This window comes from Colossoma macropomum, unplaced genomic scaffold (genome assembly GCF_904425465.1).
Source record: "Colossoma macropomum unplaced genomic scaffold, Colossoma_macropomum, whole genome shotgun sequence".
NCBI lineage: Eukaryota > Metazoa > Chordata > Actinopteri > Characiformes > Serrasalmidae > Colossoma > Colossoma macropomum.
The window spans coordinates 28,947,508-29,019,596 of NW_023494806.1; the positions used below are offsets into that span (position 1 = coordinate 28,947,508).

At 39.2% G+C, this 72,089-nt stretch overlaps 3 protein-coding genes across 5 annotated transcripts; 1 reads left to right on the forward strand and 2 right to left on the reverse strand.

Annotated features, from left to right (window-relative positions):
- Window positions 1-1,607: 1,607 nt before the first annotated feature.
- LOC118827486 (hyaluronidase-5-like) lies at window positions 1,608-12,334 on the reverse strand. Its single transcript, XM_036598861.1, has 5 exons — window positions 11,837-12,334; window positions 9,350-9,512; window positions 7,285-8,232; window positions 7,084-7,173; window positions 1,608-3,452 (listed from the first exon to the last, which is right to left on the reverse strand). Exons 2-5 carry the CDS (start codon window positions 9,509-9,511, stop codon window positions 3,117-3,119), a joined length of 1,536 nt encoding a protein of 511 aa, XP_036454754.1. The 5' UTR covers window position 9,512; window positions 11,837-12,334; the 3' UTR covers window positions 1,608-3,116.
- A 4,959-nt stretch (window positions 12,335-17,293) lies between these two features.
- On the forward strand, window positions 17,294-19,487 carry LOC118827423 (mannose-specific lectin-like). The gene is made up of 3 exons (XM_036598779.1): window positions 17,294-17,383; window positions 18,559-18,652; window positions 19,064-19,487. The coding sequence occupies exons 2-3, from the start codon at window positions 18,563-18,565 to the stop codon at window positions 19,313-19,315; spliced, it is 342 nt and encodes a 113-aa protein (XP_036454672.1). The 5' UTR covers window positions 17,294-17,383; window positions 18,559-18,562; the 3' UTR covers window positions 19,316-19,487.
- Window positions 19,488-21,062: 1,575 nt separating this feature from the next.
- On the reverse strand, window positions 21,063-29,990 carry LOC118827327 (galectin-6-like). Of its 3 annotated transcripts, none has more exons than XM_036598650.1 (9): window positions 29,945-29,990; window positions 29,148-29,434; window positions 27,715-27,802; window positions 27,468-27,636; window positions 26,029-26,173; window positions 25,151-25,250; window positions 24,905-25,073; window positions 24,328-24,472; window positions 21,063-21,413 (listed from the first exon to the last, which is right to left on the reverse strand). In XM_036598650.1, the coding sequence occupies exons 2-9, from the start codon at window positions 29,425-29,427 to the stop codon at window positions 21,406-21,408; spliced, it is 1,104 nt and encodes a 367-aa protein (XP_036454543.1). In that variant the 5' UTR covers window positions 29,428-29,434; window positions 29,945-29,990; the 3' UTR covers window positions 21,063-21,405. The 3 variants fall into 3 exon arrangements, with proteins under 3 accessions (XP_036454543.1, XP_036454542.1, XP_036454541.1); XM_036598649.1 differs by having other exon boundaries at window positions 21,064-21,413; window positions 27,715-27,814; XM_036598648.1 differs by having other exon boundaries at window positions 21,065-21,413; window positions 27,715-27,817.
- Window positions 29,991-72,089: the final 42,099 nt, after the last annotated feature.

Genomic DNA, 72,089 nt, shown 5'->3' on the forward strand with positions numbered 1-72,089 from the left:
AATGGGATATGATTATATATCAAAAAGAACACAGTGATCGACATTTATGGTTCTGTGATGTTTATGTACAGATATGACTGTGTGGTTGGTGAAGCACAGAGAACTCTAGTTTTTTATTAAGCTTATTTATTTAATAACCTATATAGAGTGTCTTATTTTGTTGTGAAGCAAATGTGATATTTTATTTTCACAATTTATTTTTATTGGTTTATTTTATTATTATTTTATTTATTTTTATTGATCCATATAGAATACTAGATTAGCACCTTCTAACTGTGTTTTGGGGGTTTTATTGTATTTTATGTGCATAAAGTTTAGAAGTAATTAGAAGTTACACACTGATGGATTTGCTGATGTGTGTGAGACGGTAGAGTTTCTTGCTCTGAACTCGTGTTGACGTTTTTAACATCAGGTGCTGACTTAATAATTTTCCTGCTGCTGCAAACAGCTAACCAGCACATTCAGTTAGAAAGTAGAAATAACCAAATAACCAAGAGAATTATGTGCAGGGTAAATAACAATATATCACTTTTATTCATTTTTAGAATTCCATATGTACACAGATATAAAAATAAAGGAATCTGCTCAACACTTCTAATGATAATGTTCTGTAACACTGTCAGCTGTACCATTCTACCATAAATACACTTGATTTATATCTGATATGCGTTTTTATGACATGTTCAGATTTCAAAAATCTGGATCGTAAACATGCTGCTTTTGATGTGTTTGATCTGCTGCCTCTTTGGTAAATAGATGCCATCACTGTCTATAAGCATCAGATAAATGTAAATCTGAACATTAATTCACTCAGACACTTCTTATGGCTGTAATCAGCTTCCTTATTTAAACGTTGACCGGTCTTGTATAGCCGCCTGTGGAGACTGAGGCTTGTTACAAATATACCACAATGTAAATAATACCTTTACGTAATCAACAACATGCATAAATGTTTGAAGATTATAACAAAACAAACTTGATGTAAATCAGTTGAGTAATAAGAAAATTATGGCTGTTTAAATCATGAAAACTCATCATGTCTCAGTACACATGCATTTGTTACAAGTGGACCTCCACTGCTTTAACATGGTTGATGCAAAGTGTGACTGAAAACAACAGACAACACATCATCTGTGTATTTATATCTTTGGCTTTTCCCTTCATTTTTCAACCTGTGACCCCTCCTCGTTTGTCTCTGATGTGAGGGCATTTCGTCTGTTGGGGCACTTGAGCACCACCGTCAGCAAATGTTACGTGATTGTAAAATGGGACCCCCTCACTCAATCAGACTGTGGATGATCACAGACAGAGAACAGCCTTGGAGACTGTGCCACTGTGTTAGAGCGATGAACCTCAGGCTTCCTTTATATAAATTTCACAGCAAGAACGGCCTGGGTTCGATTCCCGGCCGGGCGACCAGGGTCATTTCTGTGTGGAGTTTGCCTGTTCTCCCCGTGTCTGCGTGGGTTTCCTCCGGGTACTCCGGTTTCCTCCCACGGTCCAAAAACATGCAGTCAGGCCAATTGGACATGCTAAAATTGCTAGCTGTGTGTGAATGTGTATGTCTGTCTGTCTGCCCTGACGACCTGTCCAGGGTGTTTCCTGCCTTCTGCCCAATGGATAGGCTCCAGCACCCCACCGCGACCCAGAAGGATAAGCGGTTTAGATGATGTGTGTGTGTGTGTGTAGTTACTTTCAGAAACCAGACTAGACTTCAGTAGGATTGCTATCTTGCTGTTGCTAGATTTAAAAACACATCTTCAAAACTCTGAATCAGGGGTGTCCACTCCTGGCCCAGGAGATTCACCACCCTGGAGAGTTCAGATTAAACACTGCTTGCTCTAATATTCAGATGCCCCTGAAGGCCTTCATTATCTGGGTCAGGTGTTTTTGATTGGGGCTGGATCTCCAGGACCAGGACTGGACACCCCTGCCCTAAATCAATCAGTCATTCTACCTATATAGTTAAACAGACTATTTGTCTGAAAACTCTTCAGTGTGGTATAGCTAATGATTGTGCTGAAGGGAACTAGTGGCTGAGAGACATTTAACCTGCACTGAAATACACCATTAATGTCTTCATGAAATACCTGTGTGTTCAAGAACTCTTAAAAGGTCATCTGTCACTTCCTGCTTCTCAGTTAGAGCAACACTTTAAACCAAGTGTTGCTGTAGTGAACCTGCCTGAAAGTGAATGTATGTTTATCTTACCCCTACCCACATTGAGAAGAATGATTAGAGAAACCAAAATTTAAAGCATTGTGATTGGAAATTTGCAAGTAATTATGGAATTTTGGAGTCTCCAAAAATTCCTCCATGCCAACAACCTATTTAGTAGAATAAAGCCTTTTCTTTCATCTGAACACAAACACAAGCTCCTGGAGTTCAAATGGAACTTTGAATGCAACTTTGGTTCTGTGGTCTAAGGAGACAAAAATCAAGCTTTTTAAATAACAAACATTTAAGATGGCTTTGGCATGAAACGAAAAGAACCTTACTCCTACTGTTAAGTATGGTGGAGGATCTGTGATGTTTTGGAGCCACCTCAGTCCCCGAACCTAAACCCATGGCCATCTCCGTCCCATGACCTAAACCCATGGCCATCTCCGTCCCATGACCTAAACCCATGGCCATCTGCGTCCCCTGACCTAAACCCAATGAAAACCTGATGAACAAGCTGAAGAGAAGTGTTCAAAAGAGAGGTTCTAGGACCCTGGAAGAGGAAAAATCTGGAGAGATTTGGTATTAAGAAGTGGTTTTATATTCCTTGCTCCATTATAGAAGAAGACTTGGCAAATGAGTAAACATAACAATTCTAATATGATAAAAATTTAAAGGTTAGTTTTCTCCTCATATTTTAGTTTGAGATTAAGCTGATTAACCACAAAGACATTATTTATTTTTTTGTTGTCACAAAGTGTGGCAGCTGTAGTTGACTGTTGTTTTTCACACTGATTGAGTTATTTAATAACTCTCAAAGTGCCTTGTACTGTTTTGCCCAGCCCCACCTGTGGCCACAATGTTCAAAAAGTAAAAATTTTGTTCTTTCATGTATTAATGAAGTTTAAAATTAGCATAACATAATTATGTTACAGAAAACTTTCTAGTTGCTTAAATCACACTTGAATAACTACTGGAGTTTGGGGAGGTGAAATGGACAGGCTGGCAGAGCAATCCTTCCCCACATAGCACTGACAGGTAAACTTGTCTGCAAAGAACTTAAGGTCACTTAGAGAAGGTACACCAATAGCTAGGCGTTTCCCGTTCTCCGCCTGAATTTGGAAGTGATCTGGGTGGAGGTGGAGGTAGTCGTCCGAGTTGGAGTTCTTGCGGACACAGCGTCCGTTGCTCTGGCACAGAGTATCACTGCAGAGTTTCGCAGCTGCAGTTACATTGACTACATAAGGGTTAAGTGTGGATGGCAAGTAGGCAGCCAGGGCTTGACATAAGGGCTGCAGGGCAGAGAAGAAACAGAATGAGTCAAATAAAACAACAGTCTAATGGAGGAGTGTCCAGGTTGTCTGTCCTCTGTACTTTAACAAACATCCTCAAATTTTAACTTTCCAGAGGGGTAGCAAATGACGTTTGAAATTCAAATATTTTATTCAATTAAATTTCAAAAATGCATATGTTAATGTAGAAAATCTCCATTTGAATGTTAAAACCTTAAGTGGCAGCCAATACATTCCTAGCCAGGAGTTATATAAATGTTGCATCACATTTGATGCATTTTTTAACAACTCATTTAAAGCATTCTTTCTGCACTCTGCATTCCATACAAACGTGGGTCTCTGAGGCTATAGTGTAGTTAGACTTTTATAGTAACACATCTTCTCCATGCATCCATGAGCCAGTTAGATTCAGATGTCTTTTTTTTCCTTTTTAATAATTCCAATAATCCTTAACAATATCATTTTTTTTTCAAATTATTGCAATTAGGCAATGAGCACCACTTTTGCAAAGGTCAAAAGATCAGGTGTGAACTGTTCAGAGCCGTTTCAATCAGCTCCTCTTTTCAAGAACCAGTTTCTAGTTTTTGTACTGGTCTATTTAGTTGTTAGCTGTTATAAATTTTGAACCTCTACTGCTCTGCATCCCAGTAAGGAGACTGCAGGTTCAACTCTGTTTTGCCAATCCGATTGAATACATTTTGATTATAGATTAAGACTGAGGTGTTTATTCTCACTCTACTCAACAATGTGATAGAAAAAATCTCTGTTTACATGATCACTACAAGTAATCGGATCCAAAATTACATGTATGTGTAGAGAACCGCTTAGTGTAGACGTTACCATGACAACGAGCATCACGTGAGTCCAATCAGAGTGAGACGAGCAGCAGTGAACAGCGCTTTTGTTTTTAACTGCTTTAAAATGATGTCAGACTCAGAAAAACTTCCTTCACATGTCCTTATTAAAGAAGGCCGAGAGGAAGACGTCGTGTTCTGAGACACATAAGCTGGACGTCCGTCCCACCACCGACCAGAGCATTAACTTCACCTCCTCTGTAGACCAGTTTCTGCTCCGCCATGATGAACGGTATAAACTTTCACTATGATGTGACACACATGCAGAACATACTTAAACTTTCCGATTGGGAATGTAATCAGATACAGGCATTTACACGGATATTATTATTCTATTTCACGGATTATTTACAGGATTACCCACCTCGATCAGTCGGATAGAAACTGTATTCTGAATGGCCTCAATCAGACTAGAGTATTCCGATTGAGGTGTTTACATGGACGTATTCTATTCCAATTGAGCTATTCGTCGGATTATTAACAGATTATCAGGCTGCATGTAAACATGGCAAGTGTTGCAGATCCTGTATTATCCTGTAATATTTTTTCAGCTCTGGTGCCCTGCAGAAACCCTTACAGAAACCCAACAGGCTGAACTTTCAGCCCAGTCCACTCTGGCACCCCCAAAACCCACGTCCCTTGACTCAAGCTCCCAGGTAGAGCAGGCCTGCCCCAAAAGGCAGAAGATTTTCTGCTTATTGATTTCGGTCACTGAAGGCCAGTCTCGGTTCAGGAATGGTCACTCAGCAGACCCGGCCCCTCACCTTACTGCTGAGCCTGCATATTGAGTGAATTTCACATCTGAGCTACATCTTATTTTAGGGTTCCACTAATTGCAATGCCACAGTCCACACCTAGATTAGCTGACCTGGTCAATGCCAGGTTGGAGGTCCCATTATAGGATGTCCTGCTTTGAAAGGCCTCCAAGTCAGTTGACATTCCATTAGCTAGCTCTGACCTCTCTTGAGTCATAGCTGATTAAAACAACCTAGGAGGTCTTTAGAAAGCAAAACGCCCAAATTCTGCACCCTCATAGGTCATATGACTGTGCCTTAGACCTCCTCCAGGGTACAACTCTTCCTTGAAGAATTAAAGACAGCATTCAATACTCCCTCAGGCCACTATGAACACCTGGTCATGCCCTTTGAATTAATGAACATCCTGGCTATCTTGTAGTGCTTTATTAATGAGGTTCTGCAGGAGACCCTGAGTCACTATGTGTTTGTCTACCTTGACAATAAAGCCATTTACAGCTAGTGTCTAGACAAACATATAGTCCATGTCAGGCAGATTCTCCAGATTTTACTCAAGAGCCATCTGTATGTCTAGCTGGACAAATCCCTTTTCCGTGCTCAGTCACTTTGCTTGGATTAGTTGCATCAAAGAGTTGACAGAGTGTGGACCCTGATAAGATAAAAAAACACTGTGGAGTAGCCACATCTCACCTTACTCTGCTTGGTTCAAAGCTTTCTGGACTTTCTGGCAACTTTTACCATCACTTTATCTGGAATTACAGCACTGTGGCCACCCTCACAAAGAAAGCATTGGAGAGGTTCCAGTGGACCCCGGAGGCACAAAAGGCTTTTGAAGAACTCAAGCACCACCTGACCGTAGCCCCAATCCTTCAAATACAGCAATAGTGGAGGCAGATTTTGGCGTGGGAGCCATCTTGTCCCAACGCTCAAGCCCCGACTATAACCTCCTCCCTGGCACCTTCTATTTCCCACCATGTGGTTCAAAGAACACTAACACTGATGCTCTCTCCAGGTAGTGGAATGGACCACCCTCTGACCACCCTCCAGAGTATATAATCCCTAAGGTCTGAAGTGTCACACTATTATGTTGGGGACTCGGGATTGCTAGGAAGCACTTTGTTGAAAGCCTGACCCAGGAGGTGGCCTCCCCAAACAGACTTATGTCCCCACATGTTTAGAGTATGTACAGTGTATGACTGTTCGAGTTCAGACCCTCCAAATGGGGGCATGCCTCACCTTTCACTGGGCATCCAAGAATAACCTGTACATTGGAGTTCCTGAGGAGGCGTTTCTGATGGCTATGTATGGATAGGAATTTCTGAGCCTGCATTGCAGCGTAGGAGGTCTTTGCCCAGAATCAGGAGCCCAGAACATGTCTAGCAGGTCTGCTCCATCCCCATCCAATCCCATCACACCTGTAGTTGCACCTCCTGCTTAACTTCATCACCAGTTGCCCACTTCTTTGCTAGGCATGTTTCCTCCCTTGTTCCCAGAAAAGAAGGCTGAAGTGGAGGTGTGGACAGACAGAGAGCTTCTTTTTAAGTAATTAGAGTTGGCCAGTGTCAGCTTTGTATTTTCTTATTACAGAGAGCTCTCACTCAGTTCTTTCCTCAGTCTTGAGTTCACACTGCCACATGGCATTTGTCTCTTGATCTAGCTAATAACGTTTGGTTTCACTCTCTTGAGCTCAGAGTCTTTGGACTTTGGTCCTTCCTGAGTTATCTTTCACCTTACATATTTTAAAAAAAGGAAAATAGTGAAGACAAAAAATGTTATATTTTAGTTTGGTAAAGATAATGAGTTTTGGTTTTCCCTCCCTTTGTTAACTTTTGTTTTCCATGCCAGCAACTGCTTACTGTCACATGCTGGCTTTCAAATTGGAAGTTGGCAGTTCAGTTCCACCACCAGGTGTGAGGTTTCTCAAGTAACTTAGAGACTAAAAATTATTTCAGTCACCTCCTCATTTTGAGTATGTAGCTTTTAGCTGTTCTCAAAAATAGCACTGTGTGTATTCCATATTACCTTGTTGTTGTAGTCAGCAGATGCACCCCAGAGCACTGCCCCTGATGCACCTAAAGCTGCACTCTCCCCAATAGTCCTGACTAGATCTGCCTGAGGAGGAGTGAAAGTACAGGAAAAGAAGAATTAGAAATTTGAGAACTATTCTGTGACTGTAAATAAACAAGTACACTACCTTATCAAATTCAGAAGCTGCAGTCTTACCTCACTGAGGTATTCTTTGTTCTGATCACGGAAAAGAGGTCGCAGATAGACGTAAATAGGGGATGTGTAGATTAGGTTTGGAAGAGCAGACACCCTCACAGCTTCCTTTACCACACCCCTGATGAAGAGAGCTCCTTTATGACTTTCCTTCAGAGAGAGTGGCAAGTATGCAGAAGGGAAAAAAGCTGTACTGGACTCCCACAGCCAAAGAAGCTCATTGTTACGAGCTATTTCCACTGCTGGACATTCTCCTGTGTACCCTGGCTCATCCCATTTGTAATTGTAGCAATTTGGAAACAGATAGTAGCCCCAGAGGTACTTTGGACATTGTCTGATCCCCAGATTCATTGTCTTCATCATGTATGACCTGGCTGCTTTCTCAAACTCTTCCTTGGCAACAGTAACAGCATTGGCAGCAGACAGAGATGGGTCTTTTTCTTGAGCATATTGAATGGACTGCTTCCGATAGATGTCTTTGGAGTCCCAGTTCCTTGCCCACAGTGGACGCCATGATTCCCAATCAATCACAGCCAAGCCAGGTTTGAACTCAGGAAGGTACTGGATGATATCTTTCCAGGCTCTCTCCAGGTGAGCAGTTAGGTTTCCCTTCTGGGGAATACCCCCGTTGTACTCCTTCTTGGTAGTAGGATCTATGTATGGATACAGTCCGAGTTTATTGGTGTAGAAGAGGAAAAGAAACTGATCAGGTTCACCTGTTGTGGTGGTTACGGCTTGGAATACAGAAAGGTCCAAAGAGATGTTGAGGTTCTTGCACACATGGGTGGGTGCATTCCATATGACTGCAAAGGGTCTGTCTGTAAAGAGAGGTGCAGCCGTAAAGGGCAGAGATGAGGCAGTGCTGAGGTAACAGTTCAGAAAGAGGATGAAGATGGACAGGCAAATAGGAGATCCTCCCCACTGCTGACTGAAATGACACACTGTTGCACCCTAAAAGAAATGTACAGTAATCAAGACATGTATACTATGAAGAATCAAGACAGAACAAAAAGACTGAATTTAACCTTAAAATCACCACAAATTCTTTTGTAATGTGACTGCTGAAATTGGACATTGCCACATTTAAAAAAAAAAAAAATCATATATACACACATGAAGATCGTTTAATACTTAACTGGTCGAATTAGACTGCTTAAAAGCATGCATCACACTATGAAACGTAATTCAGTAGCACCTTATCCAAGGTTATCTTTTTTTTTTTTCATGATATCTTTCAAGCGGTCATTACATTAGTCTTTTAAATTGTTTTAAAATCTTGGTAAGTCTGTGTACTTGTAATTGAATTGTACACACTTTTTAAATTTATTGACTAACAGAATTAACAACATAGCAAATTTACACCTAGTTTTACCTAATATTCTGTCCCTGACTACATAACTATGAAGAAATTTTATGACTTTAATGTAAGAAACTTACATATACTGGTAGCTATACTGGTCGCTATGCAGTTATACTGGTAGCTATGCTGTTTTGATGTCTTGCCACAACATCTCAATGGGATTCAAGCCAGGACTTTGACTCAGCCTCTCCAAAACCTTAATTTTCTTTCTTTTGAGCCATTCAGAGGTGGACTTGTCAGCGCTGAGAGAAGCTGAGTCAGCTCACCGCTGATATGGAGACTATGGTGGGTCTCGCCTTCAGGGAGTTTTTGGCAGTGGTTCATGACAGCATAGTGCTGAATGCGTTCATGCTAGCGCTTAGGCTGGTACTGCTCCAGCAGTAATTACAACTTGAAACGTGCCTGAAGGAGGATCTATGGCAGGCAGAAAATAAAGAGGAAGAGACGATGTGTGGCACGGCACCTGTGCGAGTGCCAACAAAGAGGTGGGGCACTGGTGATGCAGGAAAAGCAGGTCTGGTGGAGTTTGTAACAGGATACGTTTTATCCACACATTTAACGTCAGTAAATGTGGTTCTCTATGCAGTGCAGTCTGGTGGAGAGTGTACCTGAGTGTAGATGTGGTTCTCTATGTGGTGCAGTCTGGTGGAGTGTGTTCCTGAGTGTAGTTGTGGTTCTCTATGTGGTGCAGTCTGGTGGAGTGTGTACCTGAGTGGAGATGTGGTTCTCTATGCAGTGCAGTCTGGCAGTGGCTGCGGGCTGCATGATCTCCATCACGCCTGATCTTTTCTTCTTCTGTAAAAGGATGTAGATCTGGTAAAGCAGGCGAGTGGCTGCCCCTGGCTGGCCCTGCATCACCACTTTACCCATGCTGAGGTCAAAGGGAAAGTAAAAAGAGACAGAAGCTAAACTTTCATTAATCAATTCAATTAAAATCATGGGTGCTGTTCATACATCGTGAAATAAAAACGTAAATTCTAATTTAACTGTCATATAGCACAACTGACAACACAGGACTTTTATTCTCACATGCTTTAAGAAAGAGTGGACAGAGCTAGTGACTTAGCACTTTTATGGGCCAATGAAAAATAGGTTTTCAAAATAATAACTGAAAAAATTCTTATTAAAAAACATCTGATGTGAATTTTTGTTTCTGCAGGAATTTGTTCACCATGTTGTTTCATAGCTTTTATAATGGTATAATTTCAGTTTTACAGGATCGGTTTCACCGCCAAGAAAATGTCGCATGGCGCGACCACATCAATAAATAACATTAGATTTTACAGTTATCAACTGTGCCTTGTTTTTTCATATAAATAAACATTATTATAATAATAACACATGCTCATGTTTCTCCTGCGATTGCGCCACCTGTTTTGATGAACCAAACCAGACTTACTACAACTAAAAAAGGAGATTTTTCGGTATTTGTGAATGTCCTGCTGATCGTTTATTTTGTATTTACAAAAAAATCTACATGAAATAGTTTGGCATGATTTCATGTTTAAAATTGTTAAAATCACAACGTTGCAAAATAGTTCAACCACCAATACAGGGTTTATTTTGACATGCTTTTAAGAAAGAGTGGGCAGGGCTACGCACCATGATGGTCTTTAAGGATGTAATGCCCTGGCCTCTTTCTTAAAAGCATGTCAGAATAAAAGTTTGGGTTGTCTGTTGTGATGTGTGACACTCCAGTAAATCAGAATTTAAATTTTTTCAGCATGCTTAACACTTTAAAAGTTGTTATGTGACATGGCGTGATATTAATGATCTCAAACATAAAGTAATTTTGTATGCGATATATTTTCTTTAATACTTTATTTACTCTGTATTTGCGGTTGGATGTCAGCACCATCTGACACTTTCAGTCTTTCGTACGAATAAGTGCCTAAAATTAACTTTATTTTGATGCTTTAAAAATGCACTGACATAAGGTATTATGGAATAATGTGATATATGTGTTAATTAAACCATTTCTTAAGAAAATAATGGACACAAAAATGCACATATTGTCACTCATATCTAATGTTAATTTATCCACAACCTGCCAAAATAGCTCTAAACTGTCAAAGCATTTTACTGAATGTAAAGTAAAAGTAAAGTGAAAATAAAAGTAAAGATATTGATATATATATATATATATATATATATATATATATATATATATATATATATATATATATATTTGATTTTTTGTCACCTAACTCTGATAAATATTATGTAACATAATGATTATTAAGTACTTTATTGTCTACTTTATTAAGTGAAAATTAGTTAACACATCCTCTACAGTGAACACACTTCTATACCTTAGCAACCACCTGGGATACCAAAGCAACTGCTGAGCAGCACTTTAGCAGCCGCCTACCGTTGCATAGCAATGACCTATCAACACATTAGCAACTACCTGGGATACCATAACAACAACCTAGCAATACCTTAGCAGTCGCCTGGCATAACATAGTAACTGGCTAGCAATACCTTAACAACCATTCGGGATAACATAGCAATGACCTACCAACACCTTAGCAACCACCTGGGATACCATAAGAACAACCTAGCAATAACTTAGCAATCACATGGTGTACCATAGTAACCACCGAGCAACACTTTAATAACCATCTACGATAGCATAGCAACAGCCTAGCAACACCTTAGCCTCTTAACCTCTGAGGATACCATAACAACAACTTAGCAATACCTTTACAGAGTGTAATGAACTTTAAAGCGTTATTAACCGGCTTTATCAATCCAAGTTAAAAACTGGCCACATATATACATGTACATTTTTATATTTACATACATACATACACTGTTAGAAATGAAGGTTCTGTTCAGGTACATTCCTCCTTCATCATGGTACAAACAGTGTAAATGTTCCTCAAAGGTGGTTTTAAGGTCTGATTGTGAACCTTAAATAAGTTTCTCCAGGTGAAAAGTTCGTATTTGTACCTTTTCATAACCGAATGTTTTAAACAGAACAGTAAAATAAAAGCCTGGAGACGAGACGGGGTGTGTGGAGTCAGTACAGCTTAGAACATATCATTTCAGTGGATTATGGTTCAGTTATGTTCCCTGACTGAAGGTACTGAGATGGACCCTTGAGGGTCCCACCCCAGTGACAGGAGGGGAACTGACCCCAGAGACAGTTTAGTACCTTTATTTCTGAGAGTGTATAGAAGGAGTACAGACCTGTTGGTGGAGAAGCTCTGGAAGTCCTGCTGCAGCTGGTACCTGCTCAGCACTTCTCCCAGCAGGTAACCGTTGGAGAAGTCCTTGGAGAGAGAGTGAGGCTCTGAAACCAAACACACCCAACATTTCAGCTCATTTACCAGCTCAGCAGCCTCCGCACACTCACCCCCACACCCACTGACACAGCAGCCACAGCTCAGCACTGAACCCTTCCACTCCACCTTAGGCACTGTAGCACTGACTGCTAAGGATTTAAGGTGGAGCGGCAGATCGTACAGAGACACCCCACCCCGAGATCTTTAGGTCCAACCAATATTCCTCAGCACATAATACAATCACAAAGATCTTTAGGTCCAACAGACTCTCCACAGCACGGGATACAATCGCAGAGATCTTTAGGTCCTACAGACTCTCCACAGCACGGGATATTATCACAGAGATCTTTAGGTCCACCCGACTCTCCGCAGAAAGGAATACTACCACAAAAATCTTTAGGTCCAACCGACTCTCCGCAGCATGGGATACAACCACAAAGATCTTTAGGTCCAACCGACTTTCTGCAGAAAGGAATACTACCACAAAAATCTTTAGGTCCAACCGACTCTCCACAGCATGGGATACAACCACAAAAATCTTTAGGTCCAACCGACTCTCCGCAGCATGGGATACAACCACAAAGATCTTTAGGTCCAACCGACTTTCTGCAGAAAGGAATACGACCACAAAGATCTTTAGGTCCAACCGACTCTCCGCAGCACGGGATACAACCACAAAGATCTTTAGGTCCAACCGACTCTCCGCAGAACGGGATACAACCACAAAGATCTTTAGGTCCAACCGACTCTCAGCAGAAAGGAATACAACCACAAAGATCTTTAGGTCCAACCGACTCTCCACAGTATGGGATACAACCACAAAGATCTGTAGGTCCAACTGACTCTCCGCAGCACGGGATACAACCACAAAGATCTTTAGGTCCAACCAATATTTCTCAGCACGGAATTTGTTAACATGGATGTTTAGGTACAACTGACACTCTGCAGCACGGAACATAGTAATAAAAACGCTGTGGTCCAACCAGTATTATTATTAGAACAGCATCTACTGACAAAAACATTTTTGGACCAACAGAAATAATCTACTGGCAATGGCATTTTTGGTCTAATCAATATGCCATGGCACAGACTTTACAAACAAATACTTCTCAGCCCAACCAAAATTCCTTAGAACAGAATTTACCAGCAATTAATATTCTGTGGTCCAAGCAAAATCACAAAGCACAACATCAGACACACAGATTTTCTCAGAATCTACTGAAAAAGACATTTTGAAGTAAGCTAACTGTGTGACTGTGAAACATGCAGCATGACTACATAATACAACTGCATATGGGTTTTAAACGAATACATTTACATGCTTCGTCATGAAGTGTTTAGTTTTTAGGCCACATGCACTTATTATGGAAGAGTATGACTGTAAAAACTGCTGATAAATGCTTCCTGGTACTTTCCCCATGTAAGAGCAAGAGGAAGTGCTGTAAGCTGTTTAGAAAAGAACAGGTTATCGTAACACTCAGATTAGTGCATTTCCATCCCAGACTGCAGGTTCTGTGTAAACCTCATCGTCTCGGTGAGGCTGACTGTAGAGCTCCTCTGTTGGATTAATGAAAGCAGACTGAAGGAATGTTTGCTCAAATACATGATATAGAGATGTTTAGGGTGCCAAACAATTAAATACTGAAATACTGAGGCTCAGTTACGTCACTAAAGGAGATGTGCGGTCTGTCCATCATTTAGAGCTGTTTAATTAAACACTAATTTATCAGGATATCAGCTCTGTAAACCGAGGCCACTGTGAGCTCCCTGTCACCTGGAAAATACAGTATTAATGTTGAGTGGATTAAACATAAACGAAAACACAGACAATTCAGGAATAAAACATTATAGGAGTTGAATTTATCTTTAAAGCCTTGTTGTTGTTTTCTCCCATACATCGCAAACATATATGTTTCCTTATATTTAAAACATATGGGCAACATATGACTACATTTAAGTCTGACCCATTAGTCATGTTTGTTTTTGTTTTATATAAAATAACTTATGTAATGTTTATTCAAACACTATAAACTAGACAATAAATGGTATTTTTGTACTTGTATTTGTTAATTTAATGTATTTTGGGATCATTAATGTATAAAATGATATTAGTAAGTAATTTAATGCTTTTGTCATTTTTGTCAGGTTTTCTGCCGCAAGATTTGTTTTTTGAAACAGGAATTCTCAATATCTCAACAAATATTGATGTTCTAAAGTTCTAAAGAAGCTTCTATTTTTTTTCAAACCTGTGAAGATTAGAATCATTAATTTTTTTTTTTTTTTTAAATCCCAGCTCCTGAGTGTGTGGAGCGTCCTGTGAGCTGCTGTGTTTCCTATCACTGTGTAAAAAAGACTCTATGCTGCCTTTACTGCTGGATGCACCGAGATATTCATGTGTTTACTTGTTTAAATAGTAGTTTGTGACCCAAAAGAAATCAAACTGGTCCTGCATTAAAGGATGAAAGAAGAAAACACGTGTTCATATATTTCCTCTTATCATAATTCATTCAATACTGGGCAAAAAAGAAAGTCATGAAAGTTGTTTAGAATGGCTGACCTCAGCAGTGAGTGCCCAGTATAAACAGTGTATAATGTTAGAATAAACACAAACAACGTGAAGGTAAGTACAGCAGTCAGTGGTCAGAATGTGTTGTTGTCGGTACAGTTATGAATATGTAGGTACAGGAACAGGAACGTTTGTGTGTTATCCTCACATACACACCTTTTTTACACAGAGAAAGTGATTTAGCTGGCCACCAGAGGTGTTCACTCAAGTCGTAGGACTTGAGTCTGACTCAAGTCATGAATTTGATGACTTAAGACTTTACAAATTGAAGAAAGGTTTTAACTCGATCACCAATGACTCAGACTCTGACTTCAGCCTTAAGACTCGGAAAAAGTGGAAGAAACATGGAGAGTCAGACTGCAGACATGACTCTACACAGCCCCTTACTCTTCATGTGAATCGATTCATTTCCTTTCCTAAATCTGATACAGCAGCGTCATCAAGTGTCTGTTACTGTGTTTCCGCTCAGCTTATGTTATTAAGTGAAGCTTTTAGAGTTCAAGTTCGCCTCTATAAGCTGGAAACAAGAATCAAAAGAAACTCACCAGGCAAACTGACCGGTTTCCTCATGGTAGCAAAACTAAATAAACACAGCTCTCTATATTTGACAGATTCTCACAGCTTCTGCAGGTAAAACAAGTGCAGCATTCACCACGAGGCTGAATTTGACTTCTTATTCATATTTATTTTCAGCTCTTATTCAAACTTGCTGTTCCACCTTAAATGGTGCAGCAGTATTCCGGCGCCTGCCTGCTGCACCATTTAAGGTGGAACAGAAAATCTGAAGGAGCCAAAATTAGCTTTGTTTTCCATTTGCTGTCTTTTCTGTAAACTTTGCTCAGCTTAGTCATTTTATGATGTATTAGCTTTAAATCCAGCTGTGCGTTACCTTCCTGCTGAGCCAGGATAGAGGCTCAGATCGCATTTCCGAAAAGTGGCAGTTGTGCTTATTCCCCATATCAGGTTTGTGGCTACAGTGATAAACGGTGAAGTGTTAGCCAATGATGACCAGTGAGAAGCGCAAGCTCATTTGAATGTAGGCAGCATCAAGATGACAGAGTTAATTTCATGGATGCAAATGTTCAGCTAATCTAACTGTTCTGGAAAACATCTGGAAAAGCTGCTCAATTGTCAGTGATCTTCACATGCAGTGCAAACATCGTCATGAGCCTTTAAGTAGCACACGTTCATCTTCCTCTGCTGTAATGTTAGCAGTGCTAAAGGTGGTAGGCTGGTTTGCCTAGCCAGATAAAACTGTTTCCACTGACGCATGTAACTCATACGTGGCTTTATACCTCAGGCTCTGTTCATGTGAACCTTTTTTAATTCAATTTTGACCAACTCGAGTAATTCTGAAGGTTTCTGGCTGTTGCTGGTTTGCACACTTGCACCGGTCAGTTAGTCGTAGCTGCAGAATTAAAATTACACCTGATCACATCATCATGTTCCTTTAAAACTGCCACATTTTTGTCATCTTTTAAGAAGTGTCTTAAAACACGTATTCACAAACAACCACATGTGAATAACCTGACCACATGAAAACATTATTCCCTGATATCACACGTTTTTCATACGTGATCTGAAGCACATCTGTAGAGCAGAGAAATCACCTTAAATCAAGTTAATACATGTCAAATTTCTCATTAGGCGACTGTCGTAAGAACATCACAGGACAGTTTGTTTCAGACGTTTCTGTTTGTTATATGACACAGTTAGTTAGTTACACTTCAGCTAAACAAACTGACTCATTCAAAAATAATGCTTTAAACCAGCCAATTTTTTTTATTGTTATAATTTGCTTACAAGAAGTAATAAATGTCTATAAAGGTTTATAAAAGCTGAACATTCCAAATGGCTAAAAGTACGACTCCCCAGTACATCCCAGTTTAACCCCAGGGACATGAACTACAGTCGAATTAGCCAAGAAAAATAAATCCTGGTACATTTACGGGTAAAATGAAAAATGATGATAAATACTACACTGTATTTATTTATTAATATTGATTTCTTTCTGCTTTGAGATTTGATCTCCACTTCTAAAATTAGATTTTTAACAATTTTTTTTATAACTTAATAACTTAACTTGATGTTCTACATTTTTTTTCAGAATGTAGAATTCACAGCATCTGTTCTGCTCTGAACTAGCATATTATTACCAGATTTAATATTCATGAAAATATCAAATCCACATTTTTGAATGCCGATTTTAAACTGTCAAACATCCACGCCAAACTTTAGAAAAGTGATTCCAAACTTTTGGAAAGTGATTCCAAACATTAGGGAAGTGATTTTAAACTTTTGAGCAGTGATTCCAAACTTTTGTGATTCCAGACTTCTGAAAAGGCAATTCTAAACTTTTGAGAAATGATTTCACAGTTTTGAGAATTGAAAAGTTGTAAAAAGTGTTTACAAACTTTCGAAAAGGTTATTCCAAACTTCTGAAAAGTGATTCCAACCCTTTGAGAAGCAATTCCAAACTTATGTAAAGTGTTTGCAAATTTTTGAACAGAAATTCCAAAATTTTGAATACTAATAAGTCAAAATATATGAAGTTGTACCATCAGTATTCCAAATATTAATTAATTGGGTTTGCATTCATTCCCTTTTAACTCTTTATATCATATATACAGTAACTGAGTATATATCATATATATTTCATAACTGTATTCTCTATGTAATTAATAAATGTGCTCAGTCATATCGACAAACACATGTATGTCCTTGTTAGATCAGGTGAGGAGATGTTTACCTTCTAAGCTCTGCCCCTCCTGAGCTGGTCAGTGGTTGTCCACTTCTATAAATGATCCACTGACCGCTGTAGAAGCTTCATCTTCAGCACTGCTTCTCTACAGATGCTAAAACATCACACAGCTTCCACTGAGCACTGTAAGTACTGCATTTATACACACACACAACTGACTAATCACAGTTTTCATGTTTACTCAAATTTACACTAAAGAGAGCAACAGTGTCTGCACGTTCAACCAATTGGTGCATATATCATATTCATCATATATATCATATATACAGTCAATGAGTGTATATTTTATATGAATCATGTATACAATCAATTAATATATATATATATGTCATATACAGTCAGTGAGTGTATATATAATATATATCATATATACAGTCGGTGAGTGTCTATATTATGTATATCACATATACGGCCAATTAGTGTATATATCACATACCATATATACATTCAGTGAGCATATATATTATGTGTATCATATAAGGTCAATGAGTGTATTTACCATATCTGTCATATATACAGTCAGTGAGTGTATATCGCTGTTGTTGGAAGAAAACCTTGTATCTCCATTTTTCAGTTCTTGACATAATTTGAAAATGCCTGTTGCTCTTTACATTTATAAATTTCATGATGAATGGACCAAAAGAAACGGCCCAAAATGACTTGGACAAAAGTCTGGTTCCATTGACTTACATTAAAAGTAAAGTTGTTTTTTTCCTTCTCCTGTAAAGTTCCAAGTTGTTGGTTTTCATCCAACAACAGCGATATATCATATATATCATGTATACAGTCGGTGGTTCAGCTCTTCCATGATTGTATATCTCACTCTCGTCCATTAAGCTGTGGGTTCTTGTTAACATCTTGAGGATGTTCTCAAGGCGAACTCTAGCCCTACTAAGCTGCTGCTGTTGTTAGTTTGCTGCTTGTTGATTTTATTTATAGTTCTCCTGCAAGTGCCTGTTTAGCGTGGTCTGCTGAAAGTGATAAAGGTGTCACTTTACAAGACAAATGCTGCATTTGAACAAGAGCGCTACAATCACGAGTTCTACCAGAGTGACATACAGTGCGCAGCAGCTGGACTTCATCCAGCACTACTACAGAGAGGGTGAAGGGTCAAACTAAGAAAATGGCATGTTAAATGAAATTTTGACCATTTTTATTGGTCCATTCGTCATTAAATGTTCCAGTATAAAGGACGACTAGAAAAAAATGGTATATTGATGTCAGTATATATACCATATATGAATGCAGAATAAGCTCTTATTGTGACATTTTTAAATCAAATGTCTTGAATATTTTTCAGGAAAATGAGCAGAAACGCACTGTTCACCAACCAAGAGCTGCATAAGGGGGACTTTCTGCTCTCTAATGACAGAAACTACAAAGCTATCTTCCAGGTACGACACCTGCTGACAACACACATGATTTTTAACTGTTATGACCAACTGAAAACACAGTGTGAGTCATATATACTCATATACACATACATACACACAGAATACACTGCCCACTTTATCAGAAACACCTCTATTTACAATAAAGTGGCCAGTTAGTGGAAACACAAGGTGGGTGTTTCTAATAAACTGGCCAGTTAGTGGAAACACAAGGTCAGTGTTTCTAATAAAGTGGCTAGTTAGTGAAAACACAAGGCAGGTGTTTCTAATAAAGTGGCCAGTTAGTGGAAACACAAGGCAGGTGTTTCTAATAAAGTGGCCAGTTAGTGGAAACACAAGGTGGGTGTTTCTAATAAAGTGGCCTGTGAAGGCTTTCTAATTAATTGACCTCTGTGTTTGTTTGCACTCATTCAGGATGATGGGAACTTTGTGGTTTACGGCTGGAAACCAGTTTGGGCTTCAGACACTTGGAACAAACCAGGAACTCGCCTCATAATGCAGGAGGACGGAAACCTGGTCATTTACACCTGTGATGGCCAACCTTTGTGGGCCAGTAACAGCTGTCAGAACAGTATCACCCATGACAACAGTCTGTTCATCAATAATGATGGCAGCCTGGCTGTCCAGAGAGGATCCAGAGTGCTCTGGACAACTAGAAAAAAATAAAACCTCACTGTAAAAGTCGTACACCTTCAGTCATATAGCCATGCTACTGCTGTGTGACTCACAGAGTGATGCCTGACTGAATGAAGTAAAATACATTTTCAAGATTAAAGGTTTTAAAGATTTTGACTCATCAATGACTGTGCTTTCTCAAATGACCAAAGGAAAATAAAAATAAATGAGGAAAAAAATCAACAGTCTTGGAGTTTTTATTGAAAATGGTTGAATAAGAAAACTAATTAACACCCTCTCATACAAAAGGAAAAAACAAAATCTGAGTAATATAGAAATATGTTTCTAATTTCTAAGGATTTTAAATGAATAAAAAAACTACATTAACAAAAAAAAATGGAAAAATCAGAGTGAAATATTTTACAGCTTTCATGTGAAAATGACTGACTTCCTTCCTAACACACACATTTCATTTGACTGGGTCTGTAGAAGAAATTGTAAGCCATTCAAAACCATTTGAATGTATTTCGATATAATGTGTATTAATACATATGTCTTTATATTTATATCCATACTAGGTAGAGCATATAGCTAAAATAATAATTCAATCTAATGATGTTGTATACATGACAAACATCAACAACAGCATGAACTGCCATTAATAAACACTTCAACTAATTTGTGATAAACTAATTTATGATCAGTTGATGGTTTATTAAAGAAAGCTACCATAAAGTGACGCTGTCCAGTGAATTCACACATCACTATGCTACTCTTGAGTCATTTTAATAAATAGTAGTTTTCAGTTGGTTTACGTCACACCGGCAGGTCGTCCACTGTATTTCCGCAGAGGAAAGTGTGACTGTTAAACTGCATAAATTAAGAGTCATTGCTGGCTTTTTAAGACAGTTATGACACTTCAAGAAATTTAAAAATCAAGAAATTTCCTTTTTTATTTTAGGAAAAAAATAAATTACTGAAATGAATTTTAAAAGCTATGACCTAAATGGCTTTTTTTTTAAGCAAAAGCACTCAAAACCCATTCAAATCCTAAAGCAAACTCTATGAGAGGGACTCACTGATAGTGCAGTGTTATTTATATTATGAAATGATGATATTTATATACTCTAAGAAAATGAAGAGTATTATGGCCAATAATATGCGGACAGTTCGAACATGACTGAGCCCCTGTGCACAAAGTGAGCTCCACAAAGACATCGAGTGACCAGTTTGGTGTGGAGGAACTCCAGTGGCCTTCACAGAGCCCTGACCTCAACCCCACTGACCACCTACGGGATGAACTGGAATGTCAATTGAGAGCCAGACCCTCTCGTCCAACATCAGTGTCCGACCTCACAAATGCTCTTCTGGATGAAATGGACAGAAATTCCCACAGACCCCTCTCCAAAATCTTGTAGAAAGCTTCCCAGAAGAGTGGAAGCTGTTATTCATGCCTATGGATTTAGAATGGTACGTCCAACAAGCTCATAAGGTGTGATGGTCAGGTGTCCACATACTTTTGGCTATATAGTGCCTATTTCACCATTACCATTCTGATTGCTGTTTCTTGAATGCATCATTTATTCTCAACAATGTTAAATAAGATGGTTATAAATTAAATTGTTTTTGTGAGAAAAGTTTGTGAATCTTTTAGAGTTCTGAGAATTTCTATAAGAAAATCTTTAAAAATGTCTTTTGAGTTTCATCAGATTACAAACCAGCTCCTATATTATAAAATGATTAATAACAGTTCTATTTAACAAAAATAATACACAGAACATTTTGCGATGCAGGATCTTTATTGACCAAACAATTTAAAGAATAAAGGTTATGTGTTATTCAGCTCAATAATTGCATGTTTGTATATGTAAGATTCTGGTTAGCCATTCCATCAGTAGCCATACTCAATCTATATATTCATTGATTATATGTAAAAGCCTTGTTGTATATATGTTGCAGCATTAAGTACTGAATTTAGAAATAATATTTCATCATTAAAGTAAAGCCAGTTGAGAAAATAGAAGCATCAAAGCATATAACACAATGATTTGTTTTGCAAGTCCAAAACCAAGTTTAATTACTGATGAGTAATTCATATAATCCAGAAACGCTGCGGTAGAATCTGCTGTAATGAGTCAGAATTAAGGTCCTGCAAAACACAGAGAAGATAAAGTCAGAAGGAAAATGGTAAATATGAATAAAAGTCAGACAAATCTTGTACGCTTTGCTAATATAGGCTAGGTTTATTTTCTATCACTCTCCCAGCAGGTGGACTTCTAAGTTTGTTATGATGTAAATCAGATGTCACAGTTATTGAACAAACTATCAGGTAATTACGGTCCAGCTGTGTTTCTATAGCAATTTCAGGTGATGGATTAAACAGATGTGTAATTCTAGTCAGAAAGCGTAAGATTAATCGTACTGATGGAGTTTACATTCATACAGAGTCCCAATAACACAGGAAAGCAGTGGTATTGACTGAATAAGTGGCCAAAATGATTCATAAAGTTGGGATGTTTTAGGAATAATAAAAGCAAAATGGCAATATTCATCAAATTCAATGAAAAAATGCACATTTTGAATGTAGAAAATATCCATACATATCCATTGTGGCTCCAGCTATAGTCTTGGCCAGGAGTTCAGCTGCTGGGTTAAGAGCTGCAGCACAGCTACTGCAGCCATGCGCACCAGTTACAGGCTTATTATCTGTATTCGTTGTGGGCTCATTTTCACTCATGAAAACATGTTTTAGTTCATAAGAAGAGTAAATCATTGATGAGGGACATTTTATGAAAAAGTCATTTGGAAATATACATCAGACATGGTTGACATATCTTATGTTCTCTTAGCATACGCTTTCTTCTTAACACCCAGTTTGAGAAAGAACTGTACACAGGACCTCCTACTAACTGTACAGACAGTCTACTGACTGTTCACAGACAGTCTACTAACTGTTCACAGACAGTCTACTAACTGTACAGACAGTCTAGCAACTGTTCAGACAGTCTACTAACTGTTCACAGACAGTCTACTAACTGTTCACAGTCTACTAACTGTTCAAAGACTGTCTACTAACTGTTGACAGACTGTCTACTAACTGTTCACAGACTGTCTAATAACTGTTCAAAGACTGTCTACTAACTGTTCACAGACTGTCTAATAACTGTTCAGACTGTCTACTAACTGTACACAGTCTAACTGTTCACAGACTGTCTACTAACTGTACACAGTCTAACTGTTCACAGACAGTCCAGCAACTGTTCACAGTCTAACTATTCACAGACAGTCTACTAACTGTTCACAGACAGTCTACTAACTGTTCACAGAGTCTAGTAACTGTTCACAGTCTAACTGTTCAAAGACTGTCTACTAACTGTTCACAGAATGTCTACTAACTGTTCACAGAGTCTAGTAACTGTTCACAGTCTAACTGTTCAAAGACTGTCTACTAATGGTTCACAGACAGTCTACTAACTGTTCACAGAGTCTAGTAACTGTTCACAGTCTAACTGTTCACAGACAGTCTACTAACTGGTCACAGACAGTCTACTAACTGTTCACAGAGTCTAATAACTGTTCACAGTCTAACTGTTCACAGACAGTCTACTAACTGTTCACAGAGTCTAGTAACTGTTCAGTCTAACTGTTCACAGACAGTCTACTAACTGTTCACAGACAGTCTACTAACTGTTCACAGAGTCTAGTAACTGTTCAGTCTAACTGTTCACAGACAGTCTACTAACTGTTCACAGAGTCTAGTAACTGTTCACAGTCTAACTGTTCAAAGACTGTCTACTAACTGTTCACAGACAGTCTACTAACTGTTCACAGAGTCTAGTAACTGTACACAGTCTAACTGTTCACAGACTGTCTACTAACTGTTCACAGACAGTCTACTAACTGTTCACAGAGTCTAGTAACTGTTCACAGTCTAACTGTTCAAAGACTGTCTACTAACTGTTCACAGACAGTCTACTAACTGTTCACAGAGTCTAGTAACTGTTCACAGTCTAACTGTTCAAAGACTGTCTACTAATGGTTCACAGACAGTCTACTAACTGTTCACAGAGTCTAGTAACTGTTCACAGTCTAACTGTTCACAGACAGTCTACTAACTGGTCACAGACAGTCTACTAACTGTTCACAGAGTCTAATAACTGTTCACAGTCTAACTGTTCACAGACAGTCTACTAACTGTTCACAGAGTCTAGTAACTGTTCAGTCTAACTGTTCACAGACAGTCTACTAACTGTTCACAGACAGTCTACTAACTGTTCACAGAGTCTAGTAACTGTTCAGTCTAACTGTTCACAGTCTACTAACTGTTCACAGAGTCTAGTAACTGTTCACAGTCTAACTGTTCAAAGACTGTCTACTAACTGTTCACAGACAGTCTACTAACTGTTCACAGAGTCTAGTAACTGTACACAGTCTAACTGTTCACAGACTGTCTACTAACTGTTCACAGACAGTCTACTAACTGTTCACAGAGTCTAGTAACTGTTCAGAGTCTAACTGTTCAAAGACTGTCTACTAACTGTTCACAGACAGTCTACTAACTGTTCACAGAGTCTAGTAACTGTTCAGTCTAACTGTTCACAGACAGTCTAGTAACTGTACACAGTCTAACTGTTCAAAGACTGTCTACTAACTGTACACAGTCTAACTGTTCACAGACAGTCTAGTAACTGTTCACAATCTAACTGTTCAAAGACTGTCTACTAACTGTTCACAGACAGTCTACTAACTGTTCACACACTGTCTACTAACTGTTCATGTAAGCTTCAGTGAAAGTGACAATAGGTTATTATTGATAGACATATTGTATTATGACTCCATTATAAGAAATTGTAACAAACATGACTTTGATGTGTAACACTTCTTCATAAACCTTATAGCTATTTTTATAATGCCTTATGAATACATTATAACATGTCACATTGTAGAAAGTGATAAGTGGATCTTAAAGGAATCTAGGAAACCAGTGGCCTTATGTTTACTAAAGAATGTGTTAGCAGGCATGATATCATAGCATTACCAAGGAGCTCTGTACAATTACATACCTGTGACAACATACTTGAGGACAACATCTCCTTCGATGGCGAGTGTTTTGATGCGGTCAAGGTCCTTCATGCGATGTGTAAAAGACAGCAAATACCTGTCGTCAACTTCCACAATGAAATCAGAGCTGGTGCAGGAAATCTTGATCTGAAAAACAGAGTTCGTTTCTTACATTGTAAGGATCTGTATGTGAATAATGCAGAGCAGGTACTGAGTTATTCATAGTACATACTGAGTAAGTCATACTAGTTACTGAATAATCCATAGTTATTATAAAATAACAAGGGTTATTCTTAACAACAAGGGTTTTTAAGGGGTTAATCTCAGGTCTCTTAACCCAACAATATTTAATTCATTCATTTCACAATCGTCCTGCCAGTCAGGGTTAACATGAACATTTCAGCATCATCTTTGTGACGTCAAACACACCAGTATCAGTAACTTCCACTGAGACTGAAGCTGAAATATAAGAAGGAACACTTTCACTAGTGAACATGATCCCTCAGTGAACAGACTCACTTAATATGGAGTGAAAGTGTTTAAATGAGCAGAGCAGGACTGTCTGTTTACAACACTCACCTCAAAAGGTTTTCCAGGTGTGAAAGGGAAGAAAGGAAGTTCTCTTTCCTCAGGACCCCAAACACCTTTAATCCTGGTGTTCCTCACGATCAACTGCTTCCCATCCTCATTAAAACGAGGGTTGAAATGAAAGGCCACATTATCACCTTTCTGGAGGTTGATCTGAAATCTAAAGAGAAGACAAATTTTCCATTTTATTTTATTTTCAGAATCGCCATTTCATTTGTATTGTTTATTACATCTTACATTTCAGCATTTCGTTTAGGCTCCCCATAGATGGTGATGAGTGTTTGGTCACTGAGTCCTTGTGGCAGAATCTGCACATATGGAACTTCTGGGAAGAAGTCTAGAAAGAAAGCAGAGGAGAGAATAAAGTGTTGAAAATGAAAGTATGATCTTTGATCTTCCTGCTCTGTGGGCTGCACACATCACTCTTACCAAAGCTGGATAGATAATGATGTTGGGCTTTATTTAACACTTCTTTCTGTAGTACAGTCCATTTAACACTCCTTTAACGGTCACTGGTAGTAATCTTTCCTTTTCTTGTTTATGAGGTTAAATGAAAAAAGAATCACATATTGGAGCTCTGATTTGACCTTTCAGTTACTGAACAAAAGTATCTGGATCCTTTTCCACCAACTCCCCCAAAACCTGGCAGGTCATGTTGTGGATTTCCATGAAAGAAAAATCCATGAAAAAATATATATATACCATTTCAAACCAGTGTTACCATAACAGATTATACATTTTTAAAGCTTAAAATCATTTTCAACATTAAGGTATTTTATGTAACTTTCTTTTGTTTATCCAATCTATGAGTTATTAATATCTGATTTCAAATGAACATACATTTCTTTACTTGAACAAGGATGGTTCTATTTCATTTTCATACATTACCGTGCAAAAGTTCTGAGTCGTTTTCAAAATTTTCTGTCTACTTCTGTATAAAGTTCGGTTAAATGTGTATTTTCTGCTTGGATCATTTATTCAAAGGAATCTCGGAACCTGGTTGCCTTGTAAAAGTTAATTAAATATAACTATTGTTTTTGAGTGATGTTTACTGAAGAATGTGTTTGCAAGCAGGGCATCACAGTGTTACCAAGGAGCTCTGTACAATTACATACCTGTGACAACATACTTGAGGACAACATCTCCTTCGATGGCGAGTGTTTTGATGCGGTCAAGGTCCTTCATGCGATGTGTAAAAGACAGCAAATACCTGTCGTCAACTTCCACAATGAAATCAGAGCTGGTGCAGGAAATCTTGATCTGAAAAACAGAGTTCGTTTCTTACATTGTAAGGATCTGTATGTGAATAATGCAGAGCAGGTACTGAGTTATTCATAGTAAATTACCAAATAATTTGTAGCAAAATCTGAATAATTCATAGTAGTTATAGATTAATTTTGTAGTTAATACCGTCATCGCCACAATCATCATTATCACTTTTATTCATATACCTCTTTTCCTTTGCTCGAGGGAGCTTTTCAGTCAAGGAACATGAACACATCAAACAGAAAGTGCACAATTAGTAAGAAAAAGACAGTACATGTATAACATTCAAGTACAAACGTAACACTGATAACACAGTGAGCACAAGTAAGTCTTTAGCAGAGATTTAAAGGAAGACAGAGAGGAGGCATCCCAAACAGACTTGGGGAGAGCATTCCATAATTTGGGAGCTACTACACTAAATGATCGACCACATTTAGAGGTCAATTTAAACATTGGAACATGAAGCAGGCCTAAATTAGGCGATATTATGGTACAGGATGGGGCATCCAGGCCATGCAGAGCTTTATATGTAATAAGGAGAACCTTGTAAAGCAGGTGATGTTGTAGTCTGAACAGGGCTTACGCTGACATAGATCCGAGTGTCATCAACGTAACAATGAAAATTCACTGATGACGTGTTATATGGCCAAGTGGCAGCATGTATATGGTAAAGAGTAGCGGACCTAAAACTGAGCCTTGTGGAACACCCTTGGTAGAAACAGTAGAGGATTTATGATTCAGAATAGCTTCATATTGCTGTATAAAGGTAAGATAAGAGGAAAACCAGGAGATATGGATCCAGTGATACAAATGCTGGGCATGTAAGAGAGTAATAGATCATGAGATATGGTATCAAAAGTGGAGCTAAGATCAAGAAACATCAGCATACTAAGAGAGTCCAGACCTGACTTTTTCAGAACAGGGGTAACAGTGGTTTTTAAATTGACCCTGAATACAGCAGGTTCAAAACATCTATTAATAAGGTGTGAGATAGGGATGGCTAACTCTGTCATATATTCCTTAATAAGGGAGGCTGGAGCAGAATCTAACTGGCAACGTGTTGGATTGGATTTTTCAACCAACTCGACCACAGAAACAGATGTGATAAGAAATGAAGCATGGAAGTGGCCAGAGGACATCAGGGGAAAAGAAATCAAGGAGGGAACGATGGACAGAAGTACAGGGACACTTTCAGTTGTAAAGATGATCCCTCATTAAACAGAGACACTTAATATGGGGTGAAAGTGTTTAAATGAGCAGAGCAGGACTGTCTGTTCACAACACTCACCACAAAAGGTTTTCCAGGTGTGAAAGGGAAGAAAGGAAGTTCTCTTTCCTCAGGACCCCAAACACCTTTAATCCTGGTGTTCCTCACGATCACCTGCTTCCCATCCTCATTAAAACGAGGGTTGAAATGAAAGGCCACATTATCACCTTTCTGGAGGTTGATCTGAAATCTAAAGAGAAGACAAAGTTTCATTTTTGTTTTATTTTCAGAATCGCCATTTTATTTGTATTATTTCTTATACTCTTACATTTCAGCATTTGGTTTAGGCTCCCCATAGATGGCGATGAGTGTTTGGTCACTGAGTCCTTGTGGCAGAATCTGCACATATGGAACTTCTGGGAAGAATCCTCCTAGAAAGAAAGCAGAGGAGAAAATTAAGTGTTGAAAATGAAAGGATGAGCTTTGATCTTCACGCTCTGCGAGCTGCACACATCACTCTTACCAAAGCTGACTAGACTTACGTTCATTAAAAGGATGATTATTAAAAGGAGGTTGACTGAAAGGTACAGGGTTTACACCACAACAGGTCAAAAAGCAGAGCAGCAAACACGATACATGGCATAAGGCAACACTTTATTTGGATGGTCCACTGTAGATTATTTGTAAATGTTCAGTATATCTTTAAAGTAACATTCAACTAAATATCCATAAATGCAACTGAACTTCAAGTTTAGTGTGAAAGAATGTATTAAATCTAACCCTAACCCTAAACCTAACCCTCACCTTAACCTCAAGGTAAAACAAGCATTTACTTCTAACCCTAACCCTAACCATACCGTTGTTGATAATCAACTGAACATCACCAGAAAGTTGGTTAATGATTGACGTCTCTGTAGAGCATCTATAGTAGACCATCCAAATAAAGTGTGACCAATCAATGTAGATAAACAAGCAATGGTTGGGACCAAAGAGCCAACAAACAGGTAAACTGAGCCAAAGGGGTAAATCCGTAAAACAACTAAAAACAGAACAAGGTCATAACAGTGAAATAGCAAAACAAGAGAAAGACGTGGTACACACTGACGAAACAGAGGCAATACTGGATCATTTTCCACCAACTCCCTAAAACCTAAGAGAAAGAACATAGTTTCATTCCAGATTTTTCCTGAATGTCCATGGCTGAGTGGCTGTACACAAGCCTAAGATCTCTATGTGCAATGCCAAGTGTCGGCTGGAGTGGTGTAAAGCACTGAAACGTGTTCTCTGGAGTGATGAATCAGCTTCTCTATCTGTCAGTCTGATGATGAATCTGGGTTTGGTGGATGTCAGGAGAACGTTACCTACCGGAATGCAGAGCCAACAGTAAAATGGAGGAGGGATAATAAGATGGGGCTGTTTTTCAGAGTTTGGGCCCCTTAGTTCCAGTGAAGGGTGATGTTACAACATGCTCAAAAATCTTGTGAAAAGCTTCCCAAATGTGTGGAGGCACAAAAGACGGCATTAGACGCCAGTAACTATATTAGTTAAGCTTAGTTACTTTATTAGTTAGTCTAAGTAATTATCTAACATCAGTCACTATTTTATTTAATTAGTTATTACATTAGTTAATCTTTATTAATATTTATACATCTTATCAACATTATTTGTTGATCTTTGTCACCATATTAGTAAATCCTAGTTGTTGTATCAGTTAATCTAAGACGTATTTGTTAATCTTGGCTGCTAAAAAAAGCCTGTTACCTTTCTCCAGAGCCCCCTCGAGCCTTCGAGCCAGCTGCTTCTGGTTCATCCGTTCCAGAGTTCTCTCAGTGATCTTCGCTGCAGCTGAGTTATCATTGAACTCAATCAGTTGATTGACTGTCTCTTCCAGAGAGGCACCCTCTATCTTGGCCTTTGGTATGGGAGGATATTTGTCCAGAACCTCCTGGCTGAGGTACCACTGGAACATCTTCTGCTCTCCATCATTCAGATTCTCCAGAACATTCAGGAGAATCTCCTGGATTGTTCTTTTATTTGCCATCTTGACGCTGCATGTGAAGACTGTTAATGTTCTCATAAATAAAATTTAACTGGAATAATCGTTTGAAGACTTTCATCTGTTTCTCTGCTTGGTAAAGTTACATTGGAGTAAATCTAAATAAATATGAATAGAATAAGCAGTGGTCTGTGTTTCCATTCAATACCTCATTAAGTTAAATCAAGCTCAATGAATATTTTAGTTAAATCAGATGTGACGCAAATAGAACTGAATGATTCTATACAGCATCAAAGAGAAGAGTAATCATAGCACTGTTCCTCTAATCTGTTTTAAAGCTCATTCAGATTTATTCTAGAATTGTTTAGTTTTTACAAGCAACCACACACTCACTGTCCACAACTCTGAAATCTAATGCACACGTTTCCAATGTGAAGAAAGAAAACTGTAACCAAATATACATAGCTATCATAAATCTATAGAAATATGAAGAAGAAACATCTCAGCATGTTCCTCCTTCCAGTCTCCTCCAACAGATGATGAAGGTCAGTGAATGTCCTACCTTTCAGTAGATCAACACTCCAAACTCACTCAGTGATGGTGGTCTGTCAGCTACACTGACTGACAGGATTATATAGCCCTCACTAATGATATGCATGTGACATCACACCAGGAACATTTGCATAAAACACTGCCTTCAAACTAACAACACAGCATTTGTGCAGAAACCTGCCCAAACCTATACTGTACAAAAACACAGGAATCCATTGTAGTTTGATGATGTCGTGTTTCAGAGCAGCATTTTGAGATCTGTGGCATGCTGTCAGAGAGTCGTGTCTGCTCTTATTCAGATTAGGGCAATTTACAACAGGCCACATGGAAAAGTGATATCAGATTATATGATCAGAAAAGAATCTCAATTCAGATTGCCTTGACTGTGAGGAGGCCACAGTACGGGTCCCCGATATGCTCCCAACGTGAAGCTTAGCCAAGATTACTGATACTTATTTCACTGCACCCAATATATATGTCCTTTCTCTGAGGTTAGGCGTCAGTTTCAGAAGTGTTCAGAAATGTGTTAGGATTGGGCTGAGTGATTGAACAGAAGTGGCTGGCCAGCCCACATGGGGACCTCAAAAGGACGAGGATCTTGAAACATTGGTTCTCTTTTCACTGAAACATTGGTACCAATTGCTTGCTGGTCACCTCCTCAGTTATCTCTCCATTGTAAAGTGCATCACACCCATGAATTTGGCTGAGTCTGTGTCACTTGGAAACGCTCGAGCTGATGCTGCAGCAAAAAACACAAGCACTTCCTCTTTTCCTGAGTGTGGCTGCTGGCAGAGCAACTGGCTAACACTCACTTCAGACTTTAACGTCTCTGACTACACGTCTCAGGTTGATCTACAGAAATCTGCTCCCAAAGCAGAACTCAGACGTTGGCAGAACCACCCAGAATTACAATTCGGGCATCTGGCTTACATTCTATGGTTGTTCTGCAATTCCGAAAAAAAAGTGGCACAATGTCATTGTAAAACGTGTTAAACCCCCCTAAAACTGGCTTAGCAACCCCATAGTAACAGATATACCTGAGTTCTACCACACTTACACAATAAAAGACATTAGTATGACATAAATACTCTACCCATCCACTTACAACAGGCACAGAGCAAGTGAAGGTACTGAAGGATTTGAAGGATATAAAATTGCATTATGATCAGCGCTGTGTGACCTTTTCAGTGACATTGACTTACTGTAAACAATAATATATGGCAAATACTGGTGTCCCTGTTTCCGAACACTGAAATATTGAATATTGCTTGTTCACACTGTGATACTTTGACTATGAAGTGTTACTCAAAAAATCTAGTTGGCTTGTCAGCTAGCTAGCTACTGTTAGCATTAGCTAGCTAACAAGCAACCAAGGCCAACCTAGTATCCAGCTATCCTGACCATAATTTGCCATAATCCATATTGTGGGTGTGTATCTTAATTCTTTAACCACGTACTTCTTCACTCTGTAGATTAAAGATTTTGAAGAAGGTCTAAATGTCTATTTTTGTGAGCATTTACCCAAAATCCTGTCACAGCTTCAGGTTGGTGATTACTTTGTAGTGCAAAACCAGAGACCCCCCTACAGCTCTAACATTTAGGGGGGCTAAAGACCCCTAAAACTGACCTAGCAATGCCCATGGTCCTGCCTATAATATGGCTGACTGTTTGTCACGAAGAAACAAACAGCTTGAACAGTAGATGTCGCTCTGAATCATAGGCCACAGATCATGACTTAGAACTATGTGATCATGACACCACCTGTCCACTGTCACTAGCCTTCTCTAGCCTGAATGGCTCAGATTGCTTGGTCTGTATCCAGACTCGTCCTGTCAGACACCCTTGATCTGAATGCTGATTGTATCTCACCACCTATCTTGTTAGCTGTCAGCACAAACAGCTGAAACTTTCACACTAACACGCGCCATACTGGCTAACGGTCAGTCTGCCTGTATCTACACCCGTAGCTCACATTCCCTTGAAGTAGTCCATGACACTGGAATTATGTGGAAATACTACGGATTCATCATTTCTTCTGGAAAGCAGCACACAGGGTTCTCACTGACAGTTTACTCAGAGCTGGCCAACTCCTCAGTTATCTCTCCATTGTAAAAAGCACAACACACACATTTGGCTGAGTCTGTGTCACTTTGCAGCGCTCGAGCTGATGCAGTGGCAAAAAACACAAGCACTTCCTCTTCTTCCTCAGTGTTGCTGTTTGGACAGAAGCTGGCTGACACTCACACTTCTGACTTTAGTTTCTCTGCTCACACATCTCAGGCTGATCTGCAGAAATGTGCTCCCAAAGCAGAACTCAGACTTTGGCAGAAACACTGCACCCAGAATTCCAATTCGGGCATCTGTCTCACATCATCCTGCTCTTCCCAAAATGTGTTATCCCTTCTTAAACTTACCTACAGAGCTGACCATGTTTGCTGGATGTAGCCAAGAAATACTGGTTCATTCTAAGACTTTCCACAGTGGCACAACATCATTGTGATAAGGTGTCTGCTTATGCATAAACAAAAGCATAAAATAAAGCAATTGAAAGTGAAACCAACCTCAGAAAACATGTTTGAACACCTGAGGCTTGATTTCATTGAACTACCACCTGCACAGGGGTAGCAATGTTGTCTGGGGATTGTTTGCATATTTTCGATGTTCCCAGTATGTTTTCTATGCCATACCAAACCACTGACACGGTGGCAAAATGTCTGATAAGAGAGGTGATACCAAGATGGGGCATTCCAAAGAAAATATCTTCTGACAAGTGGACACTATCTGAACTGGGTACAGGCTTTAGCACTGGTACTCATGTCCTTTAGAGGACGAGCTAAGAGAGAGACTCATATTCCACCATTTGAAATAGTCTATGCATGTGAACACTTCACCTTACAGGATTCCAGACACTGAAGAACCTCTGAGGGATGTGGTCAATATAATGATTAAATACACATCTGAATTACGCAAAAATATTCTATCCAAACTCTGATAAACATCTAACATTCAACCCTTCCAATGTGGGGCTTCACATCTTTTAACTCATTTCCAGCTGGGATGTACTGGGTGTGCAGGGTCAACTACCACCTCACTGGTTCGGTATCTGTTTCGTGGTGGCAGTAACTCCTCCACTGTCTGTTACTGAACGTCATAAATCATGAATCATGATTATCTGGATTTGTTTCCTTACTCAGGCAAATACAATCCTACCCTCTCTGGATGATGACGAACTATAATAGTAATTTATTTAATGATTTATTGGCTGTGTTGACTGTGGTTTCTGTGTTTTGTGTAGTGTAAATGCCTGGAAATGATATCAATTTACATTTTTTGTAGGTTTAGTTTATGCTGTAAATTTTTTCTACTGTATCCATCATGTTAATTCATTTATTCTTTTATATATTTTTATTGTTGTATGTTTTTAGTATTTACTTCCAGGTTTATGATTTGCTTATTGATCAAGAGTGAGGAATGTGATAATCCATTTATTTAGTGATTAATAGTAAAGATGTAACTACACTGATTTGATCCTTTTTGTCTATGTATTTGTCCTATAGTCAACATCACTAACAAGGTCTAAAACACACAATCCAATGACAATAAAATCCAATAACACTCAATTTACATATTGATCCATCAAACAACACCCTGACAAAAATGCCTGAACAAGAGGAAATCCTCCATCCACTGCAGAGGAAAAAGCACTGGCACCCAGCCTGGGCCAGACCTACTACCACCACCAGAGGGAGGCAGGGAGCAGCCTCGCAGTAATCAGAGTGAACCTGCCACCTGTGTCAGCCCAGTGCTGGCTCTGTGTTTACTGGGTGCAGTCTTGGGTTCTCCTTGCTTTCGAGGCTATGCTGGTGATTTGGAATTTACCCTCAGTGTATATCCTGGGTATCCCTGTTCCCTGGAGCTTTCTTGATTATCTCCTATCTTTTCTCATCTCTGTCACACAACTGCACATTACAGTGCTCATGGATCCTTTTCAGCCAACAACTCAAAATCCAGCTGGTCTAATGGCTCCTTCAGCAAAGCTCTGCCCTTTATCTTCACCATCATCATCATGTGTTTAGTCCTGAGTCCATCGTCATCATCGTCATATGTGTTTAGTCCTGAGTCCATCTTCATCATCATGTGTGTAGTCCTGAGTCCATCATCATCATGTGTGTAGTAATGTCCATCATCATCATCATCATCATCATCTTCATCTTCATCATCATGTGTGTAGTAATGAGTCTATCTTCATCATCATTTGTGTAGTAATGAGTCCATCTTCATCATCGTGTGTAGTAATGAGTCCATCTTCATCATCATTTGTGTAGTAATGAGTCCATCTTCATCATCGTGTGTAGTAATGAGTCTATCTTCATCATCATCATCACGTGTGTAGTAATGAGTCAATCTTCATCATCATGTTTGTTGTCCTGAGTCCATCTTCATCATCACGTGTGTAGTAATGAGTCCATCTTCATCATCATCATGTGTGTAGTAATGAGTCCATCTTCATCATCATGTTTGTTGTCCTGAGTCCATCTTTATCATCATGTGTGTAGTAATGAGTCCATCCTCATCATCATCATCATCATCATGTGTGTAGTAATGAGTCCATCTTCTTCATCATCATCATCATCATGTGTGTAGTAATGTCCATCTTCATCATCATCATCATCATTGTGTGTGTTGTCCTGAGTCCATCATCATCATCATCATCATCATCATCATCAGCATCATCATCATCATGTGTTGTCCTGAGTCCATCATCATCAGCATCATCATCATCATGTGTTGTCCTGAGTCCATCATCATCAAACAAGTTAGACAGAGTTAATCTTTCTGAACTAATCTCTCAATACTGAACACATTACATAGATTAGCTACATTCAGACACTTTCACAGATTTACAAATAATTTACAAATTTACAGATTTGTAGATATTATGTTGCTGTGTGTTGTGGCACATGTTAACTTTTGTTCTAAGTAGCCAACATTTGATATCTTTCACTGTAAGACAGGCTGATGTCACAGATGCTGAGAGATTTTGATTGGCTGATGTGTTTTTTGGCCCTAGGGCTTCATCAAAGATGCTGCCCTCAGGGCAGTCGCGACTCGGCAAATCAGACTGTGCTAAAGTCTGTGTTACAGTGATTTACGTTAAGGTATCGTCTGATGGTATGATGTCTGTCTGACATCAGCCTTTAACTACAGTTAATCACACAGACATATTTTATAGCTGTAATGATTCAGTTTAGCTGCTCTCTCCTCACGAGATCACGAGCTGTTCTTCTGAGTTTTAACCCTCTCAGTGCTGGAACTCTGTGTCTGTGTACAGAACGTCTCAACAGTCTTCAAACACAAAGCTAAATTTAAAGTGGTGTAAAGGGAATCAATCTGACCACAAATAGAACCACAAAAGAACCATACCGAGATCTCGAGAGCAGCTCTGAGTTCGGTTCAGTTTTGAGACCATTTAGAGGGTCAGAATTTGTTTAAAATGTTCACACATCTCAGAAAACCACCACTCTGTGGACTGAGACGACTTTGAAATGCTGAAACAGACAAAGTATGAAAATACTTTAAGACCCCCAAAGTAAACAGTGAGAGAACTCCACAGCCCCCATACCTATAATCTACTGAGGGGATGTGGATTATCTCCCATAATCACAACTAAATCTTTTTAATGTAGAATATTTTGCTTAAGAATATACTTTTTACACAAGGCCTGATCGTGAGGACTGTGTTCCTCGAGAATGACGCTGAGACGCAAGATGGTCCAGGAGCTGGAACTGGGCATTTCCATCATCGTATAACTGGGTAAAAGGTGACCTTTCAGGATCCTTCAGGGTCCTCAGCCTGACTGAGAGCAGCTCTTTCTGTCGTCATTAAGAGGGACGCTGTCTTTGTTGACCGAATCTCTCCGGTGACACCGTGTCTGGTTCAAATCTGAGTTACAGCAGTTCTGATTCATCTCAATGAATCATCAGTTGTATGTGGAGTCATGGTTGACCCACCATGGCACCTACCCTTTAAAGAGAGAGTTAGGGGACAGAGAGGGTGAGTCGGGTCAGGCTACCAGGTGCTCTTCTCACCTGTTTTGTTTCCCTACAGACAATTAGACGACACCAGACCACATACCAACCTGTGCCCTCTGAGCCCAACAGCTCTCTGTTGGGTGTGGCTAACATCGAAATGGACTCTCTCTCCTCTGTGTGGCCCCAGGAGTCTTTCAGACTCACAGTAGAATTAGCTTACATATAGTTTAGTATAGTACAGTATAACTGCTTTAACCAAGTCTGTATTAGAGGAAGAGACCACTTCACCCACAGTGAACGTGTTGACCTGTTAAGATTATTTATATATATATTTTATTGATACTTTTAATTAGACTTCCTTTTCATGTTCCTGTAATTTTATAATCTGTTTTATCTGTAAAAACAGTTCTTTATTTGGAAGTGTTCATGCACAGATTCACCAAAATTGAGTTATAGATTACTTTGTAGATAAAACATTTTTAAATTTTATCACACTGACATTTGCTTTCCTACCTTGCGTGTATGTATTTGTGTTGGAGAGCTCATCTGGTTTGAACAGAGGATTGTACTGAATTAACTCTGAGGAGTCTTTTGCTCTTTGGGCCATTTTTGAATACCTTTGATTTTGCTTTTATATACCACATGAAAAAATGTTTACCGTGACAATATTTGGTATTTTCTTTTAGCATGACATCACCTTTAAGACCTGACAATATTATTATTATTATTATTATTATTATTATTATTATTATTATCATTATTATTATTTTAAATGATGTGCTGTACCAACAAACTGGACCCCAAAAAACACTCAAAACATGCACATTTTCATTTGAAAAATGAAAATGAAATGTTTACTATAAAGAATGCAAACATGCTGAATGAAGCGTTTTAAAGATTGTAAATGCAAACAAAAAATAAAGCAAATAAAAAAGAGTTCAGTATATACACAACTATTTCCAGAGAAAAGCAGGTGTGGCCATTGGTGCTTTTTTCCTTTTTATCTATGCAGCACTGACACAGTGGGGCTACATCACAGGATGGCATGAAGTGAGGTTCCTTTTCTGTCCACGTGGTGGCAGTGTTGGCAGGTTCCTGCTACCCTCTCCTTGGCATCTGTAACTGTGGTGATGGTGCTCATATCAACTCATATCAACAGCAAATGAGAGCTAGTATAATGTTTCACGTCAGCACTTTCAACAGAAGTTGATAGAACATGACTTTCTTATTATGCTGTGACATCTTGAACCAGCCATGTGTTTTGACCACACCGACGTGATCAGTGACCTCTGAGGATTAACTGTGTTTTACTTTGAACTGCCAGACTTTTATTGACGGTCATAACCGCCTCTCAGTCTGCTCCAGGTACCCCTGCCTGTGGGGGGAGTTGTAGCATCTTCACTCACTCTGCTTTTGGCTGAATTGATCAGAAACGGTTGGAGCTCTAATCAAAGTGTGTAGCAGAGCTGTGCAGATTAACTCCACACCACAAATGACTGATTTAACTCAGAGTTTGAGGCTGTGCTCTGCTCTCTCCTACCTGAGTAACACACAGAGAACAACTCTGAACCAGAGGAGTAGAAGCTTCTGTCCACATTCTGACATTAACAGAGACTCCCTGTAACACGAGCACTACAGCAGAAAGAGTGACCAGCCTGGAGATGAACAACCAGCAGAGCTTATTCCCATCCTGACCTGATCTAATCTAAACTCTTCATTCTCATTGGCTGCACTTTATTCTGGGGGGTGGAGCCCAGAGGCAGGCTGGGATATTCTAGAGTATTTAAACTGTAGTTTGTAGAATAAAGCTGCCACCTGCCGGAGAACTCAGTGAATTAATGCCAGACAGCAGATCCAGAGTCTTAGAATTCAGTCTCAGTGTGTGCTGAACTTCTCTGTACTGGAGCAGGAGGAGTGGATTAATCTATAATTCATACATTCATCAGAGTCCATCATCATCATCATCATCATCATCATCATCATCATCATCATCACAGAGAGTTCAGAGGACGTGATGAAGAGCTGCACTGGAAAAGAAACTCAGACAGTCTGAATCACTGTTCTAAAAAGTATTTTATAATAAGAGTGTAGTAGCTTATAATAACTATGTAATAACTGTGTAGTTACACATGTACAATACATGAAACAACAGTATAAGTACTAGTGATGTTTTCATTGTTACAGATGTGTTACAGCTGTTCAGCTCATGTTAATACACATGTGTTAACCTCAGTTTTCTCCTTCATCTGGGCATTTTCTGGGATTAATGTGATGCCAGTTGTTTTCAGCTGGACATCAAGACAGTCTTGTCAGTCTGAGGTCAGTTTCACAAAGCATAATCAACCAGAGAGGATTCTGGTTCATCTTAAACAGCTTCTTTGTTAGCTTCATATATTATATTTAGATTCTGACCAGTTGATGGCCTCAGTGTTTTATTTTATTGTTCTGTTTAAATATGAGGTTATTAAACAGTGACAGAGACGTTTGTCTCCCCTCAGAGAGACTCAGTTAAGGGTCAGTTTGACCTTAAAGCTGTTGATGGACCTTTGAGGGAACATTTACACTGAGTGCATCTCTGTGATCATGTGTATCTGCTCAGTTCATTACTTTCATTTCCATCCATCCACTTTCATTTTCACCTCCTAAAAAACAGATCATCACATTTACCATCCAGAAAATATCAGGGGTGTATAAATTAATGACCAAAATATATTATTATATTATATTGTACTGTATATTTTTCCACTGTATATAAGCTAGACTTTGTACTTGGACACCTGTATAAACTGTTGTCTTTGAAATTGAGGTTATAGAATAAATAAACACAATAGTAATAGAAACACATGATCACATTTTCCTGCAGTTGTGCCACTTGGCTCTTGATGACAACTCAAAAATGTATATTTATACAATATTTGTGAAGCGACTACAGAACTCAGATTCATTTTTTATTTAGTAAAAAAACTTTTTACTAAACCAAACAATTTAGTATGATGATCTATTTAAAATCACTAAAACACATTTTGCAGAAAAGTTCATCTTCAAAAGAATCCAAGACATTGAATATATTGAATATATATATATATATATATAATATATATATATATATATATATATATATATATATATATATATATACATTCTGATTCAGTCAAATGTCACACAGCTCAACCAAAAACACAGTTTAACCTGAAAAATACTTCATGTAGCAACAAGCAGTTGAACTGGTTTTAACTCAAAATATTACATTGATTGAAAGAATCATTCATTCAAAGTGTTTATTTAGGTTTAATAAACCTAAATAAACACTATAAAACCTTTTCACAGTATTTCCTGTGTGTTTGCACTCATTCAGGATGATGGGATCTTTGTGCTTCACAGCTGGAAACCAGTTTGGACTTCAGACTCTGGTAATGCAGGTGGACAAAAACCTGGTCATTTATACCAACAATGCCAAACATTTACATCCCAGTAACATCTGACAGAACATCATCATCCATAGAGGATCTACAGAGCTCTGGTCATCTAGAAGATAAACCCCCACTGGACACTCACACACGTCCATTTATACAGCGATGCTACTGCTGTGGACGTCCAGAGTCTGACTGAATGATGATGAAATGAAGAAACTGAGTTATTATGTTTCTGGATAATGACGGTGCTGCTCAAATGACAAATTAACATAATTACATACATGTAATAAAAACTAAAATAATATGCTGTAAAAATTATTAAAAATTACATGAATTAAAATGTAATGCAAAAAAAAAAATCAAAATATTAACTTCAAAAATGTTATGTATTGTTATCAATATTTAGGATGATCACATCTATTCATATATAATCACTAAATAAAGTGATGCTCAAATTTCTCTTTATTTACTGATTATAAACAGGGAGTTCTTTATCTCCAATAGTATGTGATATAAAGGGGAACAGCTTTAGAAATTCCATGATTAAGGCTTGCATTCACAACACTGATATTACGCCTTTTCTAAGCCTGTTGAGCATCATTACCGACTAACACAATAAATTGCTGGACAGCACGAGTTCCTTCACAGTGCTTTTTTGCGTACCACAGATACACACAATTTCCAGTGATGCCAAAATTGAGGTCTGTCTCAACCTTTGCGAAGCCAACTTTTACTTCATCATTGACAGAAACCTGGAAGTTAGTGATGCCCTGATCATAATCATTGGAACGACGGTACCAGATAAACACTGCAGCACGTGGAGGCTGGTTTGATGTCAATTCTTGGTTGGTGTCTTCATCCACACAGATGTATCCTTCATTAAAGAGATCTATGTCTCTGTTTTCAGTGAAACCAACAGTAGCTGTGATGTCACGGATGAAGGTTATTTCCTTCCTCCTCCTCACCCAGATGTAAACTGGATCTCCATCGTTGTTGCAATTCAGATTGCAGCCCAGACGCTCCCATATGCCAGTGAGGAACAGATCTGCCTCATCCCGCAGTCTGTTGGTCACCTTCAGGTCCACAATCCAGAAGTCTTTCTCAGTGGGTCACTCTTATAGAAAAGATGAATGGGCATCGCCTCTGGTACCTTTATTTATGTTTTTATCAACAATGGTGAAGCCAGAGGCTGTAAGACCATCCTTCATCTCATCCCTGAAGGAGAACTGGATTCTGGTGAGTGGATTGTTTCTCCCTCTTCTGTACCACTGTTGAGGTTTACATCAACTCTGGTGAAGCCATCATTATCAAGCTGCTCTTCTTCTTCCTCACTGACAGAGATCTGAATTTCGTTGATTGGTTGATCCATGTTGATCTTTGGTGGAATAACTGAAGTACCTGTTTCAGGAGGAAAGAAGCTGGATTTAGACCATGTTAGGCTGCACATGCACTACTGTGAAAGTACTGTGAAAGATTCAGAGACCACCGTTAATTTAATTTCCAGTCAAAACAGCCACTGAGTACAAGTTCTGTATTTTTGAGACATATTTTTAAGAAGAGATTAGATACACAATATTGCACTCTCAAAGTGAAGGAGAACTTGGATCTTGGAAAATAAGTGAAACTGGAAAACTGGAGTTCAAGAACTGATAAAAAGCTACAGAGAAAAATTAGGCAAAAGAAGACAGAGACATCAAACAAAGAAGCTGATGGACTGACCACCCCACTGACCACTATTGGAGTCCAGACCTCAACACCACTGAATGTGTTTGATCACTTCAGAAAATCATCAACCAGCTTCTAAGACTGAACTTTGGAGGTGTGTCTGCAGATTCTTTGAGGAACTGAAAGTGAGTCTCCTGAAAAGAATGGAAGCTGAAATAAAGGTGAAGAGTGACACAATAAATAGTTATACAAAATTAGAATGATAGATAGTCAATATATATTCACTATATTGCCAAAAGTATTCGCTCATCTGCCTTCACACGCATATGAACTTGAGTGACATCCCATTCTTAATCCATAGGGTTTAATATGATGTCCCACCCTTTACAGCTATAACAGCTTCAACTCTTCTGGGAAGGCTTTCCACAAGGTTTAGGAGTGTTTATGGGAATTTTTGACCTTCATCCAGAAGCGCATTTGTGAGGTCAGACACTGATGTTGGACGAGAAGGCCTGGCTCACAGTCTCCGCTCTAATTCATCCCAAAGGTGTTCTGTCGGGTTGAGGTCAGGACTCTGTGCAGGCCAGTCAAGTTCTTCCACACCAAACTCGCTCATCCATGTCTTTATGGACCCTTGCTTTGTGCACTGGTGCGCAGTCATGTTGGAACAGGAAGGGGCCGTCCCCAAACTGTTCCCACAAAGTTGGGAGCATGAAATTGTCCAAAATCTCTTGGTGCTGAAGCATTAAGAGCTTTCACCGGAACTAAGGGGCCGAGCCCACCTCCTGAAAAACAACCCCGCACCATAATCCCCCCTCACCAAACTTTACATTTGGCACAATGCAGTCAGACAAGTACCGTCTCCTGGCAACCGCCAAACTCAGACTCGTCCATCGGATGGCCAGACGGAGAAGCGTGACTCGTCACTCCAGAGAACACGTCTCCACTGCTCTAGAGTCCAGTGGTCGGCGCTTTACACCACTGCATTCGACGCTTTGCATTGAACTTGCTGATGTAAGGCTTGGATGCAGCTTCTCGGCCATGGAAACCCATTCCGCGAAGCTCTCTACGCTGTTCTTGAGCTGATCTGAAGGCCACATTACAGTTTGGAGGTCTGTAGCGATCGACTCTGCAGAAAGTTGGCGACCACTTACGTGGCCGACCACTTTGTGGCTGAGCTGCTATCATTCCCAATCGCTTCCACTTTGTTATAATCCCACTGACAGTTGACTGTGGAATATTTAGTAGTGAGGAAATTTCACGACTGGACTTGTTGCACAGGTGGTGTCCTATCACGGTACCACGCTGGAATTCACTGAGCTCCTGAGAGCAACCCATTCTTTCACCAGTGTTTGTAGAAGCAGTCTGCAGGCCTAGGTGCTTGGTTTTATACACCTGTGGCCATGGAAGTGATTGGAACACCTGAATTCAATGATTTGGATGGGTGAGTGAATACTTTTGGTAATATAGAGTATAAGAAATGACTGTTACTGAGCTAACTAGCCTGCTAATGTTAGCCATTCATCACAAACTAGCTAGTTATCTAAATATATATTGATCTAAGCTCAAGGTAACTGGTCCCTGAATATTTTTAACAGTGTAGATCACAGTGTGAAAGACATAGCTTAGTGTTCTGGTTGCACTAGTGGTTTAAAAGCTGGCTGTTTATCAGTTCTGCCTTGTTGGAAGGTTTGTTTGGATTCCTGCCTGTTGTGACGCTAGTTAACAGCAGTTTCAGTGAAACTTAGGAGGTGTTTTTCAATTATGCTGTTAGTTTAATTTGTATGTCTATGTCTATACATCATGCTTTAAGCACCAGTTCAGTGATGTTAAACATTTGAAGAGCCAGATGATGTTCCTTTTTCCTGACTGCTCTTTTCCTGCTGTACGTAGAAATGGCCTCACAATGAATACATTTTGCTCTGATGAGGTTAAGTTGAAAACAAACTGTTCTGGGTGGATGGATTCCTGATGTAAGACCTCTGCTGTAAGTAATGTTCAGCTTAAAAAAACATTCATGAAATATCCTAGTATTTTTTGGCACAGGACTAAATAAAAAAAAAATAGGGTGGAATATAAAGAAGGAAAAATGGAAAGATTATTTTTCAAGTATATTTTAATGTGAAACAGAAGCACATTTTAGGACGTGCTTTTCCAAAAAAAAAAAAAAACTCCCCAATAAAACATATATTATGAAGTCTGAAGTCTGTGCATGACGGCAGGAAAAGCAAGCCTTTATTTCTTGAGGTTGTTTTTGTAAACTGTTTTTCTACTGTTAATCATCGTGTTATGAAACTATCTGTCTCTCTACTGATCAAATGAGCTGTTACTTAGCCTTCAACTGTTAATGCAGCGCTATTCATTCATTCCTCTTTAGTCCTTGTGTAGTTCCCTAATATCCATGAAACAGTATTCTGAAGAGCCATTGTTCAAGTTTTCAGTGAGCATCTATAAAAAACCTGCCGGGTTTTACTGCATAATAACTCTCTACTTCCTGCCCTGTGATGGACTGGCGACCTGTCCAGGGTGTATCCTGCCTCCCGCCCAATGACAGCTGGGATAGGCTCCAGCACCCCACCCCGACCCAGAAGGATAAGCGCTTTAGATGATGTATGTATGTATGTATGTATCTCTCTACTACCATGGTATCATTTTATTACATTATTACACCCAAGTGTCTCTCCATTATCCTCACAGCTCTGTAAATTATTATATTTGTACAGGCCTGTTTAAATGTATCTTGCACCATTTCATTTTTAAATTCATTTTGTTTTATATTTTTAATCGACTTACTTTATTTATTTGCTAATGTTTCAGGCTGCTGTATCACCTGCATTCTCACCAGAGAGAAGTAAAGTGTTATTGCGTTTTGCTGATCCATCTGTTCATGCGTGTGAACCAATATGATTGCAATAATAAAAACAATAATAAAATGGCACATCAAAAAAGAAAATAATACAGAGGGTTAGATATCATGTTTATGATGACATAAAAAGCTCTCCAGAATGGCTTTTGTCTCATCTACAGCTTCCATGGAAAAGTGTTTAACCCGTGTTTTTTATTGTCAGTTCTGTCATTATAATTGTAAGTGGATGTAAAAGCTGCTGTAACAGTTGTGCTTCAGGTTTTTTGTGCTTGACTCTGAAAGTGAAGAAAACAAGTTGTCTTTGCAGAATTGTTTTAATTCAGCTACGTTGGAGGATTTTCAAGCACAAACTGCCTTGTTTCAAGTCATTCAGAGGTGGACTCGCTCTTTTGCTTTGGATCATTGTCCTGATGCATAACCCTACTGCACTTCAGCTTTAGGTCACGGAGCTTTAGATCACAAACTGGCGGGTGGATTTTCTGATAGAGAGCAGAATTCATGGTTCCATCAATTATGACAAGTCGTCCAGGTCCTGCAGAAGCAGATCAGCCCCAGACCATCACACTACCACCACCATGTTTCACTATTGGTATGCCATTTTTGCCCAGCATCTTTCTTATTGTGGAATCATGTACACTGACCTTAGCTCAGGCGAGCAAGACCTGCAGTTCTTTTGATGCTTGTCTGGGTTCTTTTGGGAACTCTTGGATGAGTTGTCAGTGCACTCTTAGAAAATTTTTGGTATTTCACCACTGTTCCAAGTTTTCTCCACTTGTGGATAACAGTTCTCATTGTGGTTCACTGGAGTGCCAGAGCCTTAGCTTTGTAACCCTTTCCAGATGGTAGATTTCAAAGACTTTGTTTCGCACATGTATCTGAATCTCTTTAAAACGTGGCATCTTGTGCTGCTGTTTGAGACCTTCTAGTCTGTTACATATTGCCAGACAGGTTCAATTTAAGTGATGTTGACATTCAACTGGTCTGGCTGTGGAGAGTGAAATTGTGTCCAATAGTCATTTGGTTAACTCTTTGATTCAGAAGCTAAGGGGGCAATTACTTTTGAAGATAAGATAAGGCCAGGTAGAGCTGAACAGCATTTTTCCTTCAATAAATGAAATCATTTAAACGTCAGTATTTTGGGTTTACTTGGGTTATCTTTGTCTGACAAATATGCAAAAAATAGAAGACGTTGGGGACGGGGACAAATACTTTTCACAGCACTGTATGAGTAGTGACTTTTTTTCAAATGGCATTACTACCAACTGTTTTCCTGTTGAAATAGCTTTGTGTAACCACAGCATGCCCTTGATAGTTTCTAGGTGTGTCCAGTTGAGTAATGAGTGCTGTTCATCTCTCAGTTCTACACAGTTTTGCTGGTTGGACGTCTCTTGTTGTTGGAGTGGAGCCATGTTGCTGTTTAGTACAGCTGCTGGTTAGAACTGAGAACTCTACAGCACAGTGTTCTCTCAGTCTGAATGATCTAGCTAACTAACTGAAAATGGTAGTTAAAGTTAATCTGAAGCTGCAGTGGGAAAATTGTTGGATACTGTTGGGACTCATTTGAGATTTGCCAATTCCGATGGCACCGACTATTCCTTTGCAATCACTGTGTGGAGCAATGTTATTTTTCACTGTAGACTGTAGGTAAAGGGGTGGGTCCACTTTATATTGTTATTAATAACTGTTAATTAATTAATGCAACAACAGTGTAACTATTGGTGATGTATTCACTGTTACAGGTGGATTAAAACAGTACAGATTATACAAATCTGCATGTGTATCAACTGTAGCTTTTAGCGATGTGTGTCTTGAGAGCAGTAACAATACAGTTTCTCTGTAATTTAATCACAGATGTTTAACAGAGTGATAGAGTTAAACAGTGTCCTGTTTATATGTATGTTGCACTGTTTAACTTTTAAATTTGTTTTATATTAGACTTTTCACTTTATTTGCTTACTTGCTAGAATTTCTAATATATTTAATGTTGCTGTTTCACCTGCATTCTCGCCAGAGAGCAATAAAGTGTAGTTCACTGATCTGTCTATTCCTGCATGTGACATGATTCTGAGGAATAATAAAACAGCACATCATATCTTGTTTGATGAAATAACAGTCTGGTATTTATCTCACCTCCAGCTTCCACGGAAAGGTTCTTGATCCATCTTTTTTACTACTGTGATAAAATATCACAGGTATTACAGGACCAGAGGGTTCAAATATGATTTAATATATAAACATTAAACATTCAGTATTATTTGCAGGATTTTCAGCAGTTCTGTTATTATAATTGTAAATAAATTTAGAACATGCTGTCGCTGATGTGTAACTAGCTTTTAGTGATGTGTATCTTGATAATTGTAATAGTATATTTTCTCCTATGTTACTACACATGTATAACAGAGTGAACTGTAGATGCAGTAGTACCCAAAGAAGGTTCTGACTTTAAACTGTTCTGTAATATGACTGTATTTACACAGCAACAACAGAAGTTAATTTATCTTTACGTAGGTGTGATTGTACAGACTGTTATTAATCCATGTCTTTTGATCAAGTGTAAACACAGTAACTGAGTAAAAGATAAATAAAATAGTCTTGTGTACTTCATATGTAAGTACAGTGTAATTACATGAGTAAAAAACTGAAGTAAAAACCTGCCCCAACCAGGACTGACAACCTGATAATCTACCAATTACCAGATTTAGTGTTCACAGTTTTAACTTGTTTAATACATATTTATGAGGCTTGTGACAAATCACAAAACACTAAACATGTGAGTATACAGTGTTTATAAATTTCTCCTGGTGCGTTTCTCCCATAAGGTTCAAGAAAATGAATATGAACCAAAACTTTTAGTAGTAAAATCTTTTAGTAGGTTCCTCTGTAAGGACACCACCAATATTATCAAAACACACAAGCATCTATTTCTCATTTGTTACTCTGATAGACCCCCAACAACAGTCAGTGACAGCAACAGTGATTGCAACAGTATCATTGTAACCATGTTACTAGTCAGTAGCAATGACTGTGAAAGTAACACTGTACTCAACAACAGTGACTAACAATAATACTGTAACACTGTTCCTAGGCAGTGACTGTAACAGTAACACTGTAACATTGTTCCTAGTCAGATGCAGGGTAACATCACTGCAAGCCTGTTACTCGTCAATGACTGTAACAGATTCACTACAACTGTAACTAACCTATAAAAATGACTAACAATAACATTGCAACAGCATTACTAGTCAGAAACATTGACTGTAACAATAACAGTGTAACATCATTACTAGTCAGTAATGCTGACTGTAACAGTATCGCTTCAACTCCAATACTACTCAGTAAGTTCAACAATATCATTGTAACACTATTAATTGTCAATAACAGTGACTGAACAGTATCATGGTAGCCCTATTATTAGTCGGTAGCAGTGACTGTAACAGTGGCAGTGTAACCGTATTACTAATCTATATCAATGACTGTAACAATGATACTAACACCATGACTAGTAGTAACAGTGCAACAATATCACTTTAACACGGTTACTAGACAGTAACAGTGAAAGTAACAGTAGCAGTGTAACACTGTTACTAGTTAGAAACAGTGACTGTAGCAGTAACACTGGTACACTGTTACTAGTTAGAAACAGTGACTGTAACAGTGTCAATACTGTTACTAGTCAGAAATAGTGACTGTAAAAGTATCACTGTAACACTTACTAGTCAGTAACAGCGACTGTAAAAGTATCATTGTAACAATGTTACTAGTCAGTAAGAGTGACTGCAACAGTATCATTGTAACAACATTAAGTCAGTAACAGTGACTGTAACAGTATCATTGTAACACTGTTACTAGTCAGTAACTGACTGTAACAGTATAATTGTAACACTGTTACTAGTCAGTAACTGACTGTAACAGTATAATTGTAACACTGTTACTAGTCAGTAACAGTGACTGTAAAATTATCATTGTAACAGTGTTACTAGTCAGTAACTGACTGTAACAGTATCATTATAACACTAGTCAGAAACAGTGATTTTAACAGTATCATTGTAACAATATTACTGGTCAGAAACAGTGACTGTAACTATCATTGTAACACTGTTACTGGTCATAAACAGTGACTGTAACAGTATCATTGTAACACTAGGCAGAAACTGACTGTAGCAGTACCATTGTAACACTGTTACGAGGCAGAAACAGGGACTGTAGCAGTATCACTGGTACACTGTTACTAGTCAGTAACAGTGACTGTCACAGTATCATTGTAACACTTACTAAGCAGAAACAATGACTGTAGCAGTATCACTAGTACACTTACTAGTCAGGAACAGTGACTGTAGTAGTATCACTGTAACAATGTCACGGGTCAGTAACAGTGACTGTAACAGTATCATTGTAACACTTACTAGTCAGTAACAGTGACTGTAGCAGTATCATTGTAACACTGTTACTAGTCAGTAACAGTGACTGTCACAGTATCATTGTAACACTTACTAAGCAGAAACAATGACTGTAGCAGTATCACTAGTACACTTACTAGTCAGGAACAGTGACTGTAACTGTATCATTGCAACACTGTTACTAGTCAGAAACCGTGACTGTCACAGTATTATTGCAACACTGTTTCTGGTCAGAAACAGTGACTGTAGGAGTATCACAGTTTCACTGTTACTAGTCAGTAACAGTGACTGTAGCAGTATCATTATAACACTGTTACTAGTCAGGAACAGTGACTGTAGTAGTATCACTGTAACAATGTCACGGGTCAGTAACAGTGACTGTAACAGTATCATTGTAACACTTACTAGTCAGTAACAGTGACTGTAGCAGTATCATTGTAACACTGTTACTAGTCAGTAAAAGTGACTGTCACAGTATCATTGTAACACTTACTAAGCAGAAACAATGACTGTAGCAGTATCACTAGTACACTTACTAGTCAGGAACAGTGACTGTAACTGTATCATTGCAACACTGTTACTAGTCAGAAACCGTGACTGTCACAGTATTATTGCAACACTGTTTCTGGTCAGAAACAGTGACTGTAGGAGTATCACAGTTTCACTGTTACTAGTCAGTAACAGTGACTGTAGCAGTATCATTATAACACTGTTACTAGTCAGGAACAGTGACTGTAGTAGTATCACTGTAACAATGTCACGGGTCAGTAACAGTGACTGTAACAGTATCATTGTAACACTTACTAGTCAGTAACAGTGACTGTAGCAGTATCATTGTAACACTGTTACTAGTCAGTAAAAGTGACTGTCACAGTATCATTGTAACACTTACTAAGCAGAAACAATGACTGTAGCAGTATCACTAGTACACTTACTAGTCAGGAACAGTGACTGTAACTGTATCATTGCAACACTGTTACTAGTCAGAAACCGTGACTGTCACAGTATTATTGCAACACTGTTTCTGGTCAGAAACAGTGACTGTCACAGTATTATTGCAACACTGTTTCTGGTCAGAAACAGTGACTGTAGGAGTATCACAGTTTCACTGTTACTAGTCAGTAACAGTGACTGTAGCAGTATCATTATAACACTGTTACTAGTCAGGAACAGTGACTGTAGTAGTATCACTGTAACAATGTCACGGGTCAGTAACAGTGACTGTAACAGTATCATTGTAACACTTACTAGTCAGTAACAGTGACTGTAGCAGTATCATTGTAACACTGTTACTAGTCAGTAAAAGTGACTGTAACAGTATCATTGTAACTCTTACTAGTCAGTAACAGTGACTGTAACAGTATCATTGTAACTCTTACTAGTCAGTAACAGTGACTGTAGCAGTATCATTGTAACAATGTTACTCGTCAGAATCTGTGCCTTTTCTTTATTCAGTTTTGTATATTATTGTCGAACCTCATTTTTTTGTTTACTCTTGTTGTGTTACTAGACTTAGACTTAGACAGACTTTACTGTCATTCAAATTTACACCGTACAGTACACATTAGAATGAAATTACGTTTTTAAATAAGTATATATACAAGAGGGTGTATTGCACTGTAGCTCCCAGGTATGGAGTAATTAAAACAAAGAATTGAAGCAGCATTTATTTAGAGTTCATCAGTCTTATTGCATGTGGGAAGAAGCTGTTTTTGAACCTGGCTGTTCTGCTTCAAAGATTTTGGAACTTCTTTCCAGAAGCTAGCAGTGAGAACAGTCCATGGTGGAGCTCTGATCAGACAGCGACTTGTTGCAATGTCCTGTATGGGAGGAAGTGAAGTCCCAATAATTCTCTCTGCTGTCCTTACCACCCTCTGCAGAGACTTCCAGTCAGAGGTGCTGCAGGCTCCTGCCCAGACAGTGATGCAACTGGTCAGTATGCTCTCTACAGTGCCTCTGTAGAAGGTGGTGAGAATCCGAAGGGGGAGGTGTGCTCTTTTCATCTGTCTCAGGAAGTGCATGCGCTCCTGGACTCTTTTGACCAGAGCTTCAGTGTGAGTGGACCAGGTCAAAGCGTCCATTATCTGTACCCCCAGGAACTTCGTTTTGCTGACTATCTCCACTGCTGTGTCCTTGATGAGGAGAGGTGTGTGGTTGGGCTGGCTCCTCCTGAAGTTGACGATGAGCTCTTTGGTTTTCTTGACATTCAGGACCAGGTTGTTGGTTTCGCACCAGTCAACCAGATGGTTCACCTCCTCTCTGTAGTCCAGGTCATTGTCGTCCTGGACTAGGCCCACTATTGTCATGTCGTCCGCGAACTTCACGATGTGGTTGGCAGTGGACCTGGCACAGCAGTTGTGGGTCACCAAGGTGAACAGCAGTGGGCTCAGGACGCAGCCCTGAGGGGAGCCAGTGCTCAAAGAGATGACACTGGAGACGTTGTTGCCCACCCGCACAGACTGAGGTCTGTTTGATAGAAAGTCCAGCAGCCAGTTACACAGGTGGGTGCTGAAGCCAACGGGGGCCAGTTTGCTTATCAGACATTGTGGGATGATTGTGCTAAACGCTGAGCTGAAGTCCAGAAACAGCTTGCGCACATGTGTATTCTTTCCTTCCAGATGTTCTAAGCTCAGGTGAAGTGCAGAGGAGATAGCATCCTCTGTGGAGCGATTTGGGCGGTAAGCAAACTGGTACGAGTCGAAATTTGGGAGGGAGTTTGGAGGTGATGTGGTCCTTTACCAGCCTCTCGAAACACTTCATCATGAGGGGGGTGAGTGCTACAGGGCGGTAATCGTTGAGGGAGGTGATTGTGGGTGTTTTGGGCACTGGTATGATTGTGGCAGTCTTTAGGCATGATGGTACGACAGCCTGTTTCAGTGAGGTGTTAAAGATGTCCGTGAGAACCCCAGCCACCTGATCGGCACATTCCTTCAGCAACCATCCTGGTATGTTGTCGGGGCCCGCCGCTTTCCGAGTGTTCACTCTTCTCAGGGTTCTTCGGACATCTGCTGTATCCAGGCAGATTATCTGCTCATCAGGGCCAGGAGTAGATTTATCCGCAGGAGTGGTGTTCAGAGCCTCAAACCTTCCAAAATATTTATTTATTTTGTTGAGGAAGTTGATGTTGTTCTCACAGGGAGGAGGAGTAGCTTTATAGTCTGTGGTTGTCTGAATGCCTTGCCACATTCGTCTTGTGTTCGAGGGATCCTGGAAGAAATCCTTCACTTTTTGACCATGAGCACAATTTGTGACTCTTGTGGCACGGGTCAGGTTTGCTCTAGCTGTTCTGAGTGCCACCACATCGCCGGATTTAAAAGCGGTATTCCGTACTTTCAGCTTCGCACGTACCTCGCTGGTCATCCAAGGTTTCTCGTTGACCCGTGTGAAGATGTTTTTAATCACACTCACGTCCTTCATACACTTCTGGATGTATGCAGACACAGACTCAGTATACTCATCCATCCGCGTGTGATAATTTTCGGTGGCTGCTGCCTTGAACATGTCCCAGTCTGTGCACTCAAAGCACAGTCTTGTAGCATTTCCATAGCTCCTGCAGGCCAGACCCTCACCTGCCTCATGGAGGCTTTTTTCCTGATCAGCAGGGGCTTGTATGCAGGAATTAGCATCACAGAGAGATGGTCTGAGGAGCCAAGGTGGAGGTGGGGTGCTGCCCTGAATGCCTCTTTGATGTTGCTGTAAGCCAGATCTAGTGTGTTCTTTCCTCTGGTTGCAAAATTCACATACTGATGGAAGTGAGGAAGCACAGTTTTCATATTGGCCTGATTAAAGTCCCCTGCCACAATGAAAACTCCCTCTGGATGTGTAGATTGCAGTTCACTGATGGAATGGTAGAGAACATTCAGGGTTTCTCTGGTGTTTGCACTGGGGGGAATGTACACCGCTATAATTATAATGACAGTGAACTCCCTGGGCAGATAAAAGAGTCTACATTTTACAGTCAGTAGCTCCACATCAGAAGAGCAGTGACTCGAGACTTTCACTGAGTTGTTACACCAGTTGTTGTTGGTGAATATGCAAACACTGCCTCCCCGGGTTTTACCAGTGAGAGCGCTGCTCCTGTCTGACCGGAATATTGTTAGCCCCTCCATGCTAACAGCGTCATCCGAAACGGATGGATTGAGCCATGTTTCAGTAAAAATTATGGCACAGCAGTCTCTCACCTCCCGTTTTGTTAAGTCCAGCCTCAGATAGTCCAATTTGTTCTCTAAGGACCGCACGTTCGCAAGCAGGATAGAAGGAAAGCGGCATTCTGCCTGTTTAGCCTTTCGCTTAGCTGTTAGCCCAGCACGGCATCCGTGCTTCTGCTTTCTGTCGCACCGCCTCCGCCTCCTCCACTGGCGGCTGCCACTGGTTTGAGGCTCCGCTGCTTCACAGGCCGCTGGATGTAGCCGACGTAGCAGTCCGAGGCTGCGTAGAAGGTCTAGAGTGGTTGCATTTATGAGTCCCAGATTACTCGATCCTCTTAAATCCAGAACCTCTTGACGATCGTATACTGATTTGAAATGTATGCGCCGCAGATTCACTGTGAAACTGTGTGAATTCTCTGAGTTATAAGCCATTAAATCTCTGATACTATCGCGAGCCGTAGCAGCTGCTGAACAGGGTGCCGCCATCTTGTTTTACTGTCACGTGTCAACCAGAACAGGATGGTCCCATTTTTGAGCTGTGGTTTCTCTCCAGGGTTCTTATGGAGTTTCTCCTTTTATCAATGTTTCTTCTTCTTGCTACTGGTGACGCTCATTTGGGTTTTGGACCCAGATTTTCTATAAAGCTGTTTTGTGACAACACCATACAATGTGATAAATCACTATATAAATAAATCTTGAATTGAACTGAAATTCATTTGTGCAGTTCAATAAACTGTAATAAAGTGACATGTATTTTTGTCAAACTAATGATTCATTAATGGAGCTTTACATGCATTTAATGTGTATGAAAATACTAATTTTAGATCACTGTACACTTTGGGCACCCCTGGTCAAATTCCAATTTTTATTGATTTTGTAAGTGAAAATAAGTTAACAAAACATAATGTGACGTCTCTAATACTGTTTAGTGATTTATTGTTATTGTCATTGATCCCTTGATAGATTTTCTGAGTTCAAATATATTTTTCTGCCCAGTCCAACTGACACACAGTAACAGCCTGTGTACAAACCCACTGAGAACCCCACCAACTTTATACCACACTGTTGAGTAAGTTTGATCCCGTATACAAATTACTGATTTCCTGACTTATTGAATAAAGTAAAACAGTTTCCTAAATCTCTGTTAAGTATAAACACAACTATCCTGAACTGAACTGAAAGTTTTGAAAATTATATATAATATTATAGAAATATTTGGATCCTTCATGTAATATTTCCTCACAGTAATAAACACATGGGTTACTGAACCTTTTCCATGGAACCAGGACACAAAGGAGTGAGATCAATTCCAGAGAACTATTTAGAGCAATACATTCAGCATAGTTCACACTTCATCACCAACAGTCTTATCAAATTTTACAAGAGGCATTCAGACACAATATGATCATAAAATGATACCTTGTGTTTAATGATTTATAAGCTCTGAACAGTCCTGCGGAGGAAACATTTTAATCCAGTTTTACATCTATTTGTGAATTTATTGAATATTGCATGTATGTGCAGTGTACAGTAGCAGTCAAAAGTTTGGACACACCAACTTATTTTGGAGATTTCTTAAATAGTGGACATTAAAACTTTGGAATATCACATGGAATTTACACACTGCAAATAATTACATCTTAAGAAGCCAGAAGATCTTAAAATAAATAACAGATGTTTCTTTTTTATTTAAGCATTAACAGACTAGATCAGATTTGTATGTGAGGTTAATCAGCTTTTAGAAACTTTCCCTACAATTATCTTATTTAGAGAAATGAGCTCATTATACAGGCTTTTTAAACTCAGTTCAAGGATCTATTTTAGAGAACTGAACTCTTTTAAAGCTCCTTTATGAAAGAGGAAGATGCAACACTTTGTTTAAAAGTACAGTTGTTTTAGAATATTGTCTAAGATGAAGCTCCATGTCTGTGCAGGATTTCTTTACATAAACATGTTTCAGGAACAGATTTATTCCTGTGGCGCCTCCCTGCAGAGGTCGTGTACCTTTAAAATGTAGACCATGACACCAGAAACGGACAAATATTTGGTATATTAACAGATATTTGTTTATAAATATCCTGTGTTGAATCATCACTCACCTCCACTCGTCTTAAGATGTTCAGTTGTTTAATTATAAGTTGCTCCCCCTTTTTAATGTCTTTGTATTTAATAAATTAGTTTAGTAAATGTTCATTCTTTATTTTGATATGTATATACAGAATTACAGTATAGATTTCAGACCATTTCAACCCTCTGGGGTCCATGAACTCTCCCGTGCATGAAAATCATTGTTTATATACGTGTCTCTCTCTCTCTTTGTGATAAGCCAGCGCAGAGATATGCTTCAAACATTTTCTGAAGTCGGAAACAAGTGAATTGGTATTTTACAGCACTAAAGCTGCATAATTTCAGCAGAACTACATCTGCTACATTTGGGGGTTATAACCCTAATATTGTAAAACCACTTTAATAGAATTGGAGTGGTATGTTAGTTAACCACACATAATACCCACCTATTGCCGATTACTACTTTGCCGATTACTACCTTGTTAGGAAAAAGTGTATTGTTATTAATGCCTATTATCTGTTCTGCTCCTCACTCTCTTCCAGATGCATCTGATCTCTATATTAAGTTATGACAAGATACAGTCCAATCAGCTGCTTTAACAGTGAGAAACATAAGTAAATCTGATTAAGACATCATATTAACCTGGTGAAAAATATAAATTCCTGTCTGACCACATATGTAGGGGATACGTAGACTAGTGAACTTATCAATCCACTAGTTGGTGCAGTGGAGAGACTGGCTGAAGACAGAGCCTAAAAGCACCACTGATTGGACCAAAGTGTCTCACGCATTCCCTCCACCTCCTCTCCTGCTGGATAAAAGCAGGTGATCCATCAGTCCAGTCTCGTCATCTGCGAGGGAAGATCTCCACACAGTTCTCCACCACCTCAACAGAAGAACCCATCACAAGATCTCCACAGAGGAAAAGACACTCATCCACAAAAACAATATCGTGTTTATTGGTAATTATGTTTTCTGCATATTTTCAAGATCAATATCAACATATAAATTTCACAGATATAACTGCCTTACTACCTTAATAAACATGTATATATACAGCCTGAAACAGGACTAAATGTGTTCCCTTTTCTCTCAACAGCAGATATTTCAGTCAAACCACCAAAGCTCAAAATGGCTCAAGCTATCACTGAACTTCAAGTCTCTATCAGTAGGAAAGAAGAAGACAAGTTTGAACAGGAAGGTTTCTCCAAAGTTGACGGTAATCTCAACAGTGGTACTTCAGGTCCTGATGTGTTCCTGTGGTTTAAAAAGCAGGGCGACAGGCCGATCACCAGAATCCAGTTCTCCTTCAGAAAAGAGATGGATAGCATTCTCTCTGCCGCTGGCTTCACCAAGGTCGATAAAGACATAAATACAGGTACTGGAGGCGATGAGACATACCTGTGGTACATGAGTGGCACCTCTAGGTTTGACCTCCCAATCCTGAAGCTGAAGGTGACCAGCAGCTTGGAGGATGAGCCAAGTCAGTTCAGCTCTGGCTGGGAGCGCCTGGGCTGCGACCTGAACCGCAACAACGGTGGAGATCCAGTTTATCTCTGGGTGAAGAGGGATGCAACAAGCTACATCTCTGACATCACAGCCACTATCAACTTCTCTCAAGACATGAAAGATCTCTTTCAGCAAGGATACATCCGTGTGGATGAAGACACCAACCGCAAAGTGCCGCCACAAGGTTCTGCAGTGTTTCTCTGCTACCGCCGCTCCAAGGACGAAGAAAACAGCATTACTGAGATCGATGTTTCCCTCAATAAAAATGAGGAGGACGACCTGAAGAAGAATAAATTCACGAAGGTTGATAAAAACCTCAATGACAGCACCACTGGAGGTCCTGTGTATCTGTGGTACAAGCGTGAAAAAACTCCTGCCATCCAGTTCTTCACCGTGCTAGTCGGTGATGTTGCTCAGAGTGTTTATAAAAAAGCTGGCTTCCATGTTGTGGAGAAAAACCTGAATAAAGGCAATGATGGAGTTCCTCTTTATGTCGCCTATAAGTGAGAGCCTGAGTCTCAGGCTCTGTATCACACTCAGTAATCAAGTCTTCTTTATGTGCTTTATATCCTCTCACTGTAGCACTTAATGAGATGTTCTGAAAGGCTGATTAGCGTCTGTGCTGACTGTTAAGCTTTTACTAAAGATCCAATTTGAGAGAATCTTGTACTGAATTGTGAAAATCACTATCATACAAAGATTTGTTTCAGTAAAAACAATGAATAACTGAATGTATAATCTAAAGATTGTATAATCTGAAGCTGTGCTCATCTCATCCTCTGCATTTCTGTTCTGTCTCTGATTAAAGCATCATAAAAGACTGCTGAGAGTCTGCTGATATGTTTATAATGAATTAAAGTCATTTCACACACAAATGTTTTTTCAGTGCAACTACAGGGGGCTGGGTTGTTGGCCTGTTGGCCAATTTAGTCTGCTTGTAGGGTCATTTGCTTCCCCAGGCAACCCTGGGAACAGAAGGCGCAATGTAAATGCTGATCCATTGACAGAACAGTGTTCCTTGACCTTACACCTTTTTATGATACTGTCTGGTACAAAGGCCTTTACAAAAACGTTACAAAGGTTCTCCCTGCCTGGACAATAGCAATATTAGAATATTTTCTCACCAACTGAAGTTTCACCTTAGACAGAATAAAAGTGCATGGAGGAGACAGATTAACAGACAGAACCTTATTCATGTAACCAAACAGCAGTATCCAGACGCGGCGGATTAACTGAGTAAAAGGGGTTTTATTATCGTTAAGCAGGCTCGTTGTCAATACACAGGCAGGGATGAAAACAAAAAAGCGGAGTAGGATCACAATGGTGATCATAACAACAGGCGAACAGAACCAAAGGGACAAGGCAAAAGATGTGTCTAAAAACAGGCAGGCAATTTCAAAAAACACAGATCAAACAGACACGGCAACGGTACAAAAGGGGCAGGCAAGAGGCAAATCAAAGAACGAAGAAAAGGCCGGATAATCAGAAACACACAGATAGAAATAAACGCTCAGTAAGTTCGCTGGGAAACAATGCCTCGCACTGACTCTGCCTACAGCCCGGGCTTAAATACTAAGCTAAACAGATCACATGATAAAAGCACAGGTGAAACAGGTTAATACTCAGGAGACTTTGATTGTTGACAGGTATGTGAGACATTGTCTGAAGTCATGTGATCCTTGAGTGACGAGTGGGTATTGGAGTCTTTCTCTGACTCCGACTCAAAATAGGACATTTTTTGTTCAGTTTTACTGCATCTATTTCCCATGGGTGATTCACATGTTGGATCATTTTGCTTTGTAAATAACTGAAATGATTAAAAACCATATATTTTTGTGTTTGAAAGGGTTCTCTTTGCCTAATATTATATATATAAATGTGCAATAATAGAAATAAGAAGGGGCAAATACTTTTTCACAGCCCTTTAGCAGCCATGGATCAAATCAAATTTTAATATGAAGCCAAAGTGGCTCAGGATGACAGGATATAAATTTTTGAGAAGCAGAAACTTGAACAACACACACATGGGAGTGGACTGTGTTACTCTTGTAGTTCCATACAACATGTTTTTCAGCTGTAGGCTGTTGTGGACATTATGTAAATGAATGAAGCAACCGCATTGAGTTTAGCCAATCAGGCTGGTCTTCATCACGAACGGCAAACATGACTGTCTCTGATAGTACACAGTGGAAACTACAGCTCTCAGTCTCTTCCCCCAATCCATGACAGTTTACACAATAATGAAATATCTGCTTTTATACAGAACTGTAGACAGTGAGGGTTTGGAGAAAAGACCTTCAGCTGGGTGAAGTTCACATGGTTTGAGTGATAAGGCACAATTTAAACCACACAGAGCTTGAAGGTCACTTGCTAAGGTAGCTAGCTTGTTAGTGAGATTGAGTGAGTGAACGTTCTAGTTTGTGTGGATGATGGATTCATTTTGAAAATTAATAAGCATAAAAGCATACATCTGTATTTTAGTCTAATTGTGAGTCTCTGAGCAACAGCATACAGCACATCATTGTTTACTGCCCACATCTGTTTAGTATCGTTCCTTCATTTCCATAAAAAACATGGAAACACCTACTAAAAGTGCAAGTGGACACCGTTACACAATGATATCCAGCACCATCATCTCCCCTACTCTCTAGAAAACATGTTGATAAATTTCCTAGAAATTCTTGTGACTGGTAGTTATGCCACAAACTATAACAGTATCTCCACAATTTCCATCAACTTCTTCTCTCAGAGCTCTGTTAAAATTTCACAGGAGACTGGCTGGAGATCTAAAGGTAGAGCGTTTCAAACCTTCCCTCACTGACCAGCTTCTGCTGTATATTTGTATTTTAAAATGATGTCAAATGAAGCTCAACATCTAACAGCTACATTTACTCTGACAAAAGACTTAATGAGTTAAACTCTCTGTCTGTGTACATTGTGAACGTAGAGTCTCTGATACATTAAACTCTGTCACTGATCTACTGTGTCTGAAATTTCTCTGCAGTCTCTGTCGTCATGGCGATCCGGTGCTCCTCCTTGCTCCTTGGGATCATGTGTCTCCTCAGTGTCCAGCTAGCTGGTGAGAAAACACATCCATTCCACTGATATGCAGTCACATCATTACGGATTAAGGACAGTGTATAAAATAGTGTGTGATTCTGAAAGTTCATATGAAGGAGAGAAAGCAGGAACAACTCCAGCACTCAGATTAGGAGATTAATCTACACTGACATGTATGTATTGATTCACTGGTGTGAAATAGATATTTTAGTTCTTCATCAAAATTATATTTTAAATCAAACAATCACTACAAGGCTAAACTGGACAAAGTCAGCTTTTTCTATCAGTAAAATAATGCTGGAATAATGTTGTGTGTTTTGTATGTTTTCCCCCTTTTTTAAGCCGAGCATCAGTGGGTGATTCTGCTGAACTGGTTTGAAGTCAGACCTAAATACTTTTGGGACTTTTAACTGATTTTGGACTTTAGACTAAAATATGTTTTATGTTATATGTTATGTTTTAATAATTTATTACAAATCCATTTTGTCACTACCAAAACAATCATAACTCTACCCAAACTTTACCAAATGTTTCAGTAGTGACTGTTTCGGTAGTGAAAATTTTCAGGTTACAAACTCAGCCAGTACATGACCAGCAACACAGCCCTGTACAGCTGTGCACACAGAAAATCATCATATTTTACATTAAAACACTAAAAAGTACTGACAATATGGAGATTCTTAAATGTTCCACACTTTCAGAGTTTGGGACACATTTACTTCAAAACAATGGGATCTAACTGCTCACCATGTGGCCATGAGGGACAGGGATGCAACCTCACTTTGTGCTCTAAAATGCAGGGGTGTGGCTTTAGTAAGACTCCACCTACAGACTAGAACTCTTTGGCTTTTGTTGGAAATGGTCTACTACATACTGCTCGTGTACTGATTGTGCCCAAAAGAAAGTAGTTAGAATGCAGTATGTGACCAACATGAATTTCCTCAGTATTTCAAAGAGACCTGGATGACCATCAGCTCAATGAGGCACTTAACATCAACATTTGTTGAAAATTAGTGCTGGGACCTACATTCCATGTTTAGTCAGAATCAATGCCTTTATTTTGCAATGACAGTTCAGGTAGGATTTGAACCCAGCACCTTCACATCAGATGTTTTCATGGTGAGTCGCTAGCAGCCCATAGAAAGACTGCACTTTGTGAGATATTTTATTTGTAGGGAACAATCAGGAGCCAAACATCATTTTAGAAACTAGTTCACAACTTTCAATTATGTTATTGTTTGAAATCAACTTTTGAAAATCAACCAGTTTTCAGTATTAGATTCTCTACTTACACAGAGAATACAGCCACATTTGCAAACTTAGCTCTACCTCAGAAGGACTAATTGACACTTGGTGGCCCTACTGTTTATAAGCATCCAAATTTTGTGATAATTCCTGTCAAATTAAGTCATGTCAAATTAAGTTTCTGTAGCAGGAGATTATTAGTCCTAGTGAGGCACTTATGTAGAATAAGCAAAGGACACTGTGGAAAAGAGAAACTTGACTGTAGGTCTCATGGTTCGGGAGAGATGGGCTAAATGTAAAATTCTATCGTGCCACCATTAGGCCAGTTGGGGTTATTTCATTTGCCTGTGTATTGGGTCACATACTGAACCTACTCTCCAAATTTGGTCTTTGGATGCCTTCAGTGTCGTCTCCATAATGTGTTACATTGTAAAAAATACAACAAACACCATAAGCCCAAAAGAGGCCCTGACATTTATAATCATCAACATTTTTAGACAACTGCTGAGTTTTTTCTTTTGTAAAGACTTTAGTAGACAAATCAGGACCTTCACAAAGGAAGGGAGATGTTTTCATAGTAAGCCAACAGTAGCTCATAATAACAAGAGCACTTTTTAAGACCATTTATTTGTAGGAGAAAATAAGGAGCCAAGCACCATTTTAGCAACCAGTACCTAAATTGCAATTATTTTATGATTGGGAATTTTTTTGAGAAATAATTTAGGATTTTTTTTTCTCTATTTCACTCTTTTCTTTCATTCCAAATTTGGTCACCATTGGGCAATCCCCAAAAGAATAAAGTAAAGCCAAAGTCCTTGAAGCTTAGAATGAATGAAGCTTTGTAGGTTCTTTAGTGTGTGTCTTGGATGTAATTCCAGTTTGAAATTGAAACAGACCTGTACCATGAAAATGACCCATCGATCTAGAAACCTTTAATCAGAAGAGTCATGTTTTTCTGAACTGTTCAACGTCTCTGTAGGTTTGAACCACCATCTCAGAAATTCCAAGATAATGTAAAAATGTAATGTTTGCTGTTTCTCTCACAAACTGTTGTCGATGCAGACACTGCAGAAAAAAAATAGACTTGTTCATTGATTTCAGGAGCTGATGCTGCTGTGGGCAGTGATTTCAAACTTCCTCCATCTCTTGGTAAGTTTTAGGATAACGGCTATGTAGCCTGTTTCCACTGCATGTTCAATTTATTTTTCTTGCTTTTAAGCATTCTTTAGATATTTTGATTATTTCTCCATCATTTGCTCACATCCAGCTGCCTTTTAGACACTGTCCACTCTAGTTGTCTAAAACATTCAATATATTAGCATTATATATATTTGTGCCTTTGTTTTTTTTTTATTTTATTTAATTTATTTTTTTTGCTTTTAAAATTTTTTACAACATTTTTTTTACAATAATGTTTTTCTCTTGGATGCACTGCCAAATTGAAATAAACTTGTACCATACAAATGACCTATTTGAAGCTTTTAATGAATAGAACCGTGTTAATGCCCAAGGTTTTTCTGAACTTTTGTATGCATAGGTTTGAATCACAAGTTTGGGACCTTGGCCATATTAATGTCTAAGGTTTTCCTCAACTGTTTGTCTCTGTAAGTTTGAACCATCACATCAGAAATTCCAGGATAATGTAATAAAGTAGGGTTTGTTGTTTTTGCCCAAATTTGGCAATTTTTAGATATTATTAACAGATTATGAGATCAAATTCTCATAATCTGTTGTTGATGCAGACTCTGCAGGAGGCAAACAGTCTGTTCTCAGTGAACCTGGATGGACACCTTTTGGATCGTGGGAGTTCATGTTCTTTGCCATCAGAAAAACATGGCAGGATGCTGAGGTATGTTTATTCAGTGCTGTTCCTACAGGTGTTCAGGCTAAACCACCATATTTTATGCAAAATATCCTTAAGGTGGACTGTTCTACCATACACATCTTGACCATTAAATTAGTTTGAGTTGATTGTATGTTTAAATTGATATTTTTAAATGGGCCTGATGTTTTAGTTGTAAAAACATGTTATGAAGTTGTTAATTTTATATATAGTTCAGCGTGATATACTAAAGAGCAGGTTTTGGAGTACATTTCAGAGGAGACATTCAAACAGGTTGGATTAAAGTCCATCCTGGTGAAATGTTTGTCCCTTAATTCCTCCTGTAGAGCACCTGTGAGGAGTACGGCGCTCATCTGGCTTCAGTGCACAGTGAGAAGGAAGACTATTTCATTAAGCGTCTGATTTACAATCAGGCTGGTTATAATCGTCCCTCGTGGCTCGGTGGCTACAACAGTCACATAGTAAGTGTGTTTGAGTTGGTGCTGAATCTCTCCCAGTGTTCTGTGTGCTCAGTCTCCTCTCTCGGGGACAGTGGATACTCATTTCAGATTGCTGTTCTTCAGGTTCCCACAACGCTGGTACTGGACAGATGAGTCTCTTTTTAACTATATTGCCTGAACATCAGGTGAGCCGAATGGCTCTGGATACTGTCTGCAGATCAACTACTATGGTAATGAGATAACAGGTCTTCTCAAAATGTATCAAACATTTCCAGATGCTCTACTGGTGGCTACATGATCATCTCACTGAGAAATGCTCCCAGCAAAGTCCTTTTAACATCGAATGATTTATATTTGCATTCATGACAGTGGTAGATATCCATCACCATCTTTTCCACCTCTGTGCTTTTATAATATTTTTTATAGAAATCTGTGCACTGTTCTTGCAGGTGGCTGGGATGATCTTGTTTGCAATGAGAAAATTCTTTTTGTCTGTGCTCGACTGATCAGGAAAGGTGCGTTTATGTTTTTTAACAGTGGTTCAGTACCTGGTTGACTGTTTTATTCAGACATTGTACATTTTCTTTTATCTGCAAATACTGATTCAGACCTTTAGAGATGATATTTTAGAGATCGTATTTACTGAATTAGGGGCTCAGACTGCTCTTTAGATGAGTCTCCTCTCTTTAGCTGCTCACTACAGTAGTGTGTGTATGCAGTGAAGAGACTCAAACAATTCAATTTAGGACTTGGGTAGAAATTATTGTTCTCAGATTTTCATACAAGTTCATTCCAATGAAAAAGTTTTAGTTCAGTAGATTTTCTACAAATTGTTACACAAATCACATAATAAGAGCAACATTAAAAGCAGTATGTGGTGTTTGTTCAGTGTATGATTTGAATGTGCTGTGTTCAGAGACAGTACAAGCTACACTTCTTCATCACTCCAGAGTCCAGTGCTGTCGTGCTTTACACCCCTCCAGCCGATGCTTGGCATTGTGCATAGTGATCTTAGGCTTGTGTGCAGCTGCTCGGAAACCTCTTGAAGCTCCTGACGCTCAGTTCTTGTGCTGATGTTAACCCAGAGGCAGTCTGAGCTCTTTAGTGAACAATTACAGAAGATAAGCCTTTTCTAATGTGCTGCTTGTGTCGGCACTCAGAGTCTTCATTCTATGGGTTGGCGTGTTCTACTGCTTGGTGGCTGAGAGGTTATTGGGCTGAAATGCTACCGATTCATGATATTAGCACTCACAGTTGACTGTGGCAGATCTACCAGGTCAGGCATTTCAAGAACTGACCCCAAGCAAAAGTGTCATCCAGTGACAGTGCCACGCTGAAGGTCACTGAGTATGACCCTTTCTACTCCCAGTGTTTGTCTATGGAGACTGTTAGTAATGGGTGTAGCTGAAATACCTGAACTCAATTTGGAGAGGGTCTGCATGCTTTTGCATATAGAGTGTATGGTGTATATAAAACATGCTGAGAATACAAGTTAAATATTTGTTCTTTATTTCCAGGGGCTGATGCTGCTGTGAGATGCCCTATCCTTTGGTAAATTTTAGGAAAACCACCATGTAGCCTGTTTTAACTCCATAGTCATTTTAGTTTTCTTCCTTTTTGGCATTCCTTTGATATTCTAGGAGAGTTTTTTGAATATTTCACCATCATTTGTTCACATTCTCCTTTCTTTTTTGGGCACTGTCCACTGTTGTGCTCTAAGACTCTATATCAGCAGAGAAGGAATCATTGAGGCTTAGAAATTGTGTTTCTTTGAGACAGTTTTATTTTATTTTATTTTATTTTTTGTCATAAGTATTCACAGCTTGAAACTGAAACACACGTGTACCATGAAAATGACCCATCGATCTAGAAGCCTTTAAAGAGAAGAGCCATGTTAATGTCCAAGGTTTTTCTGAAGTGTCTAATGATCTGTAGGTTTAAACCACCAGGTCAGAAATTCCAAGATAATATAAGAGTATAGAGTTTGTTGTTTTTGGCCAAATTTGGCATCTTTTTAGATATTCAAACCTTCATAATCTGTTGTTGATGCAGGCACTGTGGAAAATAAACAGTGTGTTCCCAGTGCCTCTGAATGGACACCATTTGGATCACGTGAGTTCAAATTTTTTATCATCGCAACAACGTAGGAGGACAATCAGGCTGGTCATAATCGTCCCTCGTGGCTCGGTGGCTACAACAGTCACATGGTAAGTGTGTTTGAGTTAGTGCTGAATCTCTCCCAGTGTTCTGTGTGCTCAGTCTCCTCTCTCGGGGACAGTGGATACTCATTTCAGATTGCTGTTCTTCAGGTTCCCAAACGCTGGTACTGGACAGATGAGTCTGCTTTTGACTTCTCTCCCTGGACCCCAGGCCAGCCAGATGGCTCTGGACACTGTCTGCAGACCAACTACAAAGGTAACGAGATTACAGGTCTTGTCAAATTTTCTCAAAGGTTCCTCACGCTCTACTGCTGGCTAAATGCTCATCTCACTGAGAAATGTTCCTAGCACAATCCTTTTAACATCATATTTATATTTTTTATTTGCATCTATTACAGTGCAATGCTTCCTTTACCATCTTTTCCACGTCTATGTTTTTATAGTTATTGGAATATTGATTTATAAATTATTAGTTCATATTTTATGAAAATCTTTGCACTGTTCTTATAGGAGACTGGGATGATGCTTGGTGCAATGATGAAGAATATTTTGTCTGTGCCAGACAGACCAAGAAAAGTGTGTTTTCTTTATTTCTGCATTGTATAGGATGTCATAGAAAGCTGTTATTGGTGTTCTTTTAACATGTTACCTAAGTGTCTGGTTTTTTTTTTTAAGCCATTCTGCATTTTCTGTTATCTGTAAATACTGACCCAGACCTTCACTGATGATCAGGTGTTGTTTGACTGGGTGTGAAAGAAGAGCAGTGCAGTCCTGAATTAGAGCTCACACTCGTCTTTAGTGAATTAGGGGCTCAGACTGCTCTTTAGATGAGTCCTCTCTTTAGCTGGTCACTGCAGTGGTGAATGTGCAGTGAAGTGACACAAGCTTGTATGAAGTGACTTAAAATGATTAAAGTGAGGACTTTTCTAGTATTTAATGTTTTCAGCTTTTCATATGAGTTCATTCAAGTGAAACAGCTTTAGTTCAGTAGGTCAGTAGAGTAGCACAGTAAGAGGTCCATACAATGCAGAATGGTTTATATGTTGTATGTGTAATGTGACTGTGTGGTTTACAGATAGAGTTCACTCTATCTTTATGGTGTATAGATTAGATTTATTGGTTTTTATTTTTGGACCTACCTCCCCCACCCTTTGAGAACCGCTAAAACTTTATTGGTGGTGATACATACACAGATCAGTGACTATAAATAGGGATGACGTACTGTGTGTGTGTGTGTGTGTGTGTGTGTGAGGACATTCATGGGACAATCAGATAGGGGATATTGATCATCGTCAGCTGTTGGAGGAGTCGCTAATGTGAGAGGCTACTGAGAGCCATCCAGGCTGAGTTCAGCTCTGTGGGTTTTTGACAGAGTGGAGTTTTAGGAGAATCATTATTTCATTATAGAATCAGTATTTCCAGGAAGATGCTCATCATCTCCCACTTTCTTTTGAAATAACTTAAATTTTGGATCTTTTGCATGTACATGTTAAAGCCTCATCTGAGGGCTGATTTATGTGGATGATTTACATTCCATGTGAGCAAGCAGGAGCATGGTCACTGATAATATGGTCACACTATATACACTATATGGGCAAAATTATTAGGACACCTCCACATCACACCCACAATAGCTTGTATGAATCCCATTCTAAATCCATAGGCATTAATATGGAGCTGGTCCCCCTTTGCAGCTCTAACAGCTTCCACTCTTCTGGGAAGCTTCTACAAGATGTTGGAGAGTCTGTGGGAATTTCACATCCAGAAGAGCATTAGTAAGGTCAGACACTGATGTTGGACGAGAGGGCCTGACTCACAATCTCCGTTCTAGTTCATCCCAAAGGTGTTTGATGGGGTTGAGGTCAGGGCTCTGTGAGGGTCAGTCAAGTTCTTCCACACCAAACTCACCCAGTCAGGCCTGCTTTGTGCACTGGGGCTCAGTCATGCTGCAACAGATGATTCATCTGATTAATCTCTCCACTGATTACATTTCCAGGGCTCCAGAGTTCAGTGGTGGCGCTTTACACCACTCCATCTGACATTGGCATTGTCCATTTTGATCTTAGGCTTGGGTGTTGCTGCTTGGCTGTGGAAACTCTTTAGCGAGTGCTTCAACAGAGGACAGACACTGTGCATTTCAGCACTCGGTGGTCCCACTTTGTGAGTTTGGGTGGTCTAGGGCTTTGTGGCTGAACTGTTGTTACTCCTAGATGCTTCCATTTCATAATAATAGCACTTACAGTGGTTTAGGGCAGCTCTAGCAGGACCGAAATCTCACAGTCTTACTTGTGGCAGAGGAGGCATCCTATAACAGTGCCATGTTTAAAGTCACTGAGCTCATCAGTGCAACCCTCTACTGCAGTGTTTGTCTATCAAGACTGCAAGGCTATGTGCTTAATTTGATGTTAGCAAAGGGGGAACTCAATCATTTGAAGGGTGTCCTTATAGTTTTGTACATATAGTGTATTTATAACTGAATTACTGATTAAGAGGAAGTGTATGTAGGAATATGAGCGGTGACCTGGTGAGTAAACAGAGAATTCTTTTGAAGTCAGGTGTTTGACACCAACCATCACCAAGCCCAAAATCAGACACGGATTGTTTTACTGTTTCTGAGGATTCCCAGTATTGCGTGTTGGGTAAATTAGTAATTCTGTCTAAATATGGATCAATAACTGCATAAAAGTCGCTAGCAATTATAACTGGAGCGTCAGAGCAGGAAGTGAGGCTGTGTCCCTGTCTTGTCATGCAAAAATTTGCCATAACTCCTATTATTATCATAAAGGTCAGTTTTTCAAACGTGTGCATGTGACTGCATATCCTTATAGTAATATCCATTACAGTCAGCATCATGAATTCCATCACCAAAGTGAGTCGGCTCCTCACAGGGCTTTTAATTTGTATTAGAAATTCAACACTGTGGTTTAGAGTTGTTGGGATGGTGACTGGGGATGGATTCTCATGTGGTCAAGTGAAATCTGAACGAGATCCAATCACCAGTAACACATGTTACTATGAGTTGTAAACAGACCCAGTGTAGCACAACATTACTGACAACTTGAAACTCTCAGATTTGATCTAATGGACTTTGTTTCTTGTTTTAGGTGGTTTAAAAGGGTAAATGGACCTGACCTGTTCCTCCCAGTAGCCCTTCTGCCTGTATCAGAAATCACTTATAATAATCAACGCTTTAGCTCTGAGAGCCCCAGATATCAAACATAAGATTATCATGATCATGTGTTTCAGTTTCTCTGATCTAAAAGCAAGATAAAAGATTATTGTTATTACCATGAGTTTTCAGTTTCTATGATCTAAAAAAAAGGATAAATGATTGTTATGATCATGTTTCAGTTTCTCTGATCTAAAAAAAGATAAAATATTGTTATTATTATAATGCGTTTTCAGTTTCTCTGATCTAAAAGCTAAGATACAGTAACACTGCATCACTGTAATCTGTGTGTACAAGAGAGTGTGATTGATTTCAAATAAAATTCAGCATTGCATAATTCCTGCTTCCTGACTGATTCATCACCCATCTGTGTTATTAGTCTTCTTACTAAGAGGAGTTGGTCAGTATATTCCAGGGTCCATGTACTGTACAGTAGAATGTAGTACCTTTTAACTGTAAAGCTCTGATACTGAATTTAATTTATTACTCTGCATTTGTTTTCATTGCATGGCTAAATTATGAGCTTTACAGCTCATTTACAGTTGCTAAATGTTCTTTTATGTAGTGTGTAATTATACATTGATTCATCAGGTACAGTGTGTTACACAGGTTCATCCCCCCCTAAAAAAATTTAAATAAAAAAGATTGAACACAAATTCATTACAGTTCCTAAAAGGCTAAAGGCAATCTTTTTTCATTTCCTTCTAAAACAAATAGAAAAAAGAAAAATCAGAAAAGCTTTCAACATAGTTTAGTTGTCAAAGCAGCACCATGTAAGATTTTTTTGTTGCTAAAACTGAAAGAAGTCACTGATCACACTCTAAATGAATCTTGTTGACGAAAGTCAGAACTAAAAGTTTATGTCAGATAAAGTAAGACATTATGAAACTGGCTATATACTTATGTCACACTGGGACTGGGTAGATGAAACTATACTGGGCATAACATGGAGCTGGACTAATGTAGATCCACAGAGTAACTCATTCTAATAACTTATAAGCACACATTCACTAAATTATACAGATTCATAGTCATAAAATGAGAGACAGCTCCATGTCATCTGTGCTATAGCAAAGCTACAAAGTTTACACATGCATAGTGGAAGCACATGCAGTTTCAACTCCATGTATTGTTCATCTATTTTTACAGTGTGTTGTGGTAACTAATTTGGGAATTTGAGAAGAATCAGTTGCACCAACAAAAACATTTAGCTTCTTTGCTTATAAACATTACTAACAGTCCAGAACCACTTTACTGTACATATTATAATACACATATTATTATTTCATTAGTACATATTACTGTAATGCACAAGGACCAAACTCATCACACCTTGCTGTCACACCTTACTCCCTGGATGTTTTGATTCTTCTGTCATCTTATACTTATAGAAAAATGGGTCAAATGCAAAGTTTACCACACAGAGTAGTGCAGACTTGTCTCCTGATTAAAAAAATGGCATAGACAACATTACATTTTGGATGGGATTTTTTTCAACAAACATAAAAAGACACATTAGTTATGAAGTAATAACGGAGTAATATTTATTATAACAGCTGTGGGTATGTCATAGAGCCATCAAAGTGGCAGGATGTTGTCAACCCAACAGGCTGCTAACAATATCCCAGTTTGGTAACTGTAGAGTCAAAGGTCAAGGTATTACAGGCCTTAGCACGCTCAAGTCTCAGTGTTGTGATAAGCTGAAGATACAAAGTTCTACTACCACAAAAATCACAACATTTTATCATCGCAATACATATTTGAATCTGGTGATTCTAGGCAAAAAGTTTATGGGGATGTGACCTTTAAGGCCTTTTACAATTTAAGGTCTTTTAGAAGTCAATGGGTGGATGGCACTTACATTGGGAGGCCTGGAGAGGCAGGGTAAAGTTGTGTGGTCACTAAAGTTGGAGAATATTGTCAGTCGGAATTTAGTGACTCTAGGCTAAAAGGCCAAGGAAATATGGCGCCTGGATGTTTTGGTAGACACAAGTCTCGACCCAGTCTGACCCCCTGGATCTTGATCTTGGGCTAGGACGTGGCCTCTGTGCCCTCTGGCCACTTTGGTATCTCTGAATTGCCTTGCTTTCACTAGTCCTATGGGATTTTAGGGTTTGCTTACTGCCAGCAGCAGGGATCTTAGCCCACTTTGGCACTCCCAGAATGCTTTGGTACTCCCAGGATGCTTTGGTAATCCATTCCCCTAATACTTTGAAAAAAAATAATAAAACATGAAATGCAAAGTTGACACTACATATGTGTGAAGGAGCTCAAGTCAAGCTCATTGAAGCTGATCTTGTGCCCCTGCCCAAAGCTACTTCTTGTTCCTGACCACTTAGGGGTCGAAGTCAAGTCAAGTCAAAGTTTTTTTTATATAGCACTTTTTACAACAGGTGTTGTCACAAAGCAGCTTTACAGATAAATCCGGGTCTGAGCCCCCATGAGCATCGCCAATGGCAACAGTGGCAAGGAAAAACTCCCAAAGATCAAGAGGAACCAAGACTCAGAAGGGAAACCCATCCTCCTCTGGTTAACATCGGATAGCAAACAGGGTTAGTACAAGATATTATACTACAAAACGGGGAGGAACAGGTGAAGAAACGATTAATTAGATTAGTTTTAATTAATCGTGAAATAATAAAAATATAAGGACTTTCAAGCCTTACCTGCCCAAAAGCATGGAATGTACCACCATGAATTGGATCCTAAGTCTGAGACAATCCTGCATTTACAGAGACCACATGGGGACCTCACTGGTGGCCTGGCAATTAATAACAAAGACATTTAAATAAAAAGAATATCGATAAAATGTGAATGTAAAACATGAAATATCCATTAAAATGTATGACTGTTTCTTGCCTTGCTCTCTGCCACCTGCAGGGCCTGTAGATCACGAATTTCAATTCAATGTTTTGTAAGTGTCCTGTTATTTCTTCAGATGGCAGCCAGTCACGCAGAGGTAACATCTCTAGCAGTCCTATAAATGAAACATTACACACAAGTACACAAATTATCAAATAAAATTTTTTTAAAAATAAAAATTCATTGTAAAACTAATGATTCAAATTGCTCTGTTGTTCAGTCACAGTTTTAAATATATATATATATATATATATATATATATATATATATATATATATATATATATATATATATATGTAGAGAGAGAGAGAGAGAGAGAGAGAAAGAGAGAGAGAAAGAGAGAGAGAGCTAGCACGGCCTCGACTCCAGCAGCAGAGCCCTCACAGCGCGGTGAATGGGTGGTGTCTCGGCAGCATAGCCGCAAAGCTAAAGCTACCCCACGTGAGCACCACTCATCTCCTATTCACGTGTCCAACAGGTTTGCCCTACTCAGTGAGACCCTCTGAGACACCTGTTGAAAGAGCTCTGGTTAGAGGTGATTCTATTTTATGGCACGTGAAAATAGCTTCTCCCTTAGGGGCGCCAGTACCAGTTAGCTGTATACCGAGAGCCAGAGCACCAGACATTAGAGAGAACCTGAAGCTGCTAGCTAGCTAGATATTTGAGGATAGTCATTCATGTAGGTACTAATGAGGTTCGTCTGTTCGTCAGTCACTGTTTAAAAAAAAGTATTGTATAATAATATTGTAATAGCACTGTAATAGCTATGTGATAACTGTGTAGTTACACATTTACAATACATGAAACAACAGTGTAAGTACTGGTGATGCCTTCCCTGTTACAGATGTGTTACAGCTGTTCAGCTCATGATAATACATGTGTTAACCTCAGTTTTTCTCCTTCATCTGGACTTTTTCTAGGATTAATGTGATGCTGTTTGTTTTCAGCTGGACATCAAGACAGTCCTGCCAGTCTGGGGTCTGCTTCACGAAGCTCAATCAACCAGAGAGGATTCTGGCTCATCTCATACAACTTCTTTGTTAGCTTCAGTTATATATTTAGATTCTGACCAGAAGATGGCCTTGAGCTTTAAAATGAGAAGCAGAAAATTAAATCAGTTATAAGAGCTGAAATCTGAAACCCTCAAGAGAACATTTACAGAACCTTCAGTCAGGAAAGGTAAGTGCACCACTGCAGGTGTATTGTAAGGTGTGTTGACTCTTCCTCTGCTGTCAGAGGAGTCTATCAGTGGAGTCATGGCAAGTGAAAACATTTAAAA

What these genes read in the sequence shown, in the direction of transcription:
- LOC118827486 (XM_036598861.1), bottom strand. Translation starts at nt 9,511, where the DNA reads ATGGGTAAAGTGGTGATGCAGGGCCAGCCAGGGGCAGCCACTCGCCTG. An exon ending in ACAAAGAATACCTCAGTGAG is followed by an intron (nt 7,174 to 7,284) that starts GTAAGACTGCAG and finishes ACTCCTCCTCAG; the next exon opens with GCAGATCTAGTCAGGACTAT. An exon ending in CTGCTGACTACAACAACAAG is followed by an intron (nt 3,453 to 7,083) that starts GTAATATGGAAT and finishes TCTGCCCTGCAG; the next exon opens with CCCTTATGTCAAGCCCTGGC.
- LOC118827423 (XM_036598779.1), top strand. Translation starts at nt 18,563, where the DNA reads ATGAGCAGAAACGCACTGTTCACCAACCAAGAGCTGCATAAGGGGGAC. An exon ending in ACTACAAAGCTATCTTCCAG is followed by an intron (nt 18,653 to 19,063) that starts GTACGACACCTG and finishes GCACTCATTCAG; the next exon opens with GATGATGGGAACTTTGTGGT.
- LOC118827327 (XM_036598648.1), bottom strand. Translation starts at nt 29,427, where the DNA reads ATGGCAAATAAAAGAACAATCCAGGAGATTCTCCTGAATGTTCTGGAG. An exon ending in CCTCAAGTATGTTGTCACAG is followed by an intron (nt 25,251 to 26,028) that starts GTATGTAATTGT and finishes CTTTCTTTCTAG; the next exon opens with ACTTCTTCCCAGAAGTTCCA. An exon ending in CACCTGGAAAACCTTTTGAG is followed by an intron (nt 24,473 to 24,904) that starts GTGAGTGTTGTA and finishes TCTGTTTTTCAG; the next exon opens with ATCAAGATTTCCTGCACCAG.